The sequence below is a fragment of the Muscardinus avellanarius genome (assembly GCF_963383645.1).
Source record: "Muscardinus avellanarius genome assembly, chromosome: 7".
Lineage (NCBI taxonomy): Eukaryota > Metazoa > Chordata > Mammalia > Rodentia > Gliridae > Muscardinus > Muscardinus avellanarius.
Window position 1 is genome coordinate 84,342,979 of NC_137793.1, and position 71,318 is coordinate 84,414,296.

The window sequence follows — 71,318 nt, forward strand, 5'->3', positions numbered from 1 at the left end:
AGGATGGGACCACGTTGGGACCACGTTGGGGATGGGAGGGCGAACAAAGCAGCGCCTGGGAAAGGTACCAGGTTCCAGAGTTGAAGGCTCAAACCTGCTACTAGAAACTAGTTACTGGAACCAGTGCATGAGCAGTGGGTGCCTGGGTCTGCTTGGAGCTTGGCTGAGGGTGAAGCAGGGCCAGGCCTCTGCTGTGTAGGAAGGCCAGCGTGCACTGTCCTGGTGGAGCAGCCAGCCTCTGAGTATACGATCTGCCTGTGACCTTGCCAGCCTCTCATAGCCATGCCAGGGGCACAGGGGACCACCACATCTCTATGGGAGGAGGATGGAGGAGCCTGGAAACAGGGGTATATTTGTGTTTTCTTTAGTGTTTCATTCTTTTGGAGACTGGAGACTAGGCAGTGTTAACATACACCCTAAGTAGAGACGGAGGACAGTGTCTCTACAGATAAAAGACAAAAAGTGAGAAGATGGTTTCCTCCCACCCCTCCCTACCACCTGAGGCTAAGTCCTGTGTGTGTCCACAGGTGTTGGGGGCAATCTGGTGGCAGTGCAGGCCAGCCGCATCTCCACCTTCCTGCACATGAATGGGATGCCAGGGGAGAACGCTGAGCAAGCTCCTCGCCGCTGCCCCAGTCCTTGCACCACCTTCTTCAGTCCTGGTAAGTGCAGATTCTCAGTCTCCCTGGTCCATTTCAGCCCTGGAGTGGAGGCCTGCAATTGTGAACTTTGCTTAAGAGGCCATTGGTGCCCAGGACCAAGGTTCTTGGCTGGGCTGTGCCAGCTGTTTTGGCAGGCAGAGCCCAGGTAGAAAGGTTGTATGATGGAGAATAGAGACAGCCATCCATCTGTTGCCTGAGAGTGTGCTGTGGGCCCTCCTGACTGTGACTTTCTGGGGCCAGGTTTTCTCTCCCCATCGTCCTCACTCCCTCTCTCTCCTCAACCCAGATGTGAATTCCCGCTCGGCCCGGGTCCTCTTCCTTCTCGTGGTCCCAGGACACCTGGTGTTCCTCTACACCATCAGCTGTATGCAGGGCGGGCATACCACCCTCACACTCATCTTCATCATCTTCTACATGACAGCTGCACTGCTCCAGGTATGGCCCAGGTAGAGCAGGGCACAGGGAGGGGTGGGGCTGCCCTGCAGTGATGGGAAAGGAATCCCAGGCTTGGCCCATCACACACTCTGCCAGCTCCTTCTCTGCATCTAGGCAGCCAATAATCACTGGATAAAAAGCTCCGGAAAACAGAATGTGGCTCCAGCAGAGTCACTGATAGACCATGACTTTGCATATCTGTTTTACTCCTCTGAGTCTCAGTGGTACATTTGCAAATTGAAAAATTTGGACCAGAGGTGGGAGTTTTCAGGCAGGTGTTTGTAGGGTTCTCAGCAGATGGGCTTCAGGCACCACCCCACTCACCTGACCACAGAGCTCCACTTGGCTCTGTTTTGCGTGCCGGGCCTCATTTAAATAGAGTTTCACAGCTTGAAAAAGTGTCAAAACCACTGCACCAGATCATCCATCCATAGGAGCCCATCCAGCCTTGCCATTCTGTAATACCATGGCACTTTCTCCCATATAGTATTATTTCATAATAATATATGCTTCTCCAACCTCCATACCCTCACCTTTTAAAAGGTGTGTGTCAGGAATCTTGGCAAGGGCTGGGCTGAAAACCAACCATATTCTGTTTCCCAGCAGAGGTTACCCACTCTCCTTGCTCCCTTGTCAGTGCCTGGTGGGAAAGGGAGGGGAGTGTGCATGCCAAGGGTCCGTAATGGAGGCTTCCAGACCATTCCTTGGCCCAGGTTATAAGGATAATCCTTGGCTCTGTTACCACTATAAATACCCCGGGGGACACTCTTGCCTCTGTTCTCTTTAGATCTGTGGAGGGTCAGAGTGTGACACTTACTCCCCTGTAAAGTTCTTCCTGATCCCTTTGCCGCCTCCTCCCAGCCGTGTTTGTCCCGAGGCTGCCCAGAGGCTAGCTGTGAGGACAGCTCCTGCCATTCCCATCCTGGGTCATGGCCCAGAAGCCTCCTGGCCACGCTCTTTATTTGTGACTATTCTGCAGCTGCTGGAAAAGATGTGAAGTTCTAGGGGCTGGCCCTCACCCAGGGCCAGGGCCACGGTACAGAGCAGCCGTGTGCAGGACGAGGGGAGCTGTAACCCCTGGCTTCCTTGGACAGGGGGCAAGAGAGCAACCAAGTTTGCCTAAAAATAGGTAACAGCTCTGGCCTCTACTTCTGTTAAGAGCTCTGGTCCTTGTGGGCAGTTTTCATACCACAGGATATGCAAAGTTCAGTCAAGAGTGAAACCTCCCAAGCTGGGCATGGGAGCTCATATCTGTAGTCCTAGCACGTGGGAGGCAAACAGAGGAGGAGCCAAGTCTGAGGCCAGTCTCAGCGATTTAGTAAGACCCTCAGCAACTTAGCAGGACCCTTTTCAAAAGTAAAAATTTTAAAAAGGGCTGGGGGTGTTGCTCAGGAATAGACTGTTCCTGGGTTCAATCCTAGTACCAAAGAAAATTAGAGTAAAACCTCTCAGATGATGTGCTAAGGCCTATTAAACACCATCTCCTTCTCTGGGAGCCCAAGTGTCAGGCACTGTACAGATGCAGGCCCGTGCCACCATAGTATCCAGTGCATCTCCAGTCTGAAAGTACATGTGAAGGCCGGGCGAGGTGGCACATTGCTGTAATCCTAGTACTTGGGAGGCTGAAACAGGAGGATCACAAGTTCAAAGCCAGCCTCAACTACTTAGTGAGGCCCTCTGCAACTTTGTGAGACCCTGTTTCCAAATAAAAAGTAAAATAGGTCTTGGGTATAGCTCAGAGGTAAAAGATCCCTGGATCCAGTCCCCAGTACTGTAAAATAAAATAAAATGAAATAAAATAAAGTATATATGAATCTTGTTAAAATACAGGTTCTAGCCAGGCATGGTGGCACACGCCCATAATCCCAGTACTTGGAAGGCTAAGACAGAAAAATTGTAGGTTCCAGGACAGCTTGAGCAAAACAGTGGAGACTCAGTAACTTATCGAGATCCTGTTTCCAAATAAAAAATAAAACAGGGCTGGAGGTATGGCTCAGAGGTAGGAGGTCCCTGAGTTCAATCCCCAGCACAAAAAAAGAAAAAAAGGTGCAGATTCTGATTTAGGAGGTCCAGCGTGGGGCCCAAGATTCTTCATTTCCAACAAGCTCCCAGCTGTAGTTTATGCTACTGGTCCTGGGCTCACGAGCGAGACTCTAATCTAGATCATTCTAATTATCTGTAGTCATAGACAGTAAGCCAGGACACAGAGCAAAGCAGGAGATAATCCAAAATGTGTCTGGAATTGCTGCGCATTGTGTGCTTTGTATTTAACTACCTTAAACACAATTTTATTTTGCTGGGACTAATACTAAAATAAACTTGCATTATTTGATCCTACAACAGCAGAAGGGGAAGAAGGGTCAGGAGAAAGCCCTCTTGGGATAATCGGTTGCTACTCAGACAACCTTGCCTGCAGCAGCTTCAAACACGATCCTTAAACCACTCTGCCCCAGAGAAGAAATCCTTGTAGGAAAAGCTGGCTCCAGCTGCCAGCCCTCTGCCAGGCTCCCAGAGAAGCCCACATGGCAGGAACTGGACTGACCCAAGAATAGGCTGGCCCAGAATTAGAGGCAAGAGGGCCAAATGTCTGCATGGGTAGGATTTAGATTAGGAAGTCCCTGCCTTGGTAAATTGAGGAGCAAAATGGAATGCCAGTGTGGGTGACCTCCCCCGGTAGTAGCGGCCTCCTTTCTATCATTCTGCTCCAGGGTCATTGCGGGGGGAGGAACACAGAGCAATTGCGGTGGGAAGGTGAGCTGTCCCAGCATGGGGACTGTGGCTGGCCAAGTCTTGTGATACACTGAATGGGTCCAATCATGTGGCCTCTGGCTCCCCCTGGAGAAGGGGACGGCTGCGAGCAGGGCCTTTCTGTCTCTCCAGGTGCTGATTCTCCTGTACATCGCAGACTGGATGGTACACTGGATGTGGGGCCGGGGCCTGGACCCAGACAACTTCTCCATCCCGTACTTGACTGCTCTAGGGGACCTGCTTGGCACTGGGCTCTTGGCACTCAGCTTCCATGTCCTCTGGCTCATTGGGGACCGAGACACAGATGTTGGGGACTAGCTTGGCCACTCAACCCTTTCCCCTCTCCCTCTGCACTTTCTATTTGAATTTTTCTCTTTTGTTCTCCTCTCCCTACCCTAGCCCACACTCCACCTCTTTCTAGCACTTCACTTTGATACCAAATTCTCATTATTTTCAATGGGAATTTTTATACATTGAGCCAAGTTTGGATAGCAAGAATTCAGGAAGGACAGGTGGACTGAGATAAGCAGTACAAGGAGGTTTCTGAGATAATCACCAAGTGCAATTTCATGGTGGGTGACACCAGGTGGGGTGGATTGGGGCCTGGGGTTTCTGTCTGGAATCTGGGGACACTGGGTTTAGCTGTAGCCACCTCAGTCTTGGCCCTAATGAGAAACCCTTTGTGAGTGGGCTCTGAATTTTTGGTTTTGTTGTCCCATTTTATTTTTTAACTTTTTTTTTTTTTTTTGGTTGAACAGAGGGATAAGTAACACTCCCACACACATGCTTTTGTAGAAATGGACCAACTTCAAAGCACAGGGCTGGAGATAGCTTCGGGCCCCCAGTATTCCTAGCCCTGCTCTCTGCCCTCTGGACCTAGGCTCCCTTGCTCTCAGAAGGAGCAAGGTGAACTGAATGGCCACTCGGTTTGTACACATGCCCCGTGCCCGCCCTGCCCAGTCAACACCCCAACCCTCCCTCCACTAGCTTCCCAGTTGAATGTCACTTGCAGGAAGGAATGAGCAATGGCCTGGTCTCCCTGCAGATCCTTGTCTACCTATGGCTTCCCAAGATCCACATCCTTCCTAGGCCCAGAGGACTAAAGTCTTTGTCTTCGTTCAACTCTCCTCTTTTAATGATCTCTAAGCAGCATTTTTCTCAGAGCTTACCAGGTGGGCTTCCAAGATTAAAGGACAGAGCAATGACTTGGAGGTTACGGCGTCCAGGCATGTTCCATTGCTCGGTTTCTCCCGAGGACACAATCACATGGTCACCTTGGCCTCTGTCGCTTCCTAAAAAAATCCCTTGTTCTCTCATGCCGTGGAGGTCAGTTGTCCTCTCTCTTGGCTCCTGCCCACACACATTCATCATTCATTCACTCATTCAACAAGTGCATAGCCTCCCCAAGATGAGCTCTTCTGCAGACATGGCCTAAAATATTCGCCAAGCAGTGTTACTGGGTACTCACTATGTGTTGGGCACTGTGCTGGGCACTGACTAGCCAGTGGTAAGGGAATCGTAGCTCTAACCTCAACTCATTCCCCAGGTTATAAAGGCCACGTGCCCCTTTCAGTCTGCTAGAAAAAGTTCCCCCGTAGGCATCTCCCTCTACATCACCAAGCCAGCTTCTGCCTCATTCTCTCTCTGGACCCTGACTCTGCAGTGCCGACCATCGCTCAAGCCACTAGCCCCATCACCTAACCAGTGTCCATGGCCCTAAACTACCCCTCCTCACCTACCCTTCCCTCCACCTCTTCTCACCGTGCACCCAAAAGAGGAATTTAGAACTAGCCAGCTGGACATCAACTGCTTCTACTTCTCTCTGCCTAACACAAAATCGGGAGAAAACCGGAGCCTCCACCTGTTCCCCACACACTGCTCTTGGCTCAGAAAGCTGTCCACACTCACACATGCACATCTGGACACGTAGCTGCAGGCTTTTTCTGGTTTAACTACCAGGAACCTCCCTATAAGCCCTCCCTACCGTAAGGCCCACCTCCAAGGGACAAAAGCTTTAGACAATTGCCTGTTTCTACCAGCACCATGCCTTACCTGGGAACTTGTCCTAGACTTCCAGAGACTGTCCTTTCTCAGCCTGTTTCCTCCCAGGCCACCCTCTGGAATCCTAGCACCTTAGAATTGGAAGGGCTCCTAGAGCTTATGGAGTTGGAGTTGTGTCTAGCAGAGCTCATTAACACCAGCCTGGGCCCGTTTCTGCTCTTCCCTTGGACATCTTTCCATCTCTTTTTTTTCCACCTCAAAACACTCCTGCACACACAGACCGTTGCACAGGCACCAAACCCTGAGGCCGTGCCCCTGTGATCTCCAGCCACCTTGCCCCAGCCACTCGCCGTTTCACACCTCTGCGGTTCAGCCAGCCTGTCCCTCCCTGAAGCATCCATCCTCTTTTGCCTAGAAAGCCGAAAGGTAGGCGCGCCCCAGGCTCTGATCATGAACAGAGGAAGACTATGGGGCAAGTGGGAAAGAACGCAAAGCCGACTTCAGAAGATTTCATTTCTTTCCCCCGATTGCACCAACTGCATGTACTTTTTGGCCTGGCTGCAAGGAGCAATACTGGTTTACTCTTGTATCCTTCAAAAGTTACAGAACTGTGTCTTAAGATAATTATTTATAGTTACTATAACTGAATTGACAAATGTCAACTTAACTGATAAATTATATTTGGTAAAATAAAGAGGACGTTTATTTAGATGGCTGGTGTTCTGTGTGTCTTATCAAAAAGCAGCCTCAACCATTTTCTTGGGCCCCCTCTGTAGGTTCAACCCCTCCTTACTCAGAGTAGGAAGGGGCCAAACTATGATAGACAATGAAGAATCTCTTCCAAGATTAGTGATAGAAAATACATCAGTCAGCCAGGTGTTGTGATGCACAACTGTAACCCCAGCACTTGGGAAGCTGAGACTCTAGGATTGCGGGTTCGAAGCCAGCCTTCGCAATTTAGTAAGACCCTATTCCCAAATTGTGTGTGTGTGTGTGTGTGTGTGTGTGTGTGTGTGTGTGTGTGTGTGTGTGTGTTACCAGAGGTGGAACCCAGGAGCTTTTCTACCTCCAGGCTTACAAGCTTGCACCACCATGCCCAGCTTGTTCCCAAATTTTAAAAATAGGATTGGCATGTAGCTTGGAAATAGAATGCCCTTGGGTTCAATCTCCAGCACTACCACAAAAAAAAGAAGAAGAAGAAGGAAAGAACAAAGAAAAGGAGAAAAAAACTGGGCATAGTTGAGCACACGCTTATAATCCCTGCGCTTGGGAGGCTGAGACAGGATCGCACAGGTTCAAAGCCAGCTTCAGCTACTTAGTGAGGCTCTCAGCAACTTAGTGAGACTCTATTTCCAAATAAAACATAAAATAGGTCTGGGAGTATACCCCGGAGGTAGAAAGCCCCTGGGTTCCACCCCCTAGTACCACCAAAAAAAAAAAGGGAGAAAAAATACATCAGTCAGCCAGGTATGATGGGACATCCCTGCAATCCCAGTACTTGGGAGGCTGAGGCAGGAAGATAGCAGATTGAAGGACAGCCTTGGCAACATAGCAAGGCTCTCAGTAACCTAGCAAGGTCCTGTTTCAAAACAAAGAATAGGAGCTGGGATCCAGGTATGGTGGCACACTCTTGTAAGCCCAGTACTTGGGAGGCTGAGACAGGAGGATCACGCAGGTTCAAAGCCAGCCTCAGCTACTTAGTAAGGATCTCAGCAACTTAATGAGACCCTGTTTCCAAATCAAATATAAAATATAGGTCTGGGAATGTAGCCCGGAAGCCCAGAGGTAGAAATCCCCAGCACCACACATACAAAATAGGAGCTAGGCATGGCGTCGCATACTTGTAATTCCAGTACTGGAGAGGCTGAGACAAGAGGATTGCAGGTTTGCAGCCAGCCTCAGCTATTTAATGAGACCCTGCTTCAAAATAAAGAATTAAAAATAGGGCTGGGAGTGTACCTTGAAAGCAGAATGCCCCTGGGTTCAATCCCCGGTACCAAAAAAAAAAAAAAAAAAAAAAATCCTTCATTTTTTATTGAGAAAGAATTGCACTCTGAAACATATTCCAGAAGCCAACTGCAGGGTGTCTGCTTCAAGGAAATCATACTGTGGTCTTCACACAATTCAGCCTCCATTTGCGCTAGGTGTTTGAGCACCTCTGGGATAAGATCCCCTCCCTGCAGAGGTTCACTGTGAGACCAGGTCAGAGTAATGATAGCTATTATTTGTTGAGTAGTAACTACGTGCCTTTACTGTGCTTGACCCTCTAAACCCTCAGAAACTGAAGCAATGGCCCGCCAAGGGTGTGGTGCCCGGCCTACATTCAAAGCTCGGCTCTTCTGCTCATATCTGTGTGACTTTGAGCAAACCCTTGACCTCCCTGAGCTTCAGTTTCCTCATCTGCACTGACACCTATCTAAAAGGATAATCTGAGACCTCAATGAAGTAGTGTACATAAAGCACCAAGTTCTGTGCCTTGGTACATACTCAACCAATTCATCAGGACTGAAGTGGATGTGTTAGCTCACCATTACTGTAGCAAAATACCTGAGATCGTCAACTTACAACGATGAAGTTAGCTGGGCGTGGTGGCGCACACTTGTAATCCCCGGGCTTGGGAGGCTGAGACAGGAGGATCATGTAGGTTTAAAGCCAGCCTCAGCTAGTTAGTGAGGCTCTCAGCAACTTAGTGAGACCCTGTTTCAAAAATAAAATATAAAATAGCGCTGGGAGTATAGCCCGGAGGTAGAAAGCCCCTGGGTTCCACCCCCAGTACCACAAAAAAAAAAAAAAAATGAAAAGTTGTTTTGTTTTGTTTTGTTGCAGATTTGCAGATCTGGGGATGGAACCCAGAGGCATTTGACCTCCGAGCTATAGCCCCTGCCCAATTTCTTATTCTTTATCTTTGAAACAGGGTCTCACTGAGTTGCAAAGGGCCTCACTAAGTAGCTGAGGCTGTCCGGGAACCGCGATCCTCCGGTCTCAGCCTCCCAAATGCTGGGATTACAAGCCTGCCCACCACGCCCGGCTTTGAAAAGTTTATTTTGACTCACAGTGTCAAAGGTTTCAGTCCGCAGACAGTAGGCCCTGTTGCTTTGGGGGCTGTAGTGGGTAGAACATGGCAGGGACTGTGTGAAGAGAAATAGGAAGAAGTCAGTTTCCCACAGTCCATTTCAAAGGCAGCCCCCAGTGACCTAAAACCTTCCACTAGGCCCCACCTCACATCCGTGCGTGCGTGCGCGCGCGCGCATGTGTGTGTGTGTGTGTGTGTGTGTGTGTGTGTGTGTGTGTGTGTGTTGTTTGACTGGGGATTGAACCCAGGAGAATTCTACCTCCAAGCTATATCTCAGCCCTATTTTATTTTATTTTTTTAACTTTGAAGTAGGGTCTCACTAAGTTGCTGAGGGTCTCACTAAAGTGCTGAGGCTGTCCTTGAACCTGCAATCCTGTCTCAGCCTCACAAGTACTGGGATTACAGGCATGTGCCACCACGCCTGGCGAGGGCCCACATCTTAGTTGTTCTCACCACCTTCCAGTCCCACCAAGCTGAGAACTAAGCCTCTAAAACATGGGACTTTGGGAGCCATTCCCAAACCAAACTATAGCAATGGAGGCGCAACACAGATTAATGACGAGGTGATGCCACACACTGACCACAGGTTAAACAAGGCGGCTAAGGAGCAGGCAGGTGGAAAGGGCGCCAAACCAAGCCACGGAAGTCGGAAGTAGGTCTTAGAGGATGCTGAGAAAGAACAGTAGTCAACCGAGCAGAAAGTGCAAGGAGAAGCCGGGCATGGTGGCACACGCTTAGTGAGACGCTGTCATCCCAGTCCTTGGGAGGCTGAGCTGGGAGGATCGCAGGTTCAAAACCAGCCTCAACACCAGGCATGGTGGCGCACGCTTGTAATCCCCGCGCTTGGGAGGCAGAGACAGGAGGATCGCACAGGTTCGAAGCCAGCCCCATGCCCTGGCTTAGGAGACCCTGTTTTCAAATAAAAATGTAAAAATAGGTCTGGGAGTGTAGCCCAGAGGTAGAAAGGCTTCCAGAAACCCCAGTACCACCAAAAAAAAAAAAACAAACAAAAAAACAGCCTCAGCATCTCAGACCCTCCACAACTTACTCAGACCTTGTTTCAAAACAAAAAATAAGCCGGGCGTGGTGGCACGCACCTGTAATCCTAGTACTTGGGAGGCTGAGACGGAAGGATCGCTTAGGTTCGAAGCCAGCCTCAGCCACTTAATGAGGCTCTCAGCACCTTAGTGAGAACCTGTTTCCAAATTAAATAGAAAATAGAAAAAAAAAATATATATATATATACATATGTGTGTGTGTGTGTGCGCGCGCACGCGCGCGCATGTGTATAATCAGTAGGTCTGGGAGTGTAGCCCAGAGGCAGAAGTCTCCTGGGTTCCATTCCCAGTACCACAATAAATAAATAATTAATTAATTAATTAATAGGGCTGGGGGTGTAGCTCAGAGGTAGAATGCCCCTGGGTTCAATGAAAGAACCATCCTGCAGGGGGAGTAGAGAGCAGGTCTGATATTTGGGGAACTCCAAAGAGTAAATAGTTCCTTAAAGCCTGGAGAGCAGAGGGTGACCACACAACCCTATGAGACATACATGCTTGTGATGAAGCTATTTTTCTGAGATGACAGATACAGAAAAACAGAGTCAGAGTGCAGCCGCCCAGGTCTGTCTGACTCCTGCCCACCCAGGACACAGCCCCCACAGGTTACTCCACTGTATTTTTTTTTTCAGTACTGGAGATTAAACCCAGGGGCATCCTACCCCTGAGATATACCTCCAGCCCTATTTTTTATTCTTTATTTTGAAACAGGGTTTCTACATTGCAGCGGGCCTCACTAAGTTGCTGAGGCTGGCTGCTCACCTGTGATCCTCCTTTCTCAGCCTCCCAAGTACTGGGATTAAAGGTGTGTGCCACCATGCCCAGCATACTCAACAATATTAGATGGCTGCCACTTTCTAGTCTCAGGTTCTGGGCCCAGTATGTGCCTGTATTCCTAGTATCTGGGAGGCTGAAACCAGAGGATTACAGGTTTGAGGCCAGCCTCAGCAACTTAGTGAGACCCTGTTTTGAAATAAAAAATAAAACACAGCTGATAATTATCTCAGAGATAGAATGTCCTTGGTTCAATCCCCAGCACTAAAAAATAAATAAATAAATAAATAAATAAATAAATAAATAAATACAGCCCTGGGCTCTAGGACTAACCCTTCAAAGCAGCCGTGTTATTGAGGGTATTAAGGGTTAATAGAAAAGCTGGGAATGATAGATAGCACATGCTTGTAATCCCAATGTTTGGGCGGCTAAGACAGGATTGCACAGGTTCAAAGCCAGCCTCAGCTACTTAGTGGGGCTCTCAGCAACTTAGTGAGACCCTGTTTCAAAATAAATTATAAACTAGGGGTGGGTTGTAACCCAGAGGTAGAAAGCCCCTGGGTTTCACCCCCCAGTATCACTAGAAAGGATAATTGTAGTGCTGGGCGGATGTGGTGGTGCATGCTTGTAATCCAAGCGCTAAGGAGGCAGAGACAGGAGGATCGCAATGGTTTGGAGCCAGCCTTGCTGGCTTAAGAGACCCTGTTTCCAAATTTTAAAATATAAAATAGGTATGGGAGTGTGGCCCGGAGGTAGAAGGGCTTCCAGGAACCCCAGTACCACCAAAAAAAAAAAAAAAGAAGAAGAAAGGATAATTGTTATTTATCTTAGGTTTAGCTATACAGTAGGTTATACTATATAGTATGCTTCTAAATAATAGCCTTATTTGCAACTTTAATGTTATATCTAATAACTCTGAAATAGTATCACCAGTTTACAATGGAGAAACTGAGGTTCGGAGAGGTTAATATCATCCCCATGGTCATATATGCACACCCACACCTCTCTCATTGTGATATCTTTTTACCATGCCTAGAGCCAGATGCAATGGCTGGTCAGGGTACTCTCTTGTAAGGAGTGCAAAACATTGCTAAAACAATAAAAAATATATGGTGCCTGCTCTCTCTCAGTTTTGCTCATGAGACACCTTACATTACAGCAAAATGTTAATTGTCTACTGAAATAGCATCTTCCAAAGGATATTTTAAAACACACCTCGCAGGCGCCAGCCTATCTCTGATGATATTTTTGCAACATAATTACAGGCAGCACTTCCAACCCTGAGATCAGTCAGCTGACAGTCTCCCAAAGTGAGCTACCTCCTTCAGCTAAAACTCAGAAACTGGATAAAGCACATTAGAGTGTGTTTTACAGTACACTATATTTTATTAAATTATCTAAATATAAAATACTTTAATTTGGCTCCCAAGAAAATGTCTAACTTGGAAGATAAAAAAAAAAAAAGGGTAGCCGAGCGTGGTGGCGCACGCTTGTAATCCCAGCATTCGGGAGGCTGAGACCCGAGGATCGCAGTTCGTGGACAGCCTCAGCTACTTAGTGAGGCCCTCTGCAACTCAGTGAGACCCGGTTTCAAAAAATAAAGAATTTTTTTTTAAAAAAAAGGGCACTAGAAAGAAAACAGAAATTGGTAGCTATGTCTGATGGTACACGCCTGTAATTCCAGTACTTGGGAGATGGAGACAGAAGAATCTCAGGTTTGAGGCCAGCCTCGGCAATTTAGTGAGGCCCTCCCTCAGCATTACAGTGAGACCCTGTTTCAAAATAAACATAAAAAAGGGCTGGGCATGTAGCTTGGAGGTAGAATGCCCCTGTGCTCAATCACCAGCACTACTCTGAACTGTGGCCAGCCCGAGACACATGTTTATATGTCCCTGACTCTGCCCCAGGCTGTCAGGCGCATAACTTTCAAGCATATTTCCAAAGTTGTAGACTACAAATTATGCAGAAATGAAGTGTTTGCTTTTTATGAGTTAGAAATCCAAGGAAAAAGAAGCTAAATCTTTAAGAGAATAGCTTACCCGCCCCAGGTATCAAAAACAGAACATTAAACCAGGTGAGATGGCACAAGTTTATAATCCCAGCATTCGGGAAGCTGAGACGGGAGGATCACCATTCGGTTTACGGACGTTCTCAGCTTCTTAGGGAGGCCCTTTGCAACTCAGTGAGACCCTGTTTCAAAATAAGAGTTAAAAATAAGGCTGAGGGTGTAGCTTGGAGGTAGAATGTCCCTGGGTTCCATCTGCAGTAATGCAAAAAAACAAAAACAAACAAACAAAAAAAAAAAAACATTAGGGCTGGGAATGTAGCTCAGTAGTAAAGCACACAGTAGGCCCTGGTTTCCATTCCCAGGAAATAAACAAAACAAAACCAGAACATTAACAGTGGCTTCTGAGTGGGAGGCCAAAAACCAAACTGTCCTTCCACACAGGCTCAGGAATGTGGAGGAAAAGTTACTCTTGGGGGACCCAAGCTCAACATAGCCACTCACATTTCTCCCCACTCCCCCATGCTGTAGAAGATCGAACATCCATCATGTATGCACTCATGCTTCTACATTCTATTTCTCTTGTGTGGCTTAGCATCTAGGTTATCTTTGCCTGTATCAGGTCAGGGCTGGCAGCCAGAATCCTCTGGGATGCACAAGGACCTACCTAGATTTCTCATCTTTAGATACAACTGCCAGGCTGCCTGCTCCAATCAGGGCATCTTGTTATTCTTTTTACTTCAGTAAGTAAGAGTCCTGTTTTCCACTTTTCAGAATGAGGAAACTTAAAAAAATGAGTGGCTGTATCAGCACAGGCTTGTAATCCTAGTACTTGGGAGGCTGAGACAGGAGGATTGCAGGTTCGAGGACAACCTCAGCAATGTAGCAAGACCCTGTTTCAAAAACAAAAGAGTGAGCATGGTGGTGCATGCTTGTAATCTCAGTACTTGGGAGGCTAAGACAGGAGAATCATAGGTTTGCAGCCTGCCTCCGCTACTTAGTGAGGCCTTCTGCAAATTAGTGAGACCTTGTTTCAAAAAAAGAATAAAAAATAGGGCTAGGGATGTAGATTGGAGGTAGAATGCCCCTGGCTTCAATCCTCAGTACCCACACAAAACAAAACAAAAATTAATAAAGGGCTGGGATTATAGCTCAGAGGTAGAATGCTCCTGGGTTTAATCCCCAATACAGAAAGGGAGGGAGGGAGGGAGGGAGGGAGAGAGGAAGGAAGGAAGGAAGGAAGGAAGGAAGGAAGGAAGGGTATGTTACAGTCTTCTGAAGAATATCCCTGGACCCCGGCACACAGACTGATGTATGTGTGTGTGTGTGTGTGTGTGTGTGTGTGTGTGTGTGTGTGTTTTATTAAGGATTGAACTCAAGGGCATTCTACCACTGAACTACCAGCCCAACTCTAACTTTATTTTTACTTTTTCTGAGGAACTGCTGGTTTAATCTATTTCCAGTCGGTTCTGGCCAGTTCAGTCCAGATCCAGTGGCTCAATCTGGCCCCATCCATATCTGACTGGTTTTATCTGGTTCTGATTCATTCAATCCCTTTCCAACCAGTTCTGGCCCATTCGATCTGGTTCTATCTGGTCTGGAGCAACTTCATCCTGCTCTGTCTGGCTTGATCTGTCTTGTGGCTTCAGCACCAAGGACAGTGCCTGGCGCACAGTAGGTGCTCAGAAAACACTTACTGCATGAATCTGAGTGGTCAAATAGCCCCCAGTGCCACTATGCACACAGTGCACATCCCAAGGGGCACGCCTGCTCTCCCTTCACCGTCAGCCTGACCTCTTCCCTAGCCCATCCCTCAGTGTCCCTCGCTGTGTCCCTCGGTGTGCTGACCTTGGGGCCAGGTCACTGTCTGCGGTGTGGAGGGGCATCCGATGCATTGCGGGTGTTGAGCACATCCCTGGCCTCACCCCTGGCCAGCATCACCCCTAGTGTGACTACCCCAAATGTTTCCAGATGTGGCCAAATGCCTCCTGGGAGGCAAAACTGCCCCCAGCTGACAGCTGTGTCCTCCTGGGATCATCGTCATGTTGAAGGACAGGATTCAGGGCCTTCGCCAGGCCACCCAGGAGGGACGGCTGCTGTCATGCTGAGCGGGGGCTGGCTCTGCGGCTCCTTAGCCAGGAGCCTTGGGCCGGTGTCACCCACTCTAGGCCTCCGCTCCTTTGTCTGTTAGATGAGCGCTGCTGCTGTGGAGATGAAGCAAAGCCCTCTTCATTTTTTGTTGAATAGTAATAATTAGAAGAAAACAAATATTTGGACCTGAGCTCGCTCAGCTTGAAGCCATAGTGAACCTCTTGTGATGCTCAAAATGAGACCGTGTTGCCCCCTCTTTAGGGTCATTGGACACACAAAAGAATAAATAAAAGCTTTTTTTAAGCTGATGATATAATGTGGGTTGGATTGGTTGATGTGTGAATGTGTGTCTGTGTCTGTATTTATGTAGTACTGAAACAAGGGGCAGTCTACCTCTGAGTTGTATCCCCAGCCCTATTTATTTTATTTTATTTTATTTTATTTTATTTTATTTTTGTAGTACTGGGGATTGAACCCGGGGGCATTCTACCTCCAAGCTACACTCCCTGCCCTATTTTTCATTCTTTATTTGGAAACAGGGTCTCACTAAGTTGCAGAGGGCTTCACTAAATAGCTGAGGCTGTCCGCAAACCGCGATCCTCCTGTCTCAACCTCCCAAGTACTGGGATTACAAGCGTGCGCCACCACGCCCAGCTCACACTGTTTTTTAAACTGAAAATCTCTTTAGCTTCTGCTCCTTTCCTCTCTCTTCTTTCCTTGGTCTTTATTGGAACAGGGGAGGGAGGAGAGTAACCATTCAAGGAGGAAAATGTAGCAACAAAAGCAGTAAAAGCAGCCAGGCATGTGGCACGCGCTTGCAATCCCGTTACTCGGAAGGTGGGGACAATGCAGTGAGACCCTGTTTCAAAATGAAGACTAAGAGCCGGGCGTGGTGGTGCAAGTTTGTAATCCCAGCATTTGGGAGGCTGAGACAGGAGGATTGCGCAGGTTCTAAGCCAGCTTTAGCTACTTAGTGAGGCCCTTGCAATTCAGTGAGACCCTGTTTCCAAATAAAGAATAAAAAATAGGGCTGCAGGTGTCACTCGGAGGCAGAATGTCCCTGGGTTCTATCCCCAGTACCACAGAAAGGAAAGAAGGATGGAAGGGAGGGAGGGAGGAAGAGAGGGAGGGAGGGAGGGAGGAAGAAAGGAAGGAAGGAAGGAAGGAAGGAAGGAAGGAAGGAAGGAAGGAAGGAAGGAAGGATAAAAATTAAGATTGGGGGTGTAACTTGGAGGTAGAATGCCCCTGGGTTTAATCCTCAGCTACACACACACACACACACACACACACACACACACAGAGTAAAAGCTATAGCTTGGAGTTTCCTCTAGATAGTTCCAGGCTCAAAACTAGCCCTGGGCGTGGGCACAAACTGGCAGAGAAGTGATGGACAGGTTGCCCTTTGAACTTGCCAGGCTCTCTCTCTGTAGAGTATCCTCCGGCCCCTTGCTGCAGACCTTCTGGCTGAATGCTTATCTGGGTCACAGGCATCTCACCAAGCTGCCTTCTTCTTCCAGCAGCAATCACTATTTTTTTTTTTTTTTTTTTTTTTTTTTTGCAGGTCTGGGGATGGAACCCAGGGGCATTTGACCTCCAAGCTACACCCCCTGCCCTATTTTTATTCTTTATTTTGAAACAGGGTCTCACTGAGTTGCAAAGGGCCTCACTAAGTAGCTGAGGCTGTCCGCAAACGGTGATCCTCCAGTCTCAGCCTCCCAAATGCTGGGATCACAAGCATGCGCCACCACGCCCAGCTGCAATCACTGTAATTTATGCACTATTGTCACTGAAGATTGTCTGCAGAGCCAGGTACAGAGGCACTTGGGCAGTTGAGGAAGGAGGATCACAAATTTGAGGCCAGCCTGGGCCACTTAGAGAGATTATGTCTCAAAAGAAAAATTTTAAAAGGTCTAGGCATGTGACTTAATGGTAAAGCAATCCTTGGCAACACACACACACACACACACACACACACACGTACACATGAAAGAGTGAGAGAGTATATCAACATAGGGCTGAGAGACAGCTGTCGTCGCCCCCATGGCCTCACCCTTCTCTGGGTCTCTTCCTTTCCTTTTGTGCTGCTGGGTCACCTGGATGTGCACTTCATATTACAAAATACTTTTCTGCTTTGTCCAATGACAGATCTCTAGGCTCCGGAGATCATACAAAGTATTTGCAGTCAAATTCCCAAGCCCTTAGGAGATTGCCTGGCACTGGGTCATTTCTTCAAGTGTTTGTTGAATTCATACTGTAGGCATCACCCATAGCTACCTGAGGTTAGTGGCATACCAAGAGGTACACCACAAGCCGGGCGTGGTGGCGCACGTTTGTAATTCCAGAATTTGGGAGGCTGAAACCCGGAGGATCACGGTTCACTGCCAGCCTCAGCTACTTAGTGAGGCCCTTTGCAATTCAGTGAGACCCTGTTTCAAAATAAAGAATAAAAAATAGGGCTGGGGTGTAGCTCGAAAGTAGAATGCCCCTGATGGCCATGGGTTCCATCCCCAGTACTGCAAAAAATTTTTAAAAAGAGGTACACCACATCCTTTGTGAAGGGCACTTACCAAAAAAGTTTTTCTTGTTTTCTTAATCTTGAGGGAGTAATCAGACAATATAGAATGTGTGTGTGTGTGTGTGTGTGTGTGTGTGTGTGTGTGTAAGTACTGGGTTGATCCCAGGGCCTTGCACATGCTAGGAGATATCTACCATTGGGCCTTTTTTTTATATTGTTTTGTTTTGTTGTGGTACTGAGGGATGACCCCAGGGGTATTCTATCTCTGAGCTACATTTCAGCCCAATTTTATTTTGAAACAGGGTCTTACTAAGTTGCTGAGGGCCTTGCTAAGTTGTTGAGGCTTGCCTTGAACCTGTGATCCTTCTATCTCAGCCTCCCACATACTAGGATTACAGGTATGCGCCACCATGCCCAACACTCCCCCCAAAAAAAGTTGTTTTATTTTGAAAGAGGTTACATTAAGCTGCCCAGACTGGCTTCATACTTGTGACCCTCCTGACTTAGCCTCTTGAGTAGCTGGGATCACAGTAATGCACCACTGCACCTGGCCAAGAGGCAGGAGCCTAAGATGGTGTGGAAAATTACTCTGTCTATAATTCATTTCCTTTAACCAGGCTCCCTCCAAATGCTTGTTCCACATGGGAGCAGTCAGAGGAAATTAGGCTCAGGAAGAGAAACTGAACCCTAACCCAAGCTTCCACACCTGACAAGCCAGTCAAGACCTGCCCTGTTGCCCTGAAGCGATAAAACCTGTAGGTTGTATACAACCTAATGCCATTCAGGGCTCAAACAAGGCCTCTGGGCCTTGACAGTGGAAATAAAGAAATTCTCCTTCCCAACCTGGTGTCCATGTCATCTCTCCACCTGTGCTTTCCTGCAACATTTTGGCACCCAATGCAGGCACCGAGGTACAGGAGATTTCAGCCTGGGGTGTTCTGCCTCTCCCTCGACTGGACAAGGGTAACCCAACTTTTCTGGTGACACTGGTCCACTGAGCATGCCAAGGTCTTCTTTACCCCTGAGTGGGAGGCCTCAGCGGGGAAGCCAGTGTCCAAGAAGTATAGACCAGGGACAGGATGAGAGACATGTTAGATGTCTGAATCACTGTGAGAAAGCCTGGGGGTGACTAGGGGCCTGTCCTACTGGACAAAAGGGGAGGTCTGATCAACCCCCAAAAGTCCTCTGAGTACCAACACTAGGTAACTGTCGGGAAAACAAGACCCAGGAGGAAAGGGTGTTGTCTGACAACCGTGTGGTATGTGACTGAGAAGACCAATGGACTGCAGATTCTGAGCCCAGTCTAAAGGGCCAAAGTGTGGAGTTCCGGTTCACGGTTCCAGGACAGCACTGATATGATATCCAGGATCACCAGCCTGCCAGAGCTAAGAAGGGCCTGAAATATCCTTGCCAGAGGACTGGCCAGAGACAAGCACACAGAAAAAACAAAGCGAATGTTCGCTATCTGTTTTGCATTGAAATGGGAGGGACACAAGGAAAGTAAACTCCTTTTGAAACAATGATCAAAAACTTCAAGAAAGCGAGGCGTGGTGGCACACGCTTGTAATCCTACCATTCGGGAGGCTGAGACAGGAGGATCCCGGTTCACAGCCAGCCTCAGCTACTACTTAGGCCCTCCGCAATTCAGTGACACCCTGTTTCAAAATAAAGAATAAAAAATATGGCTGGAGGTGTAGCTTAGAGGTAGAATGCCCCTGGGTTCCATCTCCAATACCACCAAAAAAAAAAAAAAAAAAAAAAATTAAAAAAAAAAACTTCAAGAAAGTCGGGTATGCTGGCACACACCTGTGATCCCAGTACTTGGGAGGCTCAGACAGGAGGATTGCAGGTTTGTAGCCAGCCTCAGCTACTTAGTGAGGCCCTCTGCAACTTAGTGAGACTCTTTCAAAATAAAATAATGAAATATAGGTCTGAGGGTATAGCTCAGAGGTAGAATGCCTCTGATGTCAATCCTCAGCACCGCAAAAAAAAAAAAAAATTTTTTCAAGAAAAACCCAGCATGGTAGCACATGCTTGAAATCCCAGTAGTTAACAGGCTGAAACAGGAGGATTGTAGGTGAGGACAGCCTCAGCAAGTAGTAAGACTCTCATCAGTCTAGAGGGACCCTGTTTCCTGTTTCAAAATAAGAAAATAGGGCACCTGGCGTGGTGGCACACACTTATAATCCCCACGTTTGGGAGGCAAAGACGGGAGGATGGCACAGGTTCGAAGCCAGTGCGCTGGTTTAAGAGACCCTGTTTCCAAATAAAAATATGAAAAATAGGTCTGGGCCGGGCGTGGTGGTGCACGCTTGTAATCCCAGCATTCAGATGGCTGAAAACGGAGGATCGCGATTCACGGACAGCCTCAGCTACTTAGTGAGGCCCTCCGCAACTTAGTGAGACCCTGTTTAAAAAAATAAAGAATAAAAATAGGGCAGGGGGTGTGGCTTGGAGGTCAAATGCCCCTGGGTTTTAACCCCAGACCCACAAAAAAAATAAAAATTAAAAAAACGTCTGGGAGTGTAGTCCGGAAGTAGAAGGGTTTCCAGGACCCCAGGACCACCAAAAAAAAAAAAAAAATAGGGCTGAGTAGAGCTCAGAGGTAGAATGCCTCTGGGTTCAATCCCCAGTAACACACACACACACACACACACACACACACACACACACACACACACAGAGAAAATACCTGAACTGTTGAACTGTGTGATTGGCCCATGTGCCTGGATTGAAGACTGTGGCTTTTTTTTTTTTTTTTTTCAGTACTGGGGATGGAACCCAGGGGCATTCTACCTCCGAGCTACACCCCCAGCCCTGTTTTTTATTCTTTATTTTGAAACAGGGTCTCACTAAGTTGCAGAGGCCCTCACTAAGTAGCTGAGGCTGGCTATGAACTGTGATCCTCTGGTCTCAGCCTCCCGAATGCTGGAATTACAAGCGTGCGCCACCATGCCCCTGCTCAAGACTGTGGATTTATAATAAGGAAAATCCTAACCTGCAGAACCACTAATTAATTAAGATAAAAAGGGACCCATAGAAGGAAGATGATCAAAGACACTTCAAGTTAGCAAATCTATGGGGAACTCAAGTCCAGCACACTTTGACGCTGACGTCATAGGGAAGTGCATCGCCACCTGCCCAGCTGTGAGACCCAAAGCCTCAGGTCTCTCTCGGCCCATCGGTGGGCTGGGATGACCACAGCACCCACGTCACAGGGTGGATGGAAGATTGAAGTAGATTAACATGCACGGAGCAGTAGGCGCAGTCCCGGGCTAGCTATGGTTATTAGCTGGGCTCCGACCCGCAGGTGAACACTCTTTATCTGCCAAGGTATAAAACCTCTTGTGGATTTTAATTGTTGCTTCATCCCTTATGGCAACTCTTTGGAATGGATTTGTAGATAGTAAACTGAAAATTAGTTGTGTGTGTGTGTGTGTGTGTGTGTGTGTGTGTGTGGTGCTGGGGATGGAACCCAGGGGCTTTCTACCTTCGGATTATACTCCCAGACCTATTTTCTATTTTATTTGGAAACAGGGTCTTGGGATGGAACCCAGAGGCATTTGACCTCCAAGCTACACCCCCTGCCCTATTTCTTATTCTTTATTTTGAAACAGGGTCTCACTAAATTGCGAAGGGCTTCACTAAGTAGCTGAGGCTGTCCGCGAACCGTGATCCTCTGGTCTCAGCCTCCCAAATGCTGGGATTACAAGCGTGCGCCACCACGCCTGGCTATGTCACTGAGTTTTTTATGTCGGTTTCCTATGTGCAATCCGTAATAAATACCAAAGCTATAACAAAATGACCGCTTTTATTTATTTATTTATTTATTTATTTATTTTGCGGGTCTGGGGATGGAACCCAGGGGCATTCGACCTCCGAGCTACACCCCCTGCCCTATTTTTTATTCTTTATTTTGAAACAGGTTCTCACTAAGTTGCAGAGGCCCTCACTAAGTAGCTGAGGCTGTCCATGCACTGAGATCCTCCTGGTCTCAGCCTCCCAAATGCTGGGATTACAAGCGTGCACCACCATGCCTGGCTCAAAATGACCACTTTTAGAGTGCCATTCATTAACCATCTCCCTGAGTTTATCTAGAAATGTAGCGTAAGCAGAATCTTTATTCTTATTGCAGTCCTGTGCGTCTGTCTGAAGAGCTGAGTGTGGGTGGCTACTTCAGCTTGGTGTTCTCCAGTTAGTCATTCACCCACCTCCCTGGCTGAGGGGTCTGATCTCAGAGTTCTAGTGGCCAGGGACAGACAAAACTGCCAGGAAAGGGAGGTTGGAGACCCTGAGGAGCTAGAAATGCCACCATCCTACAACCCTGTGGACTGAGTAGCTGCCCCCGTCTGTGCCTACCACACCATCTTCAGGGCCAATAACTCAGCTGTTGGCTCCCCAGCTCCTGAGGGAACCCCAGGGCCGCCAGTCCTGTAAGCCCTGAACCTGCCCCCCCTAGCCATGGGACTCCAGGCCAGCAGAGTAATTTCCCTTGCAGGAATTATGGGGACTGAGAACAATAGATGCAGAAGGACAGGTGGTCCCAGGGCGGCCAACTGTAGCATATCAGCAATTCCTCCTTAACTGCAAGCATCGTGCTCCCTCCTATTCAGAAAACCCTTAGGGTCTTGTGGGTTTGATCCAGCCCATCTGTCAGACTTGAAACCCTTCCTTGGGCAGATTGCAGACAGCTGCTTCTCACTCTCTTCAATTTGGAGGAACCGGCGGCGAGTCTTCCAGACAGCAACCTAGTGAGCTGAGAAAACTGCTTCGTCAGGGACTGTGGACCAGCAGTCTATGCTAGACTCCATTTGCCCGCAGAAAATCCTAACTGGGACCCCAACGACCACAAGATATCGTGAGCCTCCAGGAGTATCAGGAAGCATGACTGCAGGGCATACAGAGAGGGGGTCAACAAGGAGAGCAACTTCTAGGAACCAGGAGAAAAAGAGCTGTCCGAGCCATTCTGGTGCCAACCTTCGGGAGAGCCTTAGGAGAATTTCTGGGAGCTGTGGGGTTCTGCAGGCTCTGGATCCCTAACGTTGCTATGATTGCTAAACCTCTATACAAAGCCACAAAGTGGGGGAGGGGAGAAAGGGAGATCCTGATTTGGGAAAAGGACCAACAGGCAGTGTTCAAGCTACTAAAGCACAAGAAGTTCTAGTACTGGGACTCCCAGATTTAGCTCAGGAAGGAAGAGAACTGCAGTAGGCGTCCTCATACAGAAGCTCAGATGGTGGGAATGCCCGCTGCTTAACTCTCAGGACAGATGGATGGAGTTCCATGCCTGTGAGCTGTGGTCACATGGCGCTACTCACCCAGGAGGCAGATACCCATGTGCTCCATTCAGTCCTCACCCTCATGGATGCTAGAGGACACCGCTGGATGGCAAGTAGACATTGGAGACTGGCGGTGTGTGATTGGTGGTACTTGGTCTGGGATACTCCCAGACAGCATTGAAAGGCCCCGCTGGTTCTCTGCATCCGTCACGGCCTGACAGTGTTATAGTTCCCTTTTCACTCTCAGCTCAGGGACTTCCAAACCCTCAAATGTTAGACATTAGCAATCTGGTAAAAAGCCAGGGTGGTTGCTGATCTACAAGGTTGATGAAAGGTCTTGCAATGTCTTGCTCTGAGGGTATCCCCTTCTCCTTTTGGAGTTGGAGATGTTTGCTCAGAGGGGCTCACCTTCCTGGAGGCCACAAAGACCATTAGTAGTCTCCTTGCCACTGTCCCAGGGTCCTGTGGCCATCACATATGTAAAAAAGGGAAAAAGCAGCCGGGCATGGTGGCGCACATTTGTAATCCCAGCGCTTGGGAGGCTGAGACAGGAGGATCGCACAGGTTCGAAGCCAGCCTCAGCTACTGAGTGAGGCTCTGCAACTTAGTGAGACCCTGCTTCCAAATTAAATAGGTCTGGGAGTATAGCCCAGAGGTAGAAAGCCCCTGGGTTCCACCCCCAGTACCACAAAAGAGAGAGAGAGAGAGAGAGAGAGAGAGTGTGTGTGTGTGTGTGTGTGTGTGTGTGTGTGTGTGTGTGTGTACTGGACAGGTTCTATAGTGCTTTCTGTGACAGAGGGCCAGGCATGGTGTGTAAACCAACGTCCCCCCATCTCTATGATGCCTGCACAAGTAAGGTTCATTTCATTATTGTTAGGGTTTCTCTGAAAAAAAGTGGCTTCAGATGTTAGCAGTGTTAACCCGGTATTTGTTTTCAGGGGTTATCTATAAAGAACTTTTGGGTCTTTGGGTCTAGTTGCTGAAAATTTGGGTTCTGGATATTGTGTAATTTTACATACAAACTTGTGTTGATGCATTGGGAAAACTATCAAATCAAACTTTGTTTTGAAAAAAAAAATTGTCCAGAAACAAGACTCACTTGGGTACAGGTCCTGCCTCTCGTACTGTTTAGAAATGGGTGCACCCCGACTACACAGTATTTGCCTCATGAAGTATTGTATGCCCAGCCTTCCCCATATTGTATCCTCTCCCTGGGAAGCTGAGAGAATGTGGGGAGACCAAGTCACAGCGACTAATGTGGGGACTAGGAAAAATCACCCAATCTAAAATAGGGCCCCAATATATCTTTTCTCTCCCATTCACCCGTTACAGCCAGGGGACTCAGTGTGGGTAAAAGACTGGAACCTGACTCCACTAAAAGCATGGTGGAAGGAACCCTTTATCATAGCCACTCCCCACAGCAGCAAAAGTAGACAGCATAGCTGCCTGGATGCATCCAACCACCTCAAAAGGGCCACCCCCAGAACTGCTGTGGGAAGCTACGATGGCTCTGACAACCCCTGACCCTGCAAAAGATGCCCTGTCCTGCTCCAGTCACACCAGGGAGCTGACTGGTCTACGCACAGCATAGCCCAAGCCTGAGGACACTCTTTGTCCTCTGGACTTCGCCAGAGTTATCCAAAAACGAGCCGACTACACCCTTCCAATCCTTCTCGCTACAGGTAGGCTAGAACAGCATCTCACAGGCCACCATGGCCCAAGTGTTATAGATGACCCCCTTTCCTCAAGCAGGTGATCAAAATATGAGACCCCCAACAACAGGTGTTATGATGAGGTCTCAAAGTGGGGGATTGAGGCAGGAGCCTAAGATGATGCTGAAACTTTCTCTGTCTAGAATCATGTTCCTTGTTAAATGCATGTACCATGTGGAAGGAGTTACAGAAAATTGAGCTCAGGAAAACAAACTGAAACCTAACCCAAGCTTTTGCAACTGTCAAGCCAATCAAAATCTGCCCCATCACCCTGAGACTATATAATCTGCATGCTGACATCACTCTGGGCCCTGCTGGCAGAAATGAAGAAACTCTTCAGTGAAAAAAATAAAATTGGTAGCCAGGTGTGGTGGTACACCCTTGTAATCCAAGTATGATTGCACAAAGAAATGCTACTGATGCTACAAATCTGAAGTCTTCCTTGGGGGAAAGAAATAACGAGGCCAATGACAAAAATTAGAAAGTCGAGAAAAGCAGGCGTGGTGGCGCACACTTGTAATCCCCGCGCTTGGGAGGCTGAGACAGGTTGCGCAGGTTCAAAGCCAGCCTCAGCTACTTAGTGAGGCTCTCAGCAACTTAGTGAGACCCTGTTTCTAAATAAAGTATAAAATAGGTCTGGGAGTATAGCCCGGAGGTAGAAAAGCCCCCAGTACCACAAAAAAAAGAAAAAAGAATTAATTGAAGATAAAGAGCAAAGTGAAGACAGAGAGATATTTGAAGCCAAGGGCAATTCAATAGAGTTAAAAGAATCTTCAGGCATGGTGGCCCACACCTGCAATCCCAGTACTTGGGAGGCTGAGACAAAAGGATCACAGGTTCAAGGCCAGTGCTCCATAACTTAGCAGGACTCTATTTCTAAATATACATACATACATACATACATACATACATACATACATAAATGGGCCTAGGGTGTAGCCAGGCGTGGTGGCACATGTTTGTAATCCTAGTACTTGGGAGGCTGAGACAGGAGGATCGCATAGGTTCAAAACCAGCCTCAGTTACTTAGTGAGGCTCTCAGCAACAGTGATACCCTGTTTCCAAACAAAATATAAAATATGTCTGAGGGTGTATTCATTTCGAGTCACCCTCCCATACCATTTTGGCATGGGGCTGTATTTCTATTTTCTGTAGTTCTATCTTTCTAATAAACTTCTTTAAATCTTCAAAAAAAAAATAGGTCTGAAAGTGTAGCCTGAAGGTAGAAGGCCCCTGGTTTCCATCACACACACACACACACACACACACACACACACACACACACACACGGCTGGGGGTATAGCTCAGATTATACAAAGCCCTGGGTTTAATCTCTAATAACACATATACACACACACACCCATGCACAGAGAGAGAGAGGGAGAAAAGAAAGACAAAGGAAGGAATAAGGAAGGAAGGAAGGAAGGAAGGAAGGAAGGAAGGAAGGAAGGAAGGAAGGAAGGAAGGAAGGAAGAGCTTGGAGACAGAAAACCCCAGGGTTCAATCCCCATTGATGGAAGAGTGCCCAGGGAAGAGGTTATAGAACATTCAACTCAGAGACCAAGCCTTGGGGATTCTTAGAGGGAGATAGGATGCAAAGAAATCTGAAAGGAAAAGGTGATCATCAAAAAAGTAGGGACACCGGGCATGGTGGTATACCCTTGGAATCCTACTACTTGGGAAGCTGAGACAGAAGAGTTGCAGGTTTGAGGATAGCCTGAGCAAGTAATGAGACTTTTATCAACCTAGTGGGACCCTATTCCAAATGAAAATAAAATAGGGCTGGGGGTGTGGCTTCAAGGCAGAATGCCCTTGGGTTCCATCCCCAGTACCAAAAAAAAAAAAGCAGGGGAATGAAAAAGATTATCATCACAGAAGTGATATGGGAAACAATTATCAGGGAGAAGTCAAATGTGTCAAAGCAGCCGGGCATGGTGGCACACACTTGTAATCCCAATACTTGGGAGGCTGAAACAGGAGGATCGCACAGGTTCGAAGCCAGCCTCAGCTACTTAGTGAGGCTCTCAGCAACTTAGTGAGACGCTGTTTCAAAATAAAATATAAAATAGGTCGGGGGCATAGCCCAGAGGTAGAGGTCCCTGAGTTCCATCCCTAGGACCACAAAAAAAAAAAAAAAAAAAAAAAAGTATCAAAGCAAATGGGAATTCTGGATGTGGTGGTGCATACCTGTAACCCCAGCACTTGGAGGCTGAGATGGGAGGATTACAGGTTCAAAGCCAGCCTCAGCAACTTTGCAAGACCCCGTTTTGAAGTAAAAAATAAAATAAAATAGGGTTGGGATGTAGCTTGGAGGTAGAATATCCCTAGGTTCTATCCCCAAGAGCACACACAAAAAATTAAAAATTAAAAATCATCCAGGCATGGTGGCACATGCTTGTAATCCCAGCATTTGGGAGGCTGAGACAGGAGGATTGCGGTTCGCGGACAGCCTCAGCTACTTAGGCCCTCCGCAACTCAGTGAGACCCTGTTTCAAAATAAAGAATAAAAAATTGGGCAGGGAGTATAGCTCAGAGGTCAAATGCCTCTGGGTTCCATCCCCAGACCCACAAAAAAAAAAAAAAAAAAAAACATGAACAATAATTAGATCATTAATGATGAGTAGCCTAGCCTAACCCCTGGAGTAACCAATATTTTGGGTTAAATATGTTTATTTATTTCTTTCTCATGGAAAGGAAGCAGTAGCCTATCAGGAAACTTGGGCAGAATTTCAGTGTCAGCCCTGGGCTTTTGTTTCATGACCCTGAGTTTCTCTTCTTCTATTTGTGAGAAATGCATAGAGAGTGGAGCTCATTTTACTTGCCATGAAACTGATGTCCACTAACTCCTACCTAAGACAGGCAGGTCAGAAAAATCACAGGCTGAAATTTTTTAATTATTTTCCAAATTGTAGTTTTATGATTGTTCAGGAGCATCAGGAATAACAAATGGAAGAGGAATCCCAGGACACTCCAGTTAGCTTTCATGTCAAATGATATATGAGTGATGTGGCTAATTATAGGGCTTGTGGAAGTGTGAATGAGGAACTGTATCTTGTTTTCCCTCAATTTTTATTGCTGTGGCTAATTATTAAGAGTTGTAACTTTGGGCTTGGTTTTTGCTTTGGTTTGGTTGTCAGTGTTGTTTGGTACTGGGGATTGAACACAGGGCCATTCTACCTCTGAGTTACAGCCCCAGCCATTTTTTTTTTTTTTTTCTGTATTCTTTATTTTGAAACAGGGTCTTACTGAGTTGCAAAGGGCCCCACTAAGTAGCTGAGTCCTGTCCCTGAGCTGTGTTCCTCCTGTCTCAGCCTCCCTAATGCTGGGATTACAAGTTTGTGCCACCACGCGCCCCCCCCCTTTTTTTTGAGGGTCTGGGAACCAAATCTAGGGGCATTCGACCTCTGAGCTATTTTTGATTCTTTATTTTGATTTTTTGTTTTGTTTTTGGGTTTTTTGATGGTAGTGGGGGTGAAACCCAGAGACTTTCTACCTCTAGACTATACTCCCAGACCTATTTTCTATTTTATTTGGAAACAGGGTCTCACTAAGTTGCTAAGAGCCTAAGTAGCTGAGGCTGGCTTTGAACCTGTGCGATCCTTCTGTCCCAAGCGCTGGGATTACAAGCGTGTGCCACCACACCCGGCTGATCCTTTATTTTGAAACAGGGTCTAAACTGCAGAAGGCCTCACTAAGTAGCTGAGGCCGTCCAAGAACTGCGATCCTCCAGTCTCAGCCTCCTGGATGATGGGATTAATCATGCACCACCACGCCCAGCTTTTTTTTTTTTTTTTAAACAGTGTCTCACTAAATTGCAGAGGACCTTACTAAGTAGCTGAGGATGGCTTTCAACCTGGTATACTCAGGTCTCAGCCTCCCAAGACCTGAGATTACAGGCATGTACCACCACGCCCATCTTGGGCATGGGTGTTTTATGGGTTGGTTTCTGGGTCAAGTTTCCCTAAATTTACCTATCATATGGAAAATATGATGAGCTCATGTTCACAAGGCCTTGGGCTTGTCTATTTGAAGTAATGGACTTCTCTTGGATGAAAATGGATAAATTTTGGGCTTTTATGAATGGAATAATTTTAAATCTTAACTCCATAAAACCTTTAAAGATATGAGAAAAATATTTGGGAACAGAGCTTGTCAGGTGAGATCATGTCGAAAGAATCTCCTCTGAAAGGATCTTGACTGAACTAGAATCTTTTTAATGAGATTCCGAAAAGTTGAAAAACTTTGAAAAGCCTTGAAATTTTGTGTTAGGTGTTCTTAAAACAAAAATTGTGAAGAAACTGCATTTCCCAGGAGGCGCAGCGCGCAGGCCTCCTCACTCGGCTAGGTCTCTTCGCCGCGAGGTACGCTGGGAAATGTAGTGCTGCAAGCATCCGCGCACGTGACTCGCGGAGCCAGGCCGGAGGCATTGCACTGCTGGGGCCGGCCAGGGTCTGCGGGAGCGGAGGTGTGGGCTGCTCTTTTCCCCCAGTTTGCAGTGTACAGTGTGGGGAGGGCCCCCATCTTCTGTCCCCAGCTGTGTAATAGTCGGCTGGGGCTCTGGAGCTGATTGGAGCTTCTCGGGGAAAGTCCGGGGAGGTTCCCGGCAGCTGGCCGGGCGGGAGAGAAGGTGCCAGCAGGGAGCTGAAGCGCGCCCTGCGCCCCACCCAGGCTGCGGCCGCGGAAGGAAGCGCGCATAGGTTGAGTGCAAAGTTTCCTTTTCTGCTTTTTTTGTCCGAGCAGCTTCAACAGGCGGGGGTAGTTCGGGATGCCTGACCTCAGTTTGAAGAGGGTCTGGGGCTATAGGGGCTAAAATAAGTGATTCCTCGCTTCCCGAAAACTCTGTACACCCCACCGGCCATGGGCAGCCGAGATCACCTGTTCAAAGTGCTGGTGGTGGGGGACGCCGCGGTGGGCAAGACCTCGATGGTCCAGCGATATTCCCAGGACATCTTCAGCAAACACTACAAGTCCACAGTGGGAGGTGAGACGTCGCCAGGGGGCGGGACGGGCAGGACCCGGGCCCAGACTAAGACTAGAAATGGGGACCCAAGAGCCGGGCGTGGTGGCGCACGCTTGTAATCCCAGCATTCGGGAGGCTGAGAGTGGAGGATCATGGTTCGCGGACAGCCTCAGCGACTCAGTGAGGCCCTCCGCAACTCAGTGAGACCCGGTTTCAAAATAAAGAACAAAAAATAGGGCAGGGGGTATAGCTCGGAGGTTGAATGGCCCTGGGTTCCATCCCCAGACCCGCAAAAAGAAAGAAAGAAAGAAAGAAAGAAAGAAAGAAAGAAAGAAAGAAAGAAAGAAAGAAAGAAAGAGTCCCAAAATCCCACCCCCAAAAAAGCCCCTCTGGCCACTCAGAGTGGATTAGCTGTGCGGTTTTTGTCCATTGATTGCTTAAATAAAGGTAGCCTAGGAATCAATCAAAGAATGTGAGGAATTCTCTCAAGAATGTGAAATATACCACTTCTCTGACCTAGCTTACCTCCCCTTTTACTCTCAAAGGAAAGAAGGGAGGAAGGGAACATCAAAAGTTAACTCATTTCTTTCCCAGTGTGGCCTTTGGACTCTGTGTGTGTGTGTGTGTGTGTGTGTGTGTGTGTGTGTGTGTGTGTGTGTGTTGTTTTAGAGCTAGGAATGCTTTTTTGTTAATTAGAAAGTATTTAGCTAGGAAGAGCTGGTGATGGGCAAATAAGATTAACTTGAATTTTTTATATCTCTATTTAAAGAACTATTTTAAGAAAAAAAAAAGCCGAGTGTGGTGGCACACACTTGTAATCCCAGCATTTGGGAGGCTGAGACCGGAGGATCATGGTTCGCTGACAGCCTCAGCTACTTAGTGAGGCCCTCCGCAACTTAGACCCTGTTTCAAAAAATAAAGAATAGCCAGGCGTGGTGGCGCACGCTTGTAATCCCTGCTCTTGGGAGGCTGAGACAGGAGGATCGCACGGGTTCGAAGCCAGCCTCAGCTACTTAGTGAGGCTCTCAGCAACTTAGTGAGACCCTGTTTTCAAATAAAATATAAAAAGGTCTGGGAGTATAGCCCAGAGGTAGAAAGCTTCTGGGTTCCACCCCAGTACCACCCAAACAAATAAATAAATAAATAAATAGATAAAGGGCTGGGGATGTAACTCATAGGTAGAATGTCCCTGGGTTCCATCCCCAGTAATGCAAAACAAAGCAAAAAAGAAAATGATTGGAGATGTATCTTAGAGGCAGAGAATGCACCTAGGCTCAAACTCAGTACCAAAAAGGAAAAAAGAAAAGAAAAACGAATATCCAGCATAACTGTTTACTTTTTTGTGGGGAGGGGGGCAGAACTGTGTATTGAACCCAGGGGCATTCTACCTCCAAGCTACATCCCCAGTCTTTTTTATTTTTCTTTTGAAACAGGGCCTGACTTGGTTGCTAAGAGGCTGTCTGTGTCCTTGAACCTGAGATCCTCCTGTCTCAGAATTGTTTACATTTTGAAAGATTGTTTCCTGACTCCTAAATAATATGAACATCTATATTCCATAGATTTTGGATAAAAGTGTCCTGCTAATTTTTTTTTTTGGTGGTACTGGGGATGCAACCCAGGGGCCTTCTACCTCCGGGCTACACTCCCAGACCTATTTTATATTTTATTTGGAAACAGGGTCTCTTAAGCCAGCTGAGGCTGGCTTCAAACCTGCACAATCCTCCTGTCTCAGCCTTCTAAGCCCGGGGATTACAAGCGTGTGCCACCACGCCTGGCTCTGCTAATTAATTTTTTAACAATCATTCTAGTTCTCCTTTAGTAAATAATTGAATTGCCTCTGGCTAATTATTTTGCACTTTTTTTTCTAAATGTCTCCCTGGCTTTCATTTCATTTTCATTTCTATCACAAATGTGAAAGAATGTGTTTCCAAAGCTTGAAAATTATTCATACTTCTCTCTTTATTCAGAAAACCTGTCCCCTGGGATATTTGCTCAGCCTTAATTCATAGAGTCAGTATCTGGCCATGATAGATTCTAGCAGAGCTCTTAAGCATCGTCCATGTAGTGTTTGTTCTCTTCTTAGGAATCCTCTGAGCCTTTCTCATTTATCCTGTTACTGCCTGGAGTCCTATAGTCTTATGGAGGATGTAGAACTACCCAGCATGTATTTTTCTCATGCTACCATTTGATTAGAAACCAAAAGTGAGAGTGATTATGGAAGGTCACCTCACTTCCCCATTCTCCCCATCATCCCTCCCTGAGGAAAGCCCCCAAACCTCTCAGAAGCTGGTTTTTGTTTTGTTTTGTTTTAGTTCTGGGGATTGAACCCAGAGGCATTCTACCTCTGAGCTACACCCCTTTTATTTTTTATTTATTTATTTATTTATTTATTTATTTATTGTGGGGGGGTACTGGGGGTGGAATTCAGGGGTTTTCTACCTCCGGGCTATACTCCCAGACCTATTTATATTTTTATTTGGAAACAGGGTCTCACTAAGTAGCTGAGGCTGGTTTCGAACCTGCATGATCCTCCTGTCTCAGCCTCCCAAGCACGGGGATTACAAGCGTGCGCCACCACTCCTGGCTCTTATTTTTTATTTTGAGACAGAGTTTTGCTATGTTGTTGAGGGCCTTACTAAGTTAGTGAGGCTGGCTTCAAATCTGCAATTCTACACCGGGCGTAGTGGCACACACTTGTAATCCCCGCGCTTGGGAGGCTGAGACAGGAGGGTTGCATAGGTTCGAAGCCAGCCTCAGGTATTTAGTGAGGCTCTCAGCAACTTAGTGAGACCCTGTTTCCAAATAAAGTATAAAATAGGTCTGGAAGTATAGCCGGAAGGTAGAAAGCCTCTGGGTTCCACCCCCAGTACCACCCCCCCAAAAAAAATTTTTTCTGCAATTCTTTTGTGTGTGGGGGGGTGTGGGTGTGTGTGTGGGAGAGAGAGAGCGAGAGGAGAGGGAGAGGAGAGCGAGAGAGAGCGAGAGAGAGAGAGAGAGAGAGAGAGAGAGAGAGAGAGAGAGAAGAGAGTGTTAGTTACTGGGGATTAAACCCCCAGGGGCATTCTACCTCTGAGCTACACCCCAGCCCTATTTTTTATTCTTTATTTTGAAACAGGGTCTCACTAAATTGTGGAGGGCTTCACTAAGTAGCTAAGGCTGGCTGCGAACCTGCAATCCTCCTGTCTCAGCCTCCCAAGTACTGAGAGTACAGGTATGTGCCACTGCACCCAGATAAACTCCGAGAAGCTTTAACCTGAGACTAGGAGATATGTTCTTAATCACTTCCACCCTGCTTCCCTCAGCCTCCGAGGCAAATAGTATGGAATAAATCGGCTTGACTGGGGTGGAAGAGCTGGAGACCCCTTTGGAGGGATGTCATATGCTTTTGTTGGGATGTTAGAGGATTGACCCCAGGGATATTCTACCTCTGAGCTATCTCTGCAGTCCTATTTTAGTTTTTATTTTGAAACAGGAGCTGGCCGGGATCCTGTGATCCTCCTACCCCAAGTACTGGGATTACAAACCGCACAGCACTGTGCCCGCTGTCACATGCTTAACTCACAGCCTGGGCTCAGCTCATTGAGGGCTTACAAATAAGCAAATAGATGGGATTAGAGTTTCATCTATGGGTTGTAACTGCATATTTGAGTTTATCCTTGGATTTTCTTTTAAAAGTAAATTTGATTAAAGTATAATATACCTACATTTTCAGTGGATTTTGCTCTGAAGGTTCTCCAGTGGTCTGACTCAGAGATGGTGAGGCTCCAGCTGTGGGACATTGCAGGTAAACTGGGAACAAGGGGGAAAAAATGTTGGTTTAACCAGAAAAAAAAGTGGAACATCTGGTCATGGTAGCTCATGCCTGTTAATCCTAGTACCTGGGAGGCTGAGGCAGGAGGATCGCAGGTTCAAGGACAGACTCAGCAACATATCAAGACTCCCAGCAACCTAGCAAGACCCTGTTTCAAAACAAAACAAAAGGGCTGGGGCGTAGGTTGGAGGTAGGATGCCCCGGGGTTCAATCCCCAGTACCAAAAGAAAAAAAGTAGGGCAGCCAAACCAGAATTTTTTTCCAGAAACTGCAATCATTGAGCTGCTCCAAGGACACATGAGCTGAGCAGATGTTTTTTGTACATGTTTTTCTCTGAACAGACTAGGGGTAGTCTCTGTGGGGGTAGAAGGCCTTGTAGCTGGTGAATCCTCCAGACCACAGGTGGATGCTTCCACTGCAGGGGGACCTGGGTTTTCAGCTGACCTTGCTAAGAATCAAGATCCCAGAAAATAGAGACAGTAATAATAGTGAGCTTGTATTAGGTGCTGCTGCTCTTCTAAATATTTCAAGTTCACTGATTCATTAAACCTCACAAGAGCCAGGCGTGGTGGAGTATGCTTATAATCCCAGCACTTGAGAGGCTGAGACAGCAGGATATGGGTTCACAGCCAGTCTCAGCTACTTAGTGAGGCACTTTGCAACTCAGTGAGACCCTGTTTCCAAATAAAGAATGAAAAATAGGGCTGGGGGTATAGCTCAGAGGTAGAATGCCCTTGAATTCCATCCCCAGTACCACAAAAAATAAAAAAATAAACCTCACAACAGCCCTACTGTAAAAGCTGTTATTTTTATTTACAGGTAAAAACTTTGAAGCATTGAGAGCCTGGTTTGCTCAAAGTCACATAGATGTTAAAAGGCAGAACAGGGTTCTAGACTTGGGCAATCTGAGTGCAGAATCTGCCTAGGAGATAATTGGGCTTAATAATTGGCCTTTACAAGATAGCATGGCATGATGGCACACATCTGTAATCCCAGCACTCAAGAGGCTGAGCTAGGAGGATCACAGATTCAGGGTCAGTCTCAGCAACTTAGCAAGACCCACAGCAACTTGGTGAGACTGTTTCAAAATAAAATAATAAAATAGGGCTGGGGTATATAGCTCAGAAGTAGAACATCTCTGAGTTCAATCCCCAGTACAAAAGAGAAAGAAAGAAAGAAAGAAAGAAAGAAAGAAAGAAAGAAAGAAAGAAAGAAAGAAAGAGAGAGAGAGAAAGAGAGAAAGAAAGAAAGAGAAAGAAAAAGGAAAGGAAAGGAAAGGAAAGTCAGGTATGGTGGTACACACTTGTAATCCCAGGATTTGGGAGGCTAAGACAGGAGGATCGACAGCCTCAGCACAGACTCTCATCAACCTAGCCAGACCCTGTTTCAGAATAAAAATAAAATAAGGCTGGGGGTGTAGCTCAGAAGTAGAATGCTTCTGGGTTCAATCCCCAGTACCGAGAGATAGAAAGAGGGAGGGGGGAGGGGAAAGGAAGAAAGGAGAAGGAGAGGAGGAGGAGGGAGGGGAGGAAGGAAGACCAAGAGTCAGCGGGGAAGGCGAGTGGCTCCCTATATCATAAATGCAAGCTGCCCTCTCCCGCAGCACAGGAAGAGCAGGCAGGGTGTCAGGACACTGTGAGTGGATTCCAGGGTCACCTTCTAGAGAACTCTTCTCCCTAGGACAGGAGCGCTTCACCTCTATGACACGACTCTATTATCGAGATGCCTCTGCCTGTGTTATTATGTTTGATGTTACCAACGCCACTACCTTCAGCAACAGTCAGAGATGGAAGCAGGACCTGGACAGCAAGCTCACACTGCCCAACGGAGAGCCTGTGCCCTGCCTGCTCCTGGCCAACAAGGTACACGGCCAATCTAAGAAAATGGCTTCTGGCCTCTGTCCATGGTCAGAGAGTAAGGGGACCGGAAGTGCTGGGTGTGATCCCAGTACTTAGAAGGTTGAGACAACTTCAAGGCCAGCTTCAGCAATTTAGAGAGACCCTTAGCAACTTAGCAAAAAGTAAAGTACCTTAAGCCCAGCACTTAGGAGGCTGAGACAGGAGGATCTCAGGTTCAAAGCCAGCCTTAGCAACTTAGCAAGACCCTGTTTCCAAATAAAAATAAAATAAAATTGGGCTGGGGGTGTATCTTGGAGGTAGAATGTCCCTGTGTTCAATCCCCAGTACCAAAAAAAAAAAAAAAAAACCTCTGATTTGGGGCCTCTTTTTACCTATATTTCATTGGCAGAATCATCTCTATGTCCATTGAAGGAAGTAGAGAATCTGACTTTTTTTATTTTGTATTTTTTTGGTGGTACTGGGGGTGGAACCCAGGCACTTCCTACCTCCGGCCTATACTCCCAGACCTATTTTATATTTTATTTGGAAACGGGGTCTCACTAAGTTGCTGAGACTGGCTTCAAACCTGTGCGATCCTCCTGTCTCAGCCTCCCAAGTGTGGGGATTATAAGCGTGTGCCACCATGCCTGGCAGAATCTGACTTCCTTTGGAAACAATGTTGGCTGTATATTTTATTTATTTTTTTGTGGTCCTGGGGAAGGGACCCAGGGGCCTCTACCTCCAGGCTATTCCTACTGACCTATTTTATATTTTTTATTTTGAAACAGGGTCTCACTGAGTTGTAGAGAACCTCACTAAGTAGCTGAGGCTGGCTTTGAACCTGTGTAATCCTCCTGTCTCAGCCTCCCAAGCACTGGGATTACAAGCATGCGCCACCACGCCTGGCTGGCTGTAGATTTTAAAATGCAGGTGTTTTTAGCCAGTGCTGGAGAATTATTTTTAAACCCACAGGTATCTGATTCATGTTCCTATTCCTAGGAAGTTTATGGTGTTACCTTTTATGTGTTTTCTTTTGTCAGTGTGATCTGTCCCCTTGGGCAGTGAGCCGGGACCAGATTGACCGGTTCAGCAAAGAGAACGGTTTCACAGGTTGGACAGAAACATCAGTCAAGGAGAACAAAAATATTAATGAGGCTATGAGGTGGGTAGCTCATGCTGTTCTGGGACAGGCACAGAAATTGACCCATCTTCCCCTTTGGGGCCATGGACCCTTTTTTCTTGTTTTTTTGTTTTGTTTTGGTTTTGGTTTTTGGTGTTTTTGTTTGTTTGTTTGTTTGTTGTGTGTTTGGGGGTTACTGGGGATTGAGCCCAGGGCATTGCACCTCCAAGCTACATACCCAGCCCTGTATTTTTTTTTTCTTGCAGTACTGGTGATGGAACCCAGGGGGCATTCTACCTCAAGTTACACACCTTGCCCTGTTTTTTATACTTTATTTTGAAATGGCGTCTCACTAAGTAGCTGAGGCTGGCTGGCCAAGAACCTGCAATCCTCCTGTCTCAGTCTCCCAAGTACATGGATTACAAGCTTGCACCACCATGCCCAGCTCTTTTCTTGTTTCTGAGCCACCAGAATGCCCGCTCCTGAACATAGGAATACTGTCCTCTCTCCCAAGATGACTGGGGACAAAGGGGCATTTACACCCTGTGGCTGTACTGAATACCATCTGGTGCTAAGACAATGTGTGCTGCTTCTCCATTTCTCCCCTCCAGCTTCTCAGGCCTATTTTTTCTTTTTTCTTTATTTTATTTTATTTTTTTAGAGTCCTCGTTGAAAAGATGATGAGCAATACCAGAGAAGACATCATGTCTCTGTCCACCCAAGGGAACTACATCAATCTACAAACCAAGTCCTCCTCCAGCTGGGCCTGCTGCTAGCAGCGTTTTTGCTTGTTTTCCGTCCTGGCTCTAGGATGCCTTTCCATCTCTTCACACTGGGTGCCCACCCAGCAATTAAATGAAGAACATTTGAACTGTCTCCTGTCAGCTGTCCAGTAAGGAGGTCCGTCCAGACTCAGAAAAGACTCTTGGGACCCATGTGCATCTCTGCCTCTCCTGGACGTCAGCTCTGACTTGCTGCTGGTGCATGTGACCCAGTTAGTGCCTTCTGTATAAGAAAGATCACCTCAGCTGGGCTTGGCGGCCCACGCCTGTCATCCCAGGTCTTGAGAGACTGAGACAGAAGGATCACAGAATTGAAGACAGCCTCATCAAGTAGTGAGACGCTCATCAACCTAGCGAGACCCTGTTTCAAAATAAAAAATAAAATAGGGCTAAGGGTGTAGCTCAGAGGTAGAATGCCTCTGGGTTCAATCCCCAGTACCTAAAAAAAAAAAAGATCACCTCATCCATCAATTTGTGATCTGGGACTTTGTGGGAAGGATTCAAAATCAGTACCTGTGTTTTAAAATAATTCTTACCTACTTTTGTATGACGGTGTCATGACTTCAGAATGAGGAAAATGAGATCTTTTCCCAAATTCCTCATGGGCCATTGCTTTCACATTCTTTCTCTTTTGGAGGTGAAATTTAAATATCTGATTCTAAGCCAGGCATGGTGGCGCACGCTTGTAATCCCAGCATTCGTAATCCCAGCATTCGGGAGGCTAAGACCAGAGGATCATGGTTCACGGACAGCCGCAGCTACTTAGTGAGGCTCTCTGCAACTCAGTGAGACCCGGTTTCAAAATAAAAAATAGGGCAGGGGTTGTAGCTCAGAGGTCAAATGCCTCTGGGTTCTAGCCCCAGACCCGCAAAAAAAATAATAAAATATTTGATTCTGGGATGTAGAAGGAGCAGGCTGAACATCTGTGGGCTCTAGGTTGCTGGTGATGAGCCAGTGTTCACTGTCATATGAAACTTCTAGTCATAATGAGCTTTCTATTCTCTTGACTTCAAGAATAAGCCAGGCGTGGTGGCGCACGCTTGTAATCCCACACTTGGGAGGCTAAGACTGGAGGATCGCACAGGTTCGAAGCCAGCCTCAGCAACTTAGCAACTTAGTAAGACCCCGTTTCCAAATAAAATATAAAATAGGTCTGGGATGCCAGGCGTGGTGGCGCACGCTTGTAATCCCCGCGCTTGGGAGGCAGAGACAGGAGGATCGCGCAGGTTCGAAGCTAGCCCCATGCGCTGGTTTAGGAGACCCTGTTTCCAAATAAAAAAATGCAAAAATAGGTCTGGGAGTGTAGCCCGGAGGTAGAAGGGCTTCCAGGAACCCCAGTACCACCAAAAAAAAAAAAAAATAGGTCTGGGAGTGTAGCCTAGAGGTAGAAAGCCCCTGGGTTCCACCCCCAGTACCACAATAAATAAATAAATAAATAAATAAATAAATAATAAAAAATAGGGCTGGGGGTGTAGCTTGGAGGTAGAATGTTCCTGGGTTCCATCCCCAGTACAAAAAAAAATAAAATAAAAAAATGAATAGCCAAGCTTCTGAACTATCTTATATGGGGGAGCATTTCTTGCTGCAAAGAATTTTATGCTCACATTTGTAGTATCTTCTCAACAGTAGAACAAGGGATTTGGGGCTCTGGGTTTATGTCTTGATACAGGAGTGATAATCAGTCAACTTGGGCCGGGTGTGGTGGCGCATGCTTGTAATCCCCACACTTGGGAGGCGGAGACAGGAGGATCACGCAGGTTTGAAGCCAGACTCTGGCTTAAGAGACCTTGATTCCAAAAATAAAAAAGTATAAAATAGCCGTGCATGGTGGCGCACGCTTGTAATCCTCGTGCTTGGGAGGTGGAAACAGGAGGATCACGCAGGTTTGAAGCCAGCAAGAGACCCTGTTTCAAAAATAGAAAATAGGTCTGGGAGTATAGCCCGGAGGTAGAAGGGTTTCCAGGAACACCAGTACCACCAAAAAAAAAAAAAGTATAAAATAGGTCTGGGAGTGTAGCCCAGAAATAGGAGGACTTCCAGGAACCCCAGTACCACCAAAATAATAATAATCAGTCAACTTGGTGCTCAGAAATAGATCTGATCTTCACAGCTTTGAGAATCTGAATGGAAGGAGAAAGTGGAGAGTTTTAACCCAACAGAATCCAGCAGAGCACCTTTATGAACACTGTGGGCTATTGCACTTAACAGCCATAGGAATAAATATTATGTACAAGCTCAGTGAGCTTTCCAGATGGTTTTTTTGTTTTGTTTTGTTTTTGCGGGTCTGGGGATGGAGCCCAGGGGCATTCGACCTCCAAGCTATCTGCCCTGCCCTATTTTTTATTCTTTATTTTGAAACAGGGTCTCACTAAGTAGCTGAGGCTGTCCATGAACCACAATCCTCTTGTCTCAGCCTCCCAATTGTTGGGATTACAAGCATACAAGCCTGTGCCACCGTGCACAGCTCCAGATGGTTCGGATACACAAAGGCTTTGAAAACCACTCCCCCAAGAAAGAGGCCAGAAGACAAATATCAGAATAACAGAGGCCAAACCTCTAGAGGTTGTTGTTTTGCAGTACTTGAAATGGAACCCAAGGTCTCACATATCCTAGGCAAGGGCTCTACCTCTGAGTTACATCCTCAGCCCCTGTGGTTTGGTTTTGTTTTGTGGTACTGGGGATTGATCCAGGAGCATTCTACCTCTATGCAACAACACCCCCAGCCTTTTTATTTTTTATTTTGAAACAGAGTCATGCTCAAACCTGCAGTCCTCTTTTTTTAGCCTCCCAAGTACTGGAATTACATTTGTATGCCACCGTGACTTGTTCCGGTTTTTTTGTTGTTGTTGTTGTTCATTTGTTTTGTGTGTGTGTGTGTGTGTGTGTGTTACTGGGGATGGAACCCAGGGGCCTTCTACCTCTGAGCTGTACTCCCAGACATATTTTATATTTTGTTTGGAAACAGGGTCTCACTAAGTTACTGAGAGCCTCACTAAGCAACTGAGGCTGCCTTTGAACCTGTGCGATCCTCCTGTCTCAGCCTCTCAAGTATTGGTATTACAAGCCTGCGCCACCACACCCAGCACCCACAGCCTTTTTTTTCTTTCTTTTTTTTTTTTTTTTTTTTTTGTGATACTGGGGGTGGAACCCAGAGGCTTTCTACCTCCGAGCTATACTCCCAGATCTATTTTATACTTTATTTGGAAACAGGGTCTCACTAAGTTGCTGAAAGCCTCACTAAGTAGCTGAGGCTGGCTTGGAACCTGTGTGATCCTCCTGTCTCAGCTTCCCATGCGCGGGGATTACAAGTGTGCACCACCACGCCCGGCTTGCCTTTTTTATTTATATTTATTTATTTATTTATTTATTTTGGTGGTATTGGGGGTGGAACCCAGAGGCTTTCTACCTCCGGGCTATAGTCCCAGACCTTTTTTATATTTTATTTGGAAACAGGGTCTCACTAAATTGCTGAAAGCCTCACTAAGTAGCTGAGGCTGGCTTCGAACCTGTGTGATCTGTCTCAGCCTCCCAAGCGCAGGGATTACAAGTGTGTGCCACCACGCCCGGCTTTTATTTATTTTTTGTATTTGATAAAAGGTCTCTTGCCGGGGATGTTGGTGCACACTTGTAATCCCAGCATTCAGGAGACTGAGACAGGAGGATCACGTTCGTAGACAGCCTTAGCTACTTAGTGAGACCCTGTTTCAAAATAAAGAATAAAAAAAAAAAAAAATAGGGCCGGGGGTGTAGCTCAGAGGTTGAATGCCCCCTGAGTTCCATCCGCAGACCCGTGTTAAAAAAAAAAAAAAAAAATTCTCACTAGTTTGCTGAGGCTGGCCTCAAAATTGCCATTCTGCTGTCTCAGCCTCCCAAGTACTGGAATTACAGGAATGTGCCACTACACCAGTTCCTGGTGTTTTTTTGTTTTTTGTTTTTTGTGGGTCTGGAGATGGAGCCCAGGGGCATTTGACCTCAGAGCTATACCCCCCTGCTCTATTTTTATTCTTTTCTTTTCTTTTTTTTTTTTTTATTGGTGCTGGGGATGGAACTCAGGGGCATTCTACCTCCAAGCTACAACCCCCAGCCCTATTTTTTTATTCTTACTTTTTTGAAACAGGGTCTCACTGAGTTGCAAAGAGCCTCACTAAGTAGCTGAGGCTGGTTTCGAACCTGCATGATCCTCCTGTCTCAGCCTCCCGAGTACTGGGATTACTAGCGTGTGCCACCACGCCTGGCTTTATTTTTATTCTTTATTTTGAAACAGGGTCTCACTAAGTTGCGGAGAGCCTCACTAAGTAGCTGAGGATATCCGCAAACCACCATCCTCCCGAATGCTGGAATTACAAGCATGTGCCACCATACCCGGCTTCCTGGTGTTGTTTTTAATGCTAGTTATTATAACTTGCTCAGGCTTTTTTTTTTTTTTTTTTTGGTGGTATTGGGGGTGGAACCCAGAGGCTTTCTACCTCCGGGCTATACTCCCAGACCTTTTTTTATATTTTATTTGGAAACAGGGTCTCACTAAGTAGCTGAGGCTGGCTTCGAACCCGTGCGATCCTCCTGTCTCAGCCTCCCAAGCTCGGGAATTAGAAGGGTGCGCCACCGCGCCTGGCTTACTCAGACTTTTAAGACATTGAAGTTCTCTTTTGTATTACCATTTTTATTTTTTTTTATTTCATTTTATTTTATGTTTTTGCAGTACTGAGGATGGAACCCAGGGGCATTCTACCTCCAAGCTACACCCCCAGTTCTATTTTTTTATTCTTTTTATTTTTTTAAACAGAATCTCACTGAGTTGTGAAGGGCCTCGCTAAATAGCTGAGGCTGTCCATGATCCTCCGGTCTCCACCTCCCGAATGCTGGGATTACAAGTGTGGGCCCCCACACCTGGCTAATTACAGTGATTCTGAAGATAATAGTGGAGTAATAATGGAACTACACCTCCAGCCCTATTAATTTTTTTGTTCTGAAACAGGGTCTCATTCATTAGGTTTTACTGAGAGTCTTGCTACATTGCTAAGAATGTTCTTAAACCCTTAATCCCCCTGTATCAGACTGCCGAATACTGGGATTATAGGTGAGTACCACCACACCCAGCTTCAACAGTTTTGATTTTTATTCGTTGGTTTGAACCCTTGAAAAATCAAAAATAAATGTAATTAGGTCATGTTTTCATGATAGTAATTATTGGCCTTTAGTGTGAATTTGTTGCTGGGAGTGGTGGTGCACACTTGTAATCTTAGTACTTGGGAGGCTGAAACAAGAGGATCACAAGTTTGAGGGCAGCCTTGACAACTTAGCAAAACTCTCAGCAACCTAGTGAGACCCTATTTCAAACTAAAAAATAAAATAGGGCTAGAAGTATGGCTCAGAGGTAGATAGCCCTTAGTTCAATCTCCAGTACAACACATACAAAAAAAAAAAAGTGAATTTGTTAAGATTTTTTTGTTGTTGTTGTTTTGTTTTGTTTTGTTTTGTTTTGTTTTATCTTTTCTTAGCAGTACTAGGGATTGAGTCCTGGGACATTCTACCTCGGAGCTATACCCTGACCCCTATTTTATTCTGGAACAGGATTTCACTAAATTGTTAAGGCTGTTTTCTTTCTTTTTTTTTTTTTTTTTTTTGTGTGTGTGTGTGTGGTACTGGGGATGGAACCCAGAGGCTTTCTGCCTCTGGGTTATACTCCCAGACCTATTTTTGGAAACAGGGTCTCACTAAGTTATTGAGACCCTCACTAAGTAGCTGAGGCTGGCTTTGAACCTGTGTGTTCCTCCTGTCTCAGCCTCCCAAGTGCGGGAATTACAAGCGTGCGTCACCACGCCTAGCTGATAAGGCTGTTTTCAAACCTGTGATCCTCTTGTCTCAGCCTCCCAAGTAGTAGGATTATAGGTATGTGGCACCATGTCCAAAAAGGTGCTATTTTATACCAGTATTTCAATAGTATTCCCACAATATTATTGAAGTACTGGTATAAAATAACACTATTTTTTTTTTTTTTTTTTTTTTGGTGGCACTGGGGGTGGAACCCAGAGGCCTTCTTCCTCCGGGCTACACTTTCAGACCTGTTTTGTATTTTATTTGAAAACAGGGTCTCTGAAGCCAGGCATGGTGGCGCACGCTTGTAATCCCAGCATTCGGGAGGCTGAGACCTGGAGGATCACAGTTCGCGGACAGCCTCAGCTACTTAGTGAGGCCCTCTGCAACTCAGTGAGACCCGGTTTCAAAATAAAGAATAAAAAATAGGGCAGGGGGTGTAGCTCAGAGGTCAAATGCCCCTGGGTTCCATCCCCAGACCCGCAAAAAAAAAAAAAAAAAAAAAAAAAAAGAAAACAGGGTCTCGCTAAGTTGCTGAGAGCCTCACTAAGTAACTGAGGCTGGCTTTGAACCTGTGTGATCCTCCTGTCTTAGCCTCCCAAGCTCGGGAATTACAAGCGTGTGCCACCACGCCCGGCTCTATCTTTATATTTTAAATGCCTTCTTTTTTGTTATTAGTGCTGAGGATTGAACCTGGGGACATTCTATCTCCAAGATATACCTCCAGCGCTTTTATTTTGTAGTTTGAAACAGGGTCTTGCTAGATTGAGAGTCTCATTTGTTAGGTTGATGGCACTCTGAACTCTTTTTCCTCTATTCAATTAAGGTTTATTGAATAGGGAAATTAAAACTAATAGGCAGCTTGATGCAGCTTCAACAAGTCTTTATTACAAAATTAGTAGGAAATAGAAAGGGAAGAGAAGAAAAACAGCGTGCTGAAAAGCCCAAAAATGGAACTCCAACCCCCTCACCATCCTAGCCTTTAAATAGATTTTATATTGGTATGTTCTTATCAGCGTTACCAAGGCAATGGGCTAGTAACTTATTTTTTTAGCCAAGTGGCTTTGCCTTGGAACAGTGCACTTACTAAGTGCAGGGGTCAATAATCTACCTGGCTTCCACCTCTGTTGTATTGGGCTGTATTGGTTGCTCATCAGCTATGGGTGCTTTGAAGCAGAGTGAGTTTACCTTACCTATACTCAGGCCAGGTCACAAAGGAGAGGAGGTAAACAGAGGCACTGATTGCCTGTACGTATTTCCAGGAGTAAAGACTTCAATTGTCTCTAGGGCTTTGAAGGCAAAAGGCCTCAATTTTCTTTACATTCTTACTATAGTTTAATCATTAGAACAAAGGGCAGAGAGAAAGAGAGAGGGAGGAGGAGCTCTGCAATACAACAGCCGCCCGCCCCTACCTGCCCAAGTGCCTTTGTAGCACCCAGACTCTGACTGCTTTTTACATTTTGGAAATTAATACCGGAGCAGTTTTTCAGTACCGCACATCATTAAGTTGCTGAGGCTGTCCTCAAACTTGTGATATCCTGTCTTAGTTTTGGTAGTGGGATTACAAATCTGTGCCACTACACCTGACATAAATAAAAGGAAGATAAATATGCTGTGTGAGGTGTGGTGGTGCACACCTATAGTTCCAGTACTTGGGAGGCTAAGACAGGAGAATTGCAGGATGAGAGTGAGACTCATCCACCTAGTGAAACCTGTTTCAAAATAGAAATAAAAAATAGGGCTGATGGGTGTAGCTTGGAGATAAAGTACCCCTGGGTTCAATCCCTAATACCACACATGTATAAAAAAAAAAATCTGAAGCCGTGCGTGGTGGCGCACGCTTGTAATCCCAGCATTCGGGAGGCTGAGACCAGAGGATCGCGGTTCGGGGACAGCCTCGGCTACTTAGTGAGGCTCTCAGCAACTTAGTGAGACCCTGTTTCCAAATAAAATATAAAACAGGTCTGGGAGTGTAGCTTGGGGGGGAGGGGTAGAAGAGCCCCTGAGTTCCATCCCCAGTACCACCAAAAAAAAAAAAAATCTGTTTGTTAATTTACTGGTAACAATTGCTTAGGTTCAGTTGCATAGTACCAATTCAATACTTGATGCAACACCAAAATATTTCTTGAAGATGTGACCATTTTAAAAACTGAGTATATTTTCTTTTCCCATTTGCTGACTCAGATTTGCCTACCTTTTTGAGCATTGCTAAAGGCTGGTTTCTGGATATTTTTCTCTAAACTAGTGAACATTATAGGCCTGAATTTTCTTTTTTTTTTTTTTTTGTGGGTCTGGGGATGAAACCCAGGGGCATTTGACCTCCAAAGTACATCCCCTGCCCTATTTTTTTATTCTTTATTTTGAAACAGGGTCTCACTAAGTTGCAGAGGGCCTCACTAAGTAGCTGAGGCTGTCCACGAACCGTGATCCACCAGTCTCAGCCTCCCGAGTGCTGGGATTAAAAGCATGCACCACCACGCCAACTTGAAATTAATTTTAAAAGTTGCTAAACTAGCCGGGCGTGGTGGCACACGCTTGTAATCCCTGCACTTGGGAGGCTGAGACAGGAGGATCGCGTGGGTTCGCGAAGCCAACCTCAGCTACTTAGTGAGGCTTTCAGCAACTTAGTGAGACCCTGTTTCCAAGTAAAATATAAAAACGGTCTGGGAGTATGGCCTGGAGGTAGAAAGCCTCTGGGTTCCACCCCCAGTTCCACCAAAAAAAAAAAAGTTGCTAAACTAGGTGTGGTGGCACACACCTGTAATCCCAGTACTTGGGAGGCTGAGGCAGGAAGATCACAGGTTTGAGGACAGCCTCAGCAAGTAGTGAGACTTCTCAACTTAGTGAGACTCTGTTTCAAAATAAAAATAAAATAAGACTGATGGTATAGCTCAGAGGTAGAATGCCCCTGGATTCCATCCCCAATAACACACACACACACACACACACACACACACACACATACACACACACACACGGTGGTCCTGGGAATGGAATCCAAAGGCACTCTACCTCCACACTACACCCTCAGACCTACACTACTTTTATTTTTGAAACAGGATATCACTAGGTTGATGAGAGTCTCACTACTTGCCGAGGCTGTCCTCAAACCTGTGATCCTCCTGTCTCAACCTCCCACCATGCCCAACTTAGATTAACTTTATTTATTTATTTGTTTTTATTTTTATTTTTATTTTTTTTTTGCGGGTCTGGGGATGGAACCCAGGGGCATTCGACCTCCGAGCTACACCCCCTGCCCTAATTTTTATTCTTTAATTTGAAATAGGGTCTCACTTAAGTTGCAGAGGGCCTCACTTAGCAGCTGAGGCTGTCCGTGAATCGCAATCCTCCAGTCTCAGCCTCCAGAATGCACCACACTCAGCTACATGACGCTTTTCTTTCTGCCATTATCCTTTTATAGGTATTGATCTCCATCTGACATGATCTAAGGCCACATTTAGAGGATATAAAAGTCTCCATAGAATGCTATAAAATTCAGTTACTAGATTAAGCAAGCAAATAAACCTCAGTGCCCTTTCCCTTCCACCCCTCTGGCTCACTATGTATGGGAAGACTCCTCAGCTGTGTAAGTGACTCAATGCATTAAAGCAGGTTGAGGGCTAGGAATGTACGGCACCTGCCTCCTATACATAAGACCTAGCACTGCAACACACACACACACACACACACACACACACACACACACACACACCCCATGTTGGAATAGGTAGGAGTCTCTAAAAAATAATGTCTGCTGGAAAAAATTCTACATGTATTTTTGATTCAGCCATAAATACCAGAGACTACAGAAGACATCTATATATGACTTGTTAGAAAAAACTTTGCTTTCCTTTACTTTTTTTTTTTTGGCGGGTCTGGGGATGGAACCCAGGGGCATTTGACCTCTGAGCTACACCCCCTGCCCTATTTTTTATTCTTTATTTTGAAACCGGGTCTCACTGAGTTGCAGAGGGCCTCACTAAGTAGCTGAGGCTGTCCGCGAACCGTGATCCTCCAGGTCTCAGCCTCCCGAATGCTGGGATTACAAGCGTGCGCCACCATGCCCGGCTTTCCTTTACTTTTTAGACATGATTTGAAAGCTTTCCAATTTTATCTACAGAGATTCAGTATAATAATGTAATAATGGTATTGTTTTATATTATTCTCCAGGAAAATAGAATGAACAGGAGAGGGGGGGGGAGGAGGGGGAGGGGGGAGAGGGAGGGAGGAGGGGGGGAGGGGGAGAGGGAGGGGAGCCAGGAGCCTGTAATTCTAGCTACTCAGGAGGCTGAAGCAGGAAGATCTCAGGCCTTCCTGGTCATTTAATAAGATTCTGTTTCTAAATAAAATTTAAAAAGGGCTGGAGCTGGGCATGGTGGTACACATATGTAATCCCAGTACTTGGAAGGCTGAGACAAGAGAGTCACAGCTTTCTTTGAGGACAACCTTAGCAATTTAGCAAGACTCTGTTTCAAGTAAAAAATAAAAAGGGCTAGGTGTATAATTTAGATATAGCATGCCCCTAGCTTCAATTCCTAGTGCCAAAAAAGCAAAGATAAATATATAGATATATAGATACCAACAAATAGAAATACATAGATACACAAATATATTCGCAGTTATTGGCTAATATCAGCCGGGTGTGGTAATGCATCTCTGTAATCTCAGTACTTGTAGGAGGCTGAGACAGGAGGATCGCACAAGTTCAAAGCCAGCCTCAGCTACTAAGTGAAACTCTCAGCAAATTAGTGAGACCCTGTTTCCAAATAAAATGTAAAATATGGCTGGGAGTATAGCCTGGAGGTAGAAAGCCCCTGGGTTCCACCCCCAGTACCACAAAAAAAAAAAAATAAGTAAACGACAAAGAATAAAAAATTGGGCAAGGGGGTGTAGCTCAGAGGTCAAATGCCTCTGGGTTCCATCCCCAGACCCAAACAAAACAAAAAAAAAATAAAAAAATAAAAATAAATATAAATAAAAGTAGAGCTGGGGGTGTAGCTCAGAGCTAGAATGCCCCTGGGTTCCATCCCCAGTACCAGAAAAGAGAGAGATATGAATATATAGAGACATAGATATCAACAAATAGAAATACAGAGAAACACAAATATATACATATTTAGTATAAAAAATTGGCTGGGCGTGGTGGCACATGCTTGTAATCCCAGCATTTGGGAGGCTGAGACAGAAGGCTCAGGGTTCACAACCTCAGCTACTTAGTGAGGCTCTGCAACTCAGTGAGACCCTGTTTCAGAATAAAGAATAAAAAGTAGGGCTGGGGGTGTTGCTTAGAGATAGAATGATGCCCCTGTAGCTGGGTGTGGTGGTGCACGCTGGTAATCCCAGCGTTTAGGAGGCTGAGACAGGAGTATTGCACAGGTTCAAAGCCAGCCTCAGCTACCTAGGCTCTCAGCAACTTAGTGAGACACTTTTTCCAAATTAATTATAAAATAGGTCTGGGAGTATAGCCCAGAGTAGAAAAGCCCCTGGGTTCCACCCCCAGTACCACACACACACACACACACACACACACATACACACACACACACACACACAAATGATGCCCCTGGGTTTCATCCCCAGTTCCACAAAAATAAATAAATAATAAGCCAAGTGTGGTGGTGCACACTTGTAATCCCAGCATTTGGGAGGCTGAGACCAGAGGATCGCGGTTTGCGGACAGCCTCAGCTACTTAGTGAGGCCCTCCGCAACTCAGTGAGACCCTGTTTCAAAATAAAGAATAAAAAAAAAAGGGCAGGGGTGTAGCTCAGAGGTCGAATGCCCCTGGGTTCTATCCCTAGACCCAGAAAAAAAGAAGAAGAGAAAAAAAGACTCTCAGCAACCTAGTGAGACCCTGTTTTAAAAAAAAAAAAAAATAGAGCTCAGGGTGTAGCTCAGAGGTAGATTGCCTCTGAGTTCAATCCCCAGTGATACAAATTATATATATGTATATATTTTTTTAATTTTTTTTCAGTACTGTGGATGGAACCCAGGGGTATTGTACCACCAAGCTACACCCCAAGTCCTATTTTTTTAGTTTATTTATTTATTTATTTATTTATTTATTTATTTATTTATTTTTGTTGTTGTTGTTGTTTTAGTTGTTTTATTTTTGAAACTGGGTCTCATTGAGTTGCAAAAGGCCTCTCTAAGTAACTGAGGCTGTCCGCAAACCACGATCCTCTGGTCTCTGCTTCCCAAATGCTGGGATTACAAACGTGTGCCACCATGCCCAGCTTATATATATATATAAATGTCATCCAAAAACACTCTTACAGAAACACCCAGAATAGTGTTTTACCATGCATATCTATGTTTATAACAGCACAATTCATAATTGCCAAGCTATGGAACCAGCTTAGGTTCTAACAAAAGCTGAATGGATTACAAAAGTATAGAATATAAAATCAATGGAATTCTATTCAGCTATAAATAAGAATAAGTGCCAGGCATGGTGGCGCACACTTGTAATCCCAGCATTCAGGAGGCTAAGACCTGAGGATCACAGTTCGCAGACAGCCTCAGCTACTTAGTGAGGCTCTCTGCAACTCACTGAGACCCAGTTTCAAAATAAATAATAAAAAATAGGGTAGGGGTTGTAGCTCAGAGGTCGAATGCCCCTGGGTCCCATCCCTAGACCCATAAATAAATAAATAAGAATAAAATCATGTCATTTGCATAGAAATGGATGGAACTGGAGAGTATTATGCTAAATGAGATTAGTTAGTCACAAAAAGTGAAAGGTCACAGCAGATATTTTTCCTCATATGTAAAAGCAAGGAAGAAATTAGGATACAGAAGGGACTCTAGACAAAGGAGGAGAAACTTTAGTGGAGTGATGGTGGTGAAACGGGAGTTTCTTCTGAGCCCCCAAGATGAAACGGGGGTGGGGGGGGGTTCTTGAGAAGAACCCAGTGTTTCATCAAAGATGAAACAGAGTTTCTTGAGAAGAAACTCGGCGTTTCCTTACCAGATTCTTGTCTGCAGCGAGCGAAGAATGACACCTACAGACCACAGGAAGGGGAGTAAAGGTTTATTGGAAGCAGCAGGGAATAGGGAAAAGTGCAGCGAGCGAAGAATGACACCTACAGACCACAGGAAGGGGAGTAAAGGTTTATTGGAAGCAGCAGGGAATAGGGAAAAGTGACTGAACACCCCAAAGGGGCTGTCGGAACTCTGGAGTCCAGCAGCTGCCTTCAGGACCATACTTGAGGGTATCCCAAGCCGAGTGCCTTCGGTTGCAAGCTGCTTTCTCTCAAAGTCCACGCGATCAGCCAGAAAGGAATAGGGAAAGTGGCAGAACACCTCTAGGGCTATCGGGACTCTGGTGTCCAGTAGCTGCCTTCAGGTCACTACCTGAGTGTAGCCCAAGCCAAGTGCCATCAGTTGCAAATTGCTTTCTCCCAGAGTCCATGCAATCTGCCAGAAAGAAGTGCAGGTCACCCCTAGGGGCCCTGGTCGACCTTGATGTCCAGCAGAGGCCTTAAGGTCACTACCCGAGTATACCCGGGCCACGTGGCCATCAGTTGCACTCCACCTTCTCTCAAGGCTAATGCGACCTGCGAGAGAGAGAAAAGCTCCCCAAAGGGGAGGGGTTCCCCGAGAGGGAAAAACCCGTCTTGGTGACTGCGCTAGGGGTTTATATATGTCTGCATGTCCTCTGTTGGTTGTGGTGAGTTTGGGATTCTGGGAATTCTGGGAAGCAGCTCTCAGAATTTGCATAGGGTATTTGCATGTCCTTTGAAGGGTCTCCTTTCAGTAGAAGTGTCAGACTTGCTCCAGTGATGTCTCCTGGGTTTGTTGATTAGTAAACAGATGGTTTTGTGAAGCTTTGGTCCATCTTATCTCTGAACCTTGGAAGAGCAGATATTTGTTGCCCCTCAGGAAATTAAGTTTTTTTCTACCAAGGCCTCTTCCCTATCTGCCTATTTCCTTTCTATCTCCTCAGTGAGGGCCTAAGGGAGGGAGGTGGGTGAGGGGATGGGAGACTTGGTGAAGAAAAAAAAGAATATTGTTTTACCAAACATCTAGGCACCCTGTAGCCCAAACATGTTAACACATAAAATTATCTATCACATGCCTTAACAGTATTTACTGAGTGATGCTACCTTTTCTTTTTTTTTTTTCTTTTTTCTTTTTTACAATATTGGAGATAGAACCCAGGGGCTATCTGTACCTCTGAGCTACACCCCCAGACCTATTTTTTATTCTTTATTTTGAGACAGGGTCTCACTGAGTTGCAAAGGGCCTCACTAAGTATCTGAGGCTGGCTGTGAACCCAGATCCTTCAGTCTCAGCTTCCTAAATGCTGGGATTACAAGTGTGCACCACCACGCTTTGCCTTTTCTTCACACAAACTTGATTTGATTCACATTCCAGCTAAAGTCCATCTCATTTGCAGACAGCCTCAGCTCCTTAGCGAGGCCCTTTGCAACTCAGTGAGACCCTGTTTCAAAATAATGAATAAAAGCCGGGCATGGTGGCGCACGCTTGTAATCCCCACGCTTGGGAGGCTGAGACAGGAGGATCACACGGGTTCAAAGCCAGCCTCAGCTACTTAGTGAGGCTCTCAGCAACTTAGTGAGACCCTGTTTCCAAATAAAATATAAAAAATGTCTGGGAGTATAGCCTGGAGGTAGAAAGCCTCTGGGTTCCACCTCCAGTACCACAAAAAAATTAATTAATTAATTAATTAATTAAAGTCCATCTCATTAGGAACTAACTCCATGTATGAATGGGAATAAATAGTGAGAAGGTAGAAAAGAAGTAGGCAGGTAGGGAAGAGGCCTCAGTAGAAAAACTTAATTTCCTGAGGGGCAACGAATGCTAATTAACTTCCACGGCTCCTAAAAAGAGACCAGCTCTTCCAAGATTCAGAGATAAGAATGACCAAAACTTCATGCAACCATCTGTTTACTAATCAACAAATCCAGGAGACATCCCTGGAGCAAGTCTGACACCCCCTACTGAAAGGAGACCCCTCAAGGACATGCAAATACCCTATGCAAATTTTAAGAACTGCCTCCCAGACTCCAAGTAACAGAGGACTTACCGAGATATATAAACCCCTAGACCAGTCACCAGGATGGTTACCCACTCTGGGAACCCCTCCCTTTTGGGGAGCTTCTCTCTCTCGCAGGTCGCATTGGCTTTGAGAGAAGGTGAGGTGCAATTGAAGACACTTGGCCCAGGCTACACTCGGGTAATGACCTGAAAGCCTCCACTGGACATCAAGGTTGACCAGGGCCCTTAGGGGTGACCTACACTTCTTTTCTGGCAGATCGCGTGGACTTTGGGAGAAAGCAGCTTGTAACTGAAGGTATTTGGCTTGGGCTACCCTCAAGTATTGTCCTGAAGGCAGCTGCTGGACATCAGAGTCCCGACAGCCCTTAGGGGTGTTCTGCCACTTTTCCCTATTCCCTGCTGTTTCCAATAAACTTCTTGCTCCCCTTCCTGCTGTCTGGGTGTCATTCTTCGCTCCCCACAGACAAGAATCCAGTAAGGAAACGCCGTGTTTCTTCTCAAGAAACCCCGTTTCAATAGGAGAATGAAGATACGAAGAAGAAGGCAATAAGAGATATTTTCTGATTTGCCAAGATAGAAACCCAAAGCACTGGATACCAATATCCGATTTTGCATAGAGCTCTTCCTTCAGATCTACAAGTTTTATATGTTTCTTATACTATCTTTGAAAAAAGAAAGCAAATAGTTCTTCCCATTTTAGGTTTGGAGGAACAAATGCCTCAAAGTTTGACTGACTGAAAGGCAGCTGGCTGCATTTGTAATAAAGCCAAGACATAACTGCATGTCTTCTAAGTCCCCATCTCCATTCTCTCATTTAGGTTTCTGGGAAACATTTGGCCTGAAAAATCTGTTTTAGAACATAAGCTCAGACATTTAGGGAAACAGAACTGAGCCCTCTGGGGTTTGAAACTCTTGGATTGTGTGAGGATAGCTTCTGAGAACATGTTCACGTGCGGCATAGAGATGTGTGGTTAAATTCATTGCCAAATTGAGTGCGACCTGCACTGGCCTGCAGCACAGACCTGTCCTAAGATCTCTGAATGACAAGTTCTACTTACTAAGCTATGTCACCAAGTACAGTAATGGTTTTTTAATTCTGAATGTCACTTTTCTTGTTTGCAGGGATTTTTACAGCCATTCTATTTTCAACTGTTGTTGCCAGTAACTAATGTTAATCGAGTGTTTGCTATAAACCACATACTCTCCTAAGCACTTCACACAGACAGTTTTGATTTCACAATAACCTTATAAGTATATGAGAAAAATGAGGCCAAAAGATGACTTTTCTCAATGCTAAACAGCTAACAAGTAGCAAAATCATGATATTTTACCTTAATCAATGTGACTCCACCAGAAACAGCTTTTTGCATAGTAACCTACCTACCTCCCACTGTGTGTGTGTTGTTGTTGTTAATGTGACATCCTTAAAGTTTTTTCACTTAACAAGTTTTCAGTATGGTAGAAAAAGTGGGTAGATACGTTTTCCATCCTTTTTTTTTTTTTTTTTTTTGGAACCCAGTGGCATTCCATCTCCAAGCTCACCCCCCCCAGCCCTTTTTATTTTTTGTTTAGAAACAGAGTCTCACTAAGTTACTGAGAGTCTCTCTACATTGCTGAGGCTGTCCTCAAACTTGCCACACTTCTGTCTCAGCCTTCCAAGTACTGGAATTATAGGCATGTACCACCACACTGGGCTCAAATATTTTTATAATTACAATAATAATTAAAAAAACTTTAAACATACTCATTAAGGAAAATGAAGAAGAAAAATTCAGACCACTCGTAGCTCCACAACCCAACCAAGACTTCTATTTTCATTTCAGTTAATTTGTCTCCAATTTTCTTTATTGTTTCTTTCCTTTTTATTTTCCTTTGTGTGTGTGTGTGTGTGTGTGTGTGTGTGTGTGTGTGTCTGGGGATAGAACCTAGGGGCATTCTACCTCTGAGCTACATCCTTTCCGTATTTTTTATTCTTTCGGTTTTTGTTTTTTGTTTTTTGTTTTTTGTTTTTTTGTTGTTGTACTGGGGTTCCTGGAAGCCCTTCTACCTTAGGGCTACACTCCCAGATCTATTTTATATTTTTTTATTTGGAAACAGGGTCTCTCTCTTTTTTTTTTATTGGTGCATTATAATCATACATCACCTTGGAATATAAGACTTGAGAGGATATACAAGCACACATCATCCAATTAGCCCTCATCCAGTCCCCATCCCATTCCCTCCCCCTCCCTCGATCCCATGCTTGTTTGGTGATTAACTTTGATACATATGTTTATGTACCTCCTGTGTTTTAAAGAGGTTCCATCCTCCTCTATTCCATACCCTCTGATTGGTCACCTTAATTGCTTCACTATAGGGCCCTTTCTATAGCTTGACCACTTCCTGTTGCCCCTTTCCTCCTAGTTATTGCTGATTAGGGGAAGCATCTGATTTTAATTTTCTGCGATATTTCTCTGTGCATGCCGCGTTGCAAATACCGATCCCACTCTTGACGGCCCCAGTTGTAGCCTGGCTACCCAGTGGACTGATCCAGACCTTGCTGGCTCAAGCAGCGGCCTTGCCTCATGGAAGGCCCGATTCTGGTCTCACTGGCCCCGACACTGGCCTAACCTCTCAGCTGGCTCCTATCCCGGCCTCGGAAGCCCCAGCACCGGCCTTCCTCACGGCATGCTCCGATGCCAGCTGATGGCTAGCCGATAGCTCTGGCATGGGCCTAACCCCTTGGCAGGCTCTGCTCCAGGCCTCGGAGGCCTCAGTAGCAGCCTTGCTTCACGGAAGGCTCCGATGCTGGCCGCTGGCCCCTGCACTGGCCTTACCCCTCGGCAGGCTCCATGCCTGGCCTCTGATACCCCGGCACTGGCCTTGCCTCGTGGCAGGCTCCGATCCCGGCCTTGCTGGCCCCAGCACTGGCCTAACCCCTCCACAGGCTCCGATCCCAGCCTCGGAGGCCTCAATAACGGCCTTGCCTCACGGCAGGCTCCAGTGCAGGCCACTGGTCCCGGCACCGACCTAAACCCTCGGCAGGCTCCGATCCTGGCCTTGGAGGCCCCAGCACTGGCCTTGCCTCACGGCAGGCTCCGATGCCGGCCTCGGTAGCCTCAGCACCGGCCTGAACCCTCGGCAGGCTCCGATCCCAGCCTCGGAGGCCCCAGCACCGGCCTTGCCTCACAGCAGGCTCCAATCCAGGCCTCACTGGCCCCAGCACCAGCCTAACCCCTAGGCAGGCTCCGATCCCGGCCTCGGAGGCCTCAATAGCAGCCTTGCCTCACGGAAGGCACCGATGCTGGCCACTGGCCCTGGCACCGGCCTTGCCTCAGGGCAGGCTCCGATCCCGACCACGCTGGCCCCAGCACCGGCCTGACCCCTCAGCAGACTCCGATCCCGACCTCACTGGCCCCAGCACCGGCCTAACCCCTCGGCAGGCTCCGATCCTGGCCTCGGAGGCCCCAGCACCAGCCTTGCCTCATGTTAGGCTCCAATCCCGGCCTTGGTGGCCCCAGCACTGGCCTAACCCCTCGGCATGCTCCGATCCCGGCCTCGGAGGCCTCAATAGTGGCCTTGCCTCATGGAAGGCTCCGATGCTGGCCATTGGCCCCGGCACCGGCCTAACCCCTTGGCAGGCTCCAATCCCGGCCTCAGAGGCCCCAGTACCGGCCTTGCCTCACGGCAGGCTCCAATCCCGGTCTTGTTGGCCCCGGCATCAGCCTAACCCCTTGGCAGGCTCTGCTCCCAGCCTCAAAGGCCCCAGCACCGTCCTTGCCTCACGGCATGATCCGATCCTGGCTTCACTAGCCCCAGCACCGGCCTAACCACTCGGCAGGCTCCGATCCCAGCCTTGGAGGCTCCAGCACTGGCCTTGCCTCACAACAGGCTCCAATCCCAGCTTTGCTGTGTCCGTCGCCAGCCTCACCCCTCGGCAGGCTTTAATCCGAGCACCCTCTTAGCCCACCCATTTGTCCCACGTTCTTGAGGGTGCGTGGTGGTAGCATTCTGCCTCTGGGGTCATTATTTCAAAGGTTCCAGATGTAATGCATCAGATCTCTGCCTCCCCTGAGTACTGCCAACTGCTATTGCCACTGCCTCCACCATTTCAAATCTTTCCCAAGCTCTTTTTCCACTCTGAATGTTGCCCAGTGTTCCTAAACATGCGCGACGGTAGCATTCGACCTTTGGTATAATTTCTCCAAAAAAAAAATAATAAGGTTGGTAGTCTCCGATTTCTGCTTCTTCTGAATATAAGTCTCCACGGCCAACACGGAGACCACTTTCAGCATCACCTTTCTCCTTGGTCTCTGCTAAAGTCTCTCTCCTTACACGTGACATCCAAGATTCTTAACAATATAGAGAAGAAGCAGTCCTCTTTAGTGGGGAATTTTTCCAATAATTCCAGTTCATTTGGATAAATTTTGTCTGCATCTCCAGTATCCTGGCATCCGCCATGGCCTCTTGACCCCAATGGCCTCACTAAATAGCTGAGGCTGACTGCAAACAATGATCCTCCTGTCTCAGCCTCCCAAATGCTGGGATTACAAGCATGCGCCACTACTCCTTACATAAGTTTTGAAGGAGCCAATAGACCAAAGAGTTATGTATAGAGCAGCGGGAAATGTTAGAAAGATGACTAGCAGATTGTTTAGGGGATTCATTTAGCCAATGGTGGTTTACCTGTCATGTGTTGGATACCTCATTAGGTATGTAGGAGTCAGAGCTGGGAAGAAAAGAATCCTATTTAGGAAGGGTGACATGTTAAGATTACTGTGTCTCAAGCTGGGCGTGGTGGCACATGCTTGTAATCCCCGCGCTTGGGAGGCTGAGACAGGAGGATTGCGCAGGTTCGAAGCCAGCTGCACTGGCTTAAGAGACCCTGTCTCCAAATAAAATATAAAATAGGTCTGGGAGTGTAGCCCAGATGTAGAGGGCCCCTGGGTTCCATCCCGAATACCACCAAAAAAAAAAAAAAAAAAAAAAGATTACTGTGTCTCGGTACAGGTAGTTTTTTGTTGTTTGTTTCTGCGGTCTAGCAATAGAACCCAGGAGCATTCTCCTTCCAAGCTATACCCCCAGCCCTGTTTTTTATTCTTTATTTTCAATCAGGGTCTCACTTAGTACCTGCAGTTGGCTATGAACCCGCAACCCTCCTGTCTTCAGTCTCCCAAGTACTGGGATTACAAGTGTGTGCTACCATGCCTGGCTAGGGAGTTTTTTTTTTTTTTACTTCTTATAGTGGTGGGGGTTGAGGAGAGAGGCCAGGAAAGCATTGTGGAAGACAGGATTGTCAAACTGGGTAAAAGTATAGGAATTAACAGCCAGGCGTGGTGCTGTGTGCCTGTAATCCCAGTACTTGGGAGGCTGACACAGGAGGATCAAAGTTTTTGAGGCCAGCCTCAGTAATTTAATGAGCTCTCAGCAATTTAGCAAGACCCTGTTTCAAAATAAAAATCTTTTAGCCATGCGCAGCGGCACATGCTTGTAATCCCAGCATTCCAGAGCCTGAGACAGGAGGATCACAGTTCACGGCCAGCCTCATCTACTTAGTGATAAATTGGGTCCTGCACTCGGGTGACTTTGTGTCACATGACCTCTGCAGGGCAAGGGAGGGGCCGAAACCCCCACAGGCACGGGGCCCCACGGTGCCTCACCCTTATCCCCGGGAGAGCCGTGCAATTAAAACTTTACATGCCACGTGCACCGGACCTCTCTCGTGTTTTTCACACTCCGCCGTACTCACATTATTTTTTATTTTACTCACATAATTTTTTTATTTTACTTAACACTTAGTAAAGGCCCTTTGCAACTCAATGAGACCCTGTTTCAAAATAAAGAATAGAGCATTTGATTACAAAATAAAGAATAAAAAAATAGAGCTGGGGATATAGCTCAGAGGTAGAATGTCCCTGGGTTCTATCCCCAGTACCACAAATAAATAAATAAATAAATAAATAAATAAATAAATAAATAAATAAGCTAAGAATAAATATGCATAGCTTGGACACTTGCTGAAGATTTAAAGAAGTTTATTAGAAAGATAAAAATACAGAAAATAGAAATACAGCCCCATGCCAAAATGGCATGAGGGGTAACTCGAAATGAATAAACCAAAGGGACTACACGTGGACTCGACCTTTTATACCCAAGACCTCCATCTTGTTTGTGAGACTCTGACTAGTGAAACGTCCCAGTAAGGTACCTCCCCTTAACCCTGAAAGGTACCTCCAACAGCAAGGTGTGGCAAGGTGTCTTCTTTCATGAAGGGCAAGGTCAAACCCTGCTCCATCCTCCCTAGATCATCATGTAGATCTGTCTTTAGATAAAAGCCTAGTTCTCCTCTCTTAAGATCTGTCTTTAGATAGAGAAAGGCCTAGTTCTCCTCTCCTATTGACTGGCTAATTACTTTGAGCTAGGTTAATTTACATTGGAATAGCTGCCTGTTTTAGGCAGAAATCAAGTCCTTTCTTTACCCATGTCTGCCGCCATTTTGACACAACTATTTTGAAATATACCAATTATTTTATTTTGAAATATATTAATAATCAGAGCTTTCCTAAATCTTCCTAGGCCGTTCCCAATACTGGTACACTGAGTACAAAAAAAAAAAAAAAAAGGATTTAACAGTGAGGTGAAGTCAGTAGCAGCAGGATTTTTTTTGGTACTGGGAATGGAATCCTGAGCATTTTCCCTTCAAGATACACCACACCCTCAGCTTGCCCCCTCTTTCTTTAAATTGTAATTGATAAGTAAAATAAAAAATTAAATGCGAGTAAAATAAAAATAATGTGCGTACGGCGGAGTGTGAAAAACACGAGAGAGGTCCGGTACACGTGGCATGTAAAGTTTTTATGGCACGGCTCTCCCGGGGATCAGGGCAAGGCACCATGGGGCCCGCGCGCCTGTCCGAAGCTAGAGGACGCGGGCTCTCCTTTTAAAGGCATGCATCTCGCGAGATAGGGGTTTTACTCGTGGGAACGCCCAATTCTCGCGGGGGATTCAGCCCCTCCCTTGCCCTGCAGAGGTCATGTGACACAAAGTCACATGAGTGCAGGACCCAACTTAACATTCCGGCCTTTTGATGGTAGGGATAATGGATGACGTTGGACCCTCTAGCTTCTTCCTGCTGTCAAGGGGCGTCGTCAGGGGCCCCAGGCCGGGAGGAGTCGGGAGTCCAGTCCCCCAGAAGGGGGTGCAGGTGGGTGCATAGCTGCAGTGCGAATTGGAGGTTACCCTGGACAGCTTAGTGATGTGCGCTTGAGGAGGCTTGAACAGGCAAGGGCCTTTTCCAAGGGCATTGTTCCAGTGGCCCTCCTGGCCACACACCGAGCAGTCTGATTGGTAGGCGTGGCTTTGCCCCACTTGAGGCAGGCTCCTGGAGGTAGTTGTTGTTGCAGTCCTCCACACCTAGGTGGCGCTCCAGGGGGCTGAGCCGCCACCGCCAGCCAAAGGGCAGCTACCAGGGATCTGCTTTTTGGCAAAGTCGGAGTGTATGCTCCATTTCCGCCTGTTTCTCTCTGGAATTAAAACTTAGATGCTATGTTAAGGTTCTGTCAGCTGTGACGGACCTATACTCACAAAGAGCGCGTCCCGGGGCTGGTGTCCGGCAAGAATGGCAACTCAGACTCCCCACGGGCAGAGGGTGTCGCCCCAGCCCCGGCGTTTCCCACAGCACCTAGGGCGCGCCCGAGCGGGCCGCCCAGCAAAATTGCAGTCTGGCACGGGCCAAGATGGCGACTGTGACATCACCAGGCAGTGACTACGCGCCATCACAAAATGGCAGCTGGCGGGAAAATAAATGGAAGCTGATGGGGGAGAGCATTTGGAAGGATACCAGACCGCTTATAAAAGTTCCTAACTATTCCTGGGCCACCGCAACCTATTTCCCAACTCGTATCAAGGCAGACAGGCTCTCAGGGCATCTGCTAGTATAAAGGTTCGACTCCCCATAATTGGTTCGCGGGCGGAAACGAAGAACAGGAAATGGGCGTCCCCGATTTCCCTGCTCAATCGTTCGGAAACAGAGGTTAAGAGATAGGGAAGAACGTCTTCATTCCTTCTCAAAACCGGAGGATGACCTGGTCATCCGCAGGGTGGTCCCAGTGGACCGGGGGACAATGGGTCACCAAGCGCTTGGATTTTTAGGTCCCAGTGGACCGGAAGACCCAAGTCCGGAACCCGCTAACCAAGGGAAGGAGGCAGTTTACCGGAGTATAGTGATGTCGGCCAGCGCTGGCTGTGACAGAAGCGCTGAGAAGCTGCTGGGGGCGCGGTGGAGCCAGGGCGCGCGGATGCCGGTGGCTGGTGTGGACGGCACTGGCGGCTGGCGCAGGTGGGATCAGTGGGGGTGCGCAGGCGGCATGGCTTGCCGGGCCCGCGGCGTGGAGACAAAATGGCTTCCAGGCACACGCCAGACGCTGAGGCTGGGCCCCGAGGAGCACCGCCAGTGAGCCTGGCTCGGGGCGGGTGGGGCAAACCGGCCAGAGGTCCCGGCGGTGACCGGAGAACCAAGCTGGAACGGTGCTTTAGGAGGTACAAGTGGCAGGCAGAGGTCCTGGCCCACGCAGGTGGTTGGCAGGCAGAGCAAGTGCCAAGCTGCCTGGCTCGGGCCAGAAAGATGGCCGCCGACTCCTAGGATTGGTTAGGAGTGGAAAGTGGGAGGGATTAAAGATTGTGAGGCCTCCAGTGAGGCCATGAGGTGGGAGGGGTTAAAGATGGCGAGGCCTCCAGTGAGGCCATGAGGTGGGAGGGGTTAAGGATGGCGAGGCCTCCAGTGAGGCCATGAGGTGGGAGGGGTTAAGGATGGTGAGGCCTCCAGTGAGGCCATGAGGTGGGAGGGGTTAAAGATGGTGGGGCCAAGATGGCGGCCCCCCAGTGATTCCATGTGTCCAAGATGGCGGGCCAAAGCTGGCGACCCCCCCCCCAGTAATTCCATGTGGCTGCTTACCGGAATGGCCAGGCCCAGGCAGCAGGGGTGGGCAGGCACAGGGTGAAGGGCGCCAGGGCGCGAGTCCGAGTGGAGGAACCAGCTGGAGCGCGGGCTGGACTTGGCGGGCTGGGGGCTGTTTAGCAGAGTGGCGGCCACCTAGATGGAGGAGGCAGGCGGCCCCGGCAGGCGGGTCTAAGCAACGCCAGGCGCGGAGAAGACATAGGCGCACGGCGTGGCGCAGTCCGCGGGCGGCGCGGTCCCATTCCAGCGGCGGGCGGCGTGGGCAGGCGGGAACGGCGGTTTTAGGAGGTCCAAGCAGCAGGCAGAGGTCCTGGCCCGTGCAGGAGGTAGTCCACGCAGGCACGGGGCGGCAGCGGCGGCAGTGGTGGGAGCAACGCCTGCAAGCGGAGCACTGGTGTGGGACCTCACAGTCGAGCTGCTGGCGGGTTGGAGAGTCCGGGGCTCAAAAAGAGAGTAAAAATAAAAAGAGAAAAAAGGAAAAAAAAAACGAAAAAAAAAGAAAGAAAAAATGGGGAGGGACCCAAGAGTTCTCCCGGTTCGGCACCAAATGATAAGTAAAATAAAAAATTAAATGTGAGTAAAATAAAAATAATGTGCGTACAGCGGAGTGTGAAAAACACGAGAGAGGTCCGGTACACGTGGCATGTAAAGTTTTAATGGCACGGCTCTCCCGGGGATCAGGGCAAGGCACCATGGGGCCCGCGCGCCTGTCCGAAGCTAGAGGATGCGGGCTCTCCTTTTAAAGGCATGCATCTCGCGAGATAGGGGTTTTACTCGTGGGAACGCCCAATTCTCGCGGGGGTTTCAGCCCCTCCCTTGCCCTGCAGAGGTCATGTGACACAAAGTCACATGAGTACAGGACCCAACTTAACAGTAATGAGCTCTAAGTTTTTTTTTTTTTTTTATTGGTGTACTGTATTCATACATGATAGTGGGATACAAACTTTTGTAGACATACATGCACACATCGCCCAGTCAGCCCCCACCCGATCCCCACCCCATTCTCTCCCCATCCCTCCCTCCCATGCTTGGCTTAGTGGTTGACATCTAGTATTTTAGCAATTTATCCAAAATTAAAAATGATAATCTCACATAACAGTCTCATTTGTCTGATACCAAGCTTTTGATGACTTAAAGATAACATTTCAATATTTCTTTTTACTTTCTTTCTTACCAGAGAATATTTTTTTTCTATTTTTTTTAGGTGAAACTATCATATATTTATATATTTATTTTTCAGAAAAAAAACTCTATCCTAATATGGAATATGGACTCTAGATACCCAAAACGATCTTGAAAAAGAACAAAGCTAGAAGATATATATTTTCTGATTTCAAACCATATAAAGCTACAATAATTGAAACAGTGTAGTACTATTCTAAAGGCAGATATATAAACCATTGGAGTTAAATAAAAGCCTAGAGCTAAATTCTTCCCTATATTGTCAAGTTATTTTTGACAAGGTTTCCATGAACATTTGGTGGTGGAAATAATAATCTTTTAACTAAATATTGTTGAAACATAATAATTACATGGAAAAGAATAAAGTTGGACCCTTACCTAATCCCATATACAAATATTAACTCAAAATAGATAAAAGACCTAAATATAAATCTTAAGACTATAAACTTTTAGGAGAAAATCTGGGTCATAAAACCTCACAACATTGAAATTGGCAGTGATTTCTTGGTTATGATTTCAATGGCACAGGCAACAGAAGAGTATACAAACTCCCTAAAAAATAAAAAACATATTGTATATCCAAAGACAATGTAAACAGAGTTAACAGTTACTAATAGAATGGGATAAAATATTTCCAGATGCTATATCTGAAGGTATATTAATATTCCAACTAGAAATCCTAAAAATTAACAACAATAAAGGCAAACAATACCATTTAGAGATAGGTAAAAGACTAACATAAGTAATGAATCTCCGCAGATAACCAATCTTAGTTGACTGTTGGATGGAAACTCTTGTTTCTCTGGTTCTGGTGTGTGTTACCTATTTCTTCTTTGTAGTTAATCTCTTTGAGTATTTTCTCTAGTGCTGGTTTTGAAGACATAAATTCCTTCAGTTTCTGTTTGTCATGGAAGCTTCTTATTTCTCCATCTAATTTGATAGAAAGTTTTGCTGAGTAGGAAATTTTTGGCTGGAAGTTGTTTTCTTTCAGAATTGGGAATATGTTACTCCAAGCCCTTCTGGCTCTCATGACTTGGTTTGGGAAGTCTGGAGTGATTCTAATTGGTTTGCCTCTGAATGTCACTTGGCCCTTTGCTTTTGTTGCCTTTAAGATTCTCTGCTTGGCTTCCACATTGGTCATTTTGACAATTATGTGGCGTGGGGTTCCTCTTCTCCGATCCTGTCTAAAGGGAGTTCTATAAGTTTCCTGGACCTGTGTATCAAACTCTTGCTCTGTGTTTGGAAAATTTTCTGCTATTACTTCCTTGAAGAGATTGTTGATCCCTTTGGCTTCACTTTCTTTTCCCTCCTCTATTCCAATTATTCTTAGGTTAGCTCTCTTAAGATGGGCCCATATTTCTTCAATATCAGATTCCTGCTGTCGGATATTTTTTCCTAGATTAGAAACTATGCGTTCATTTTTGCAATGATCATCTTCTAAGAGCGAGATTCTGTTCTCCATGTGGTCTAATTGGTTGTTTGTGCTTTGAATTGAGACCTTTACTTCATTAATTGCATCCTTTATCTCTTTTTGGCTCTCTCTGAGTTCTTTTCGAAGCACCTCTATTATTTCTACAGTTATTTTCCTGATTTTATCTTCTAGAAATCTCTGATTTTCTGTTTTATCGGGTTCTGATGTTGTGGGGTTGTGGGCATTCATTGCTCCAGTATTATTCCTCTTTCCCATGATTTTGGAAGTTTGTGCCTTCTCTGGGTTCTTCCCTTGGGTCACTATGACTTCACTTAAGGTGTCCTGGATCTCGATTCAGTAGTATCTCAGACCCCACTACTCCTTTACTGGGTTGTATCACAGAGTCTCCGACCCAGAGAGTCGATAGAGGCTGCTTTAGACTGAAGGGGGTGCCAGGTTGCACGTTCTCCTATGGTGTGATATCTCTGCCACTGCCCCTCCCCAACTGGGTCGAGTCCCAGGGAGTACAGTACTGGGATTTTTCCTCTGTGGTCTGCAATTTGACTCACTGTTCTTGAGTACGCAGATGTAGCTGTACTGGATTCGGTGAATTCTCTGCTGCTGCCGCCGGTGGCAATATGGCGTCGCTGCTACGCCCTCGGCCGTGAGGCTGGCGTATTACTTCTTGGTTTTGATTTCCACTCTGAATCCCTGCAGCATGTGCTGAGCTCAGCGACTGGGAGCTTTAGATTTTACCAGCGGCGAGAAATCCCGCCTGGCTGTTCCGCAGCGGCTCACCTCGGCTTGCTGTAGCCGTCCAGTGAATTTGCCGCTGCCGCCGGCAGTATGGCACTGCTGCCGCTGAGGAGATAGAAAGGAAATAGGCAGATAGGGAAAAGGCCTTGGTAGAAAAAAGTTAATTTCCTGAGTTTCCTGAGGGGCAACAAATGCCTGAAATTCCAAAGGCTCAGGAGATAAGAAGGCCAGAGCTTCACAAAGCCATCCTGAGTTTTCTAATCAACAAACCCACCCAGCAAGTCTGGCATTCCTGAAAGGAGACCCTTCAAAGAACTTGCAAATGTCCTATGCAAATTCTCCTTGGAGTCACCACAACCATAAACGGACTCGCAAGCGGTCAGGCATCAGCCAGTCAGATGGCAAAAGCGGGTCACTTTCCCACTCGGGACCCCCTCCCCTTCTGGGGAGCTGTTCTCTCTCTGGCAGGTTGTGTTGGCCCTGAGAGAAGGCAGAGTGCATCTGAGGGCACGTGGCTCAGGCGACTCTCGAGTAGTGACCTGAAGGCCTCTGCTGGACATCATGGCTGACCAGGCCCCTAGGGGTGACCCGCACCTCTTTTCTGGCAGATCGCGTGGACTTTGGGAGAAAGTAGTTTGCAACTGATGGGCACTTGGCTCGGGCGACACTCGGGTAGTGACCCTGAAGGCAGCTACTGGACCCCGGAGTTCCGACCGCCCCTATTGGGTGTTCGGCCACTTTTCTCTATTCCCTTCTGGCAGATCCCGTGGACTCTGGAAGAAAGCAGCCTGCACCTGAAGGCAATTCGGCTTGGGCTACTCTCAAGTATTGTCCTGAAGGCAGCTGCTGGACCCAGAGTTCCAGCCCCTTTGGGGGTGTTCAGCCACCCTTGCCCCATTCCCTGCTGCTTCCAATAAACCTTTTACTCCCCTTCCTGAGGTCTGCGGGTGTCATTCTTCGCTCTCCCATAGACAAGAACTCGCAAGAAACCCCCGTTTCACCGCGTCCTCGGATCTCCTCTGTGGCTCTGAGCTCTGTTCTCAGTCCGCTTTCTCTTTGGAGCCTGGTGATTTTTTTGTTTCTCTGGTGATGGTGTTTTCTGGCTATGAAAGGCGCTGATTTTGTGGTAATGGAGATTGGTTTTTAGCGGGGCTCTTAAGCCCCGCTTTTCTCGGTCGCCATCTTCCCGGAAGTTCGATCTCTAAGTTTTTGAGGCTGACCTTGAACCTCGGATCCTCCAGTCTCAGGGAAGTACTGAGGTTATAGATGTGCACCACCACACTTGGCTTGAATAGACTTTTTTTTTTTTTCCTAAAGAAAATATACAAATGAACAATAGCTATAAGAAAATATGGTTTTACTAATCACAATGGAATTCAAATTCAAATCACAATGAGATATCACCTCACATTTTTGGGGGCAGAGTCCAGTAGCAAGGCCTGGAAATGTTAAGCATTCTCATCACAGGAAAGAGGTAAGAAGAGGAGGCGATGGACATGCTAAATAGATGGACATGCTTGTACCAGTATTGGGAATGGCCTAGGAAGATTTGAGAAAGCTGTGATTATTAATATATTTCAAAAATTGGGTGAGCGGCAAATCTGTGCAAGGACTTGGTTTCTGCCTAAAAGCAGGCAACTATTCCAGTGTAAATTAACCTAGCTAAAACCAATTAACAAGTCAACAGGAGAGAACTAGGCCTTTCTCTATTTAAAGACAGATCTTAGGAGAGAACCAGGCCTTTCTCTATCTAAAGACAGATCTACATGATAAGCCAGCTAAGATGGTAGGAGGGGTCGACCTTCATGGAAAGAGACACTTTGCCACACCTTGCTGAGGGAGGTACCTTACAGGGATGTTCACCACTTCAAAATTACATAAACAAGATGGAGGTCATGGGTGTAAAAATTCCAGTCCACGTGCTGTATCTGGGGAGTGGTGAGTTGGCCTGGGCCACCCTCCCCCCTCATGCCATTTTGGCATGGGGCTGTAACTATTTTCTGTATTCTATCTTTCTAATAAACTCCTTTAAATCTTCAGCAACTGTCCAGGCTATGCATATTTATTCTTAGTTTAGGACAAGAACCCGCGGTATTTCTGTTTTTGGTCATTTTTGCGTTTTGTTATGGGTTGGGGGAAAGTGTGTCCGGGACCCTAGCAGGGGTCCCCGGGAAACAGTTTCCCCACAATCATACTCTCCCAAACCGTAACACTCCCAACTACTAAGATTACAGCACCTGACTTCAGATATTCTTTTTTTTTTTTTTTTCAGTACTGGTGATGGAACCCACAGGCATTCTACCTGCAAGTGACACCCCAAGCCCTATTTTTATTCTTTATTTTGAAACAGGGTCTCACTGAGCTGGGGGGGGGCTCACTAAATAGCTGTGGCTGTCCTTGAACCCCAGTCTCCTGTCTCATCCTCCCAAATGCTGGGATTACAAGCATGTGTGCCACCATGCCCAGCTTTAATTCTTTATTTTGAAACAGGGTTTCGCTAAATTGCAGAGGGCCTAAGTAATTGAGGCTGGCTTTGAACATGGGATTCTCCTGTCTCAGCTTCCCAAATATTGGGATTAGAGGCGTGGGTCACTGTGTCAAAATGGCGGCAGACCTGGAGAGAGAAAGGCTTGCAAACAGCTATTGAAACTTAGATTGACCTACCAAGATGTAATTAGCAAGTCAACAGGAGAGGAGAACTAGGCCTTTCTCTATCTAAAGACAGATCTACATGATTAGATAAGCTAGCTAAAATGGTAGGAGGGGTCGACCTTCATGAAAGGAGACACCTTGCCACACCTTGCTAGGGGAGGTACCTTACCAGGACATTCACTACCTCAGAATTACATAAACAAGATGGAGGTCATGGGTATAAAAACGCAGGTCCACGTGTGATCCCTTTGTTGTATTCATTCGAGTCATCCCTCCATGCCAGCCTGGTATGGAGCTGTACCTATCCTCAATATTTCTATCTTTTTCTTTTTTTGTTTCTTTGGGGAGAATTTTGGGGAATTCTTTTTTTTTTTTTTTTTTTTTTTTTGGTGGTACTGGGGGTGGAACCCAGAGGATTTCTACCTCCGGGCTATACTTCCAGACCTTTTTTTAATATTTTATTTGGAAACAGGTTCTCACTAAGTTGCTGAAAGCCTCACTAGGTAGCTGAGGCTGGCTTCAAACCTGTGCAATCCTCCTGTCTCAGCCTCCCAAGCGCGGGGATTACAAGCGTGTGCCATCACGCCCAGCTTTGGGGAAATTATTCTCAGGGGTCTAACACATCCCTGGGGACAGTTTCCCCAATCCATAACAACCACACCAGCTTTTGTGTCTTTTTGTTATTGCTTGGGGCGCTCTATTCCCCTCTCCCCCTTTAAACAATGTCCACATCACAATATTAATTTGTTCCTGGTTTAGATAAAATCATATCTCCTTTAATGTTACAAGGGCCAAGTTTTCTATAGATTTTTATTGGTGTCTAGCAAAACAGAAGGATCAGAACTTAGGCTTTTTTCTTCAATTAAAATAAATACCAGCTGGGCTTGGTGGCGCACACTTGTAATTCCCGCGCTTGGGAGGCAGAGACAGGAGGATCACACAGGTTCGAAGCCAGCCTCAGCTACTTAGTGAGGCTCTCAGCAACTTAGTGAGACCCTCTTTCCAAATAAAATATAAAATATGTCTGGGAGTATAGCCTGGAGGTAGAAAGCATCTGGGCTCCACCCCCAGTACCACCAAAAATATATAATTAAAATAAATAAATACCAGCCTAGCATGGTGGCACAGGCTGCCACCACGCCCGGCTCCAGGAGGATAGCTTTTGCGGCCAGCATCAGCTATTTAGTGAAGCCTTTTGCAACCCAGTGAGACCGTTTCAAAATAAAAACCTTAGCTGAGCGTGGTGGTACACGCTTGTAATAGCAGCATTCGGGAGGCTGAAGCCGGAGGATGGTGGTTCATTGACAGCCTCAGCTACCTAGTGAGGCCCTCTGCAACTTTCACGCTTATAATCGCAGCATTCAGGAGGCTGAGACCTGAGGATCGCGGTTCGCAGACAGCCTCAGCTACTTAGTGAGGCCCTCTGCAACTCAGTGAGACCCGGTTTCAAAATAAAGAATAAAAAATGAGGCAGGGGGTGTAGCTCGGAGGTCGAAAGCCGTTGGGTTCCATCCCCAGATGCTCAAAAAAAAAAAAAAAAGAAAAAGAAAAATAGGGCTGGGGGTGTAACTTTAAGGTAGAATGCTCCTGGGTTCCATCCCCATATTGTAAAAAGAAAATAGAAATAAATAAGTACTGTCAAATATAACTTGACAATAAATAGAAAAATAAATAAATAAATAAAATAAAATAAGTACCAAGTCAGGTATGGTGGGGTTGTGTACACTTGTAATCCCTGTACTTGGGAGTCTGAAAGGAGGATCGAGGATCGCAGGTTCACAGCCACCTCAGCTACTTAGTGAAGCCCTCTGCAACTTGGTGAGACTTTGTTTCAAAATAAAAGATAAAAATAGGGTTGGGGCCAGGCATGGTAGTGCAAATTTGTAATCCCAGCACTTGGGAGGCTGAGACAGGAGGATGGCACAGGTTCAGAGCCAGCCTCAGCTACTTGGTGAGGCTCTCAGCAACTAGTGAGACCTTGTTTCCAAATAAAATATAAAATAGGTCTGGGAGTGTAGGAGGGTGGTAGAAAGCCCCTGGATTCCAACCCCAGTACCACACACACAAAAAGGGTTGGGATGTAGCTCAGAAGTAGAATGGCCCTGGGTTCGGTACCCAGCACCCACACACACACACATAATAAAATATTTAAATTAAATTTAGTACATCTTAAGCCGGGCGTGGTGGCGCAGGCTTGTAATCCCCGCGCTTGGGAGGCGGAGACAGGAGGATCGCGCAGGTTCGAAGCCAGCCGTGCTGGCGTAAGAGACCCTGTTTCAAAAATATAAAATAGGTCTGGGAGTGTAGCCCGGAGGAAGGAGGGCTTCCAGGAACCCCAGTACCACCAAAAAAAAAAAAAATTAGTACATCTTTGAGCCTGGCGTGGTGGCGCATGCTTGTAATCCCCACGCTTGGGAGGCTAAGACAGGAGGATCGCACGGGTTCGAAGCCAGCCTCAGCTACTTAGGTTTTCAGCAACTTAGTGAGACCCTGTTTCCAAATAAAATATAAAAAAAAAAAGAAAGAGAGGGGGGTGGGGAGGAGTGCCATGGGAGGTACTGAGAAAACTTTAACTTCCTAGAAGAGTCTTCAAAGAGGTTTTTTTTTTTTTTTTTAATTGTGGTACTGGGTGTGGAACCCAGGGGCTTTTCTACCTTTGGGCTATACTCCCAGACCTATTTTTCTATTTATTTGGAAACAGGGTCTCACTAAATTGCTGAGAGCCTCACTAAGTAGCTGAGGCTGGCTTCAAACCTGTGTGATCCTCCTGTCTCAGCCTCCCACACTCTTTGTTTTTTGTGTTGGGAATTTAACCCATTAGCATTTTATGTCTGAGCTATACTCCTAACTCCCTTTCTTCCTTCCTTTTTTTCTTTCTTTCTTTCTTTCTTTTTTGAGGTACTGGAATGAAACCCAGGGACATTCTACCTCTGAGTGACACCCCAGCCCCAAACCTATTTTTTTTTTTTTTTTTTTGGTGGTACTAGGGGTGGAACCCAGAGGTTTTCTACCTCCAGGCTATACTCCCAGACCCTTTTTTAAAATATATTTTATTTGGAAACAGGGTCTCATTAAGTTGCTGAAAGCCTCACTAAGTAGCTGAGGCTAGCTTCGAACCCGTGCGATCCTCCTGTCTCAGCCTCCCAAGCGCGGGGATTACAAGCGTGCGCCACCACGCTTGGCCCCAAACCTATTTTTTATTCTTTATTTTGAAACAGGGTCTCACTGAGTTGCCAAGGGCTTCTTAAGTAGCTGAGGCTCACTGAGAACCGCGATCCTCTAGTGTCTCAGCCTCCCAAATTCTGGAATGCCTTCTATTTTGTTAATATTTGTGGTACTGGAATGGAAACCAGGGGCATTCTACCTCTTAGCTACATCTTAACCCTAATTTAATTTTTATTTATTTATTTATTTATTTATTTATTTATTTATTTATTTTCAGGTCTGGGCATGGAACCCAGGGACATTACAACCTCCGAGCTACACCTCCTGCCCTGTTTTTTATTCTTTATTTTGAAACCGGTTCTCACTAAGTAGCTGAGGCTGCTGGTGAACTGCAATCCTCCTGTCTCAGCCTCCTGAATGCTGGGATTACAAATGTGCGTCACCACACCCGGCTCCTATTTAATTATTTATCTCCTAAATTGCTGAGGTTGGTCTCAAACCTATGATCCTCCTATCTCAGCCTCCCAAGTACTGGAATTACAAGTGTGCATCACCATGCCAATCCCTGTTTTATATTTCATTTCTAGAAAGAAAAAAAAAAAATACCAACTCTAGCCAGGCTTGGATTACCAATTTATAATCCCATCATTTGGGAGGCTGAGACAGGAGGATCGCAGTTTGCGGACATCCTCAGCTACTTAGGCCCTTTGCAACTCAGTGAGACCCTGTTTCAGAATAAAAAATTAAAAAAAGGGCTGGGGGTGTAGCTTGGAGGTAGAATGCCTTTGGGTTCCATCCCCCCTACCGGAAAACACAAACAAACAAACAAACAAACAAAAACTCTATTTTTCCTGTCATCTGAGTATTCTTTTATTTAGTTTTTCACAGTTTTATTACACAAATTGTTTTTCAGAATTATTGGATGGCACTTCCAAAATCTGACCCATCTTATTGTTGTATTTATTTATTTTTGTGGTACTGGGGATGGAACTCACAGGCATTCTAACCTCCAAGTGACATCTGCAAACCACAATCCTCTCAGCCTCCCCAACTCCCAAATGCAGCCAGGCATGGTGGCGCACGCTTGTAATCCCAGCATTCGGGAGGCTGAGACCAGAGGATCGCGGTTCGTGGACAGCCTCAGCTACTTAATGAGGCCCTCTGCAACTCAGTGAGACCTGGTTTCAAAATAAAGAATAAAAAATAGGGCAGGAGGTGTAGCTCGGAGGTTGAATGCCCCTGGGTTCCATCCCCAGACCCGCAAAAAAAAAAAAAAAAACCCAACTCCCAAATGCTAGGATTACAAGCATGTGCCACCACACCCGGCTTGTTTTTATTTTTGAAACAGGGTTTTGCTAGTTTATTTTTTGTTTTGTTTGTTTGTTTGTTTTGGTGGTACTGGGGTTCCTGGAAGCCCTTCTACCTCCGGGCTACACTCCCAGACCCATTTTTACATTTTTATTTGGAAACAGGGTCTCCTAAACCAGCGCGCACGGCTGGCTTCGAACCTGCGCGATCCT

At 46.5% G+C, this 71,318-nt stretch overlaps 2 protein-coding genes across 3 annotated transcripts in view; both read left to right on the forward strand.

The window, feature by feature from the left end:
• Positions 1 to 4,163, forward strand: part of SLC41A1 (solute carrier family 41 member 1) — a gene marked incomplete at both ends in the record, with an annotated part of 19,411 nt that extends 15,248 nt beyond the window's left edge. Inside the window, 3 exons of the mRNA XM_080698982.1 lie at positions 528 to 662; positions 949 to 1,097; positions 3,978 to 4,163. Of these exons, the coding sequence (XP_080555108.1) occupies positions 528 to 662; positions 949 to 1,097; positions 3,978 to 4,163 (470 nt within the window). The remainder of the gene's footprint in view (positions 1 to 527; positions 663 to 948; positions 1,098 to 3,977) is intronic.
• A 25,044-nt stretch (positions 4,164 to 29,207) lies between these two features.
• Positions 29,208 to 36,855, forward strand: RAB29 (RAB29, member RAS oncogene family; the record flags this gene model as incomplete). 2 transcript variants are annotated; one of them, XM_080699591.1, is made up of 5 exons in its annotated part: positions 29,208 to 29,331; positions 33,023 to 33,094; positions 34,802 to 34,983; positions 36,000 to 36,121; positions 36,741 to 36,855. In XM_080699591.1, 5 exons carry the CDS (start codon positions 29,208 to 29,210, stop codon positions 36,853 to 36,855), a joined length of 615 nt encoding a protein of 204 aa, XP_080555717.1. The 2 variants fall into 2 exon arrangements, with proteins under 2 accessions (XP_080555717.1, XP_080555718.1); XM_080699592.1 differs by lacking the exon at positions 33,023 to 33,094.
• Between the last annotated feature and the right edge of the window lie 34,463 nt (positions 36,856 to 71,318).